This window comes from Lynx canadensis, chromosome B2 (assembly GCF_007474595.2).
Source record: "Lynx canadensis isolate LIC74 chromosome B2, mLynCan4.pri.v2, whole genome shotgun sequence".
In the NCBI taxonomy this organism is placed as follows: domain Eukaryota; kingdom Metazoa; phylum Chordata; class Mammalia; order Carnivora; family Felidae; genus Lynx; species Lynx canadensis.
The window spans coordinates 3,236,528-3,308,070 of record NC_044307.1 but is presented as its reverse complement, the minus strand read 5'-3'; the positions used below and the strand labels follow the sequence as shown (position 1 = coordinate 3,308,070).

At 45.2% G+C, this 71,543-nt stretch overlaps 3 protein-coding genes and 2 non-coding genes across 6 annotated transcripts in view; 3 read left to right on the top strand and 2 right to left on the bottom strand.

Annotated features, from left to right (window-relative positions):
- Positions 1-6,720: 6,720 nt before the first annotated feature.
- Positions 6,721-7,692, bottom strand: LOC115514755 (putative vomeronasal receptor-like protein 4). The gene has a single exon (XM_030316932.1). It carries the CDS (start codon positions 7,690-7,692, stop codon positions 6,721-6,723), a length of 972 nt encoding a protein of 323 aa, XP_030172792.1.
- Positions 7,693-22,553: 14,861 nt separating this feature from the next.
- On the top strand, positions 22,554-23,450 carry LOC115514789 (putative vomeronasal receptor-like protein 4). The gene has a single exon (XM_030316971.1). It carries the CDS (start codon positions 22,713-22,715, stop codon positions 23,229-23,231), a length of 519 nt encoding a protein of 172 aa, XP_030172831.1. The 5' UTR covers positions 22,554-22,712; the 3' UTR covers positions 23,232-23,450.
- A 14,840-nt stretch (positions 23,451-38,290) lies between these two features.
- On the top strand, positions 38,291-38,362 carry TRNAP-CGG. The gene has a single exon. It is a non-coding gene; the product is annotated as a tRNA-Pro (tRNA).
- A 5,162-nt stretch (positions 38,363-43,524) lies between these two features.
- Positions 43,525-43,606, top strand: TRNAS-GCU. Its single transcript has one exon. It is a non-coding gene; the product is annotated as a tRNA-Ser (tRNA).
- A 24,644-nt stretch (positions 43,607-68,250) lies between these two features.
- Positions 68,251-71,543, bottom strand: part of LOC115514817 (histone H2B type 1-J) — a 5,881-nt gene continuing 2,588 nt past the window's right edge. Inside the window, exon 2 of one of the 2 annotated variants that reach the window (XM_030317007.2) lies at positions 68,251-68,340. The gene's annotated coding sequence lies outside the window, so the exon portion shown is untranslated. Of the gene's footprint in view, positions 68,341-68,661; positions 68,677-71,543 lie in introns of those variants that run through there. The other variant, XM_030317008.2, reaches the window with a different exon arrangement.

Sequence of the window (71,543 nt, the reverse complement as noted above, 5' to 3'; positions counted from 1 at the left end):
CGGTGTCTGTGTCACCCAATCAGCCGCTTCTCTCCGTTTCCGACCGAACCCTGGCAGAGGAGGGAGGGACGGTGTCCTCCCAGATTCGTTTTGGGAAATGTCGAAGGAAACGATTTTCCCAGACACCTTTTCCCTTCAGACAGGTGCGTAGAGCCCCTTCTGGACCTAACACCTACCCTCTGAGCCAAGGAGGCGCATCCCTGTCGGCTGGTGTTCTCAACTAACAGATGAGATCAGCGCTTTCGGCTACAGACCCCTAGGGTCCAATTGTAGGGGAGTGCCTCGGGCCCCCACCTCCCGACCCGGCAACCGGGCAACGAAGAAGTGGGACTTCGCCAACAGCCGCTGCAACGGCCACCCTGGTGGCTGTTAAGAGGTGCCCCCCGCAAGCCGGCGCCCAGGGGCGAAGCAGTATTCCGAATTAAGCCCGGTGTTTCCCCATCATTGTTAAGACCCCACAGCAGTGTTTCCCTGTACCTCCCACCGTGGTCCTGAATAGTCTGCCTTAGCGCCTTGAACAAGCGTCATTGAATATTCTCTTCTTTCACATTACCTGTAGTGTACCAGGAACCTGCTAAAAATACTTGTGTAACATGTGATGTACATGTGATAAAAAGCCTTTTGAGATAAGCACTATTTTCGTCCCCAATTTTGAATGAGGACACGCAGGCACACATAGATTGCATAAGTTGCGGGGCACCTGGACGGCTCAGTCAGTTAAGCGTCTGACTCTTGATTTCCGCTCAGGTCATGATCTCCCAGTTTGTGGGATTGAGCCCCGCATCTGGCTCCTTGCTGATAGCAAAGGAGCCTTCTTGGAACTCTCTCTCTCCCTCTCTCTCTGCTCCTCCCCTGATCTCTCTCTCTCTCTCTCAAAATACATAAATAAACTTTAAAAATGTCGCACACAAAAAAGACTGCATACGTTGCCCACTGAGACTTCTAAGGGCAAAAGAAAAAATAATAATTTTCGCTGGTGCAAAAGAGAGACCCCACCTTCCCTTCTCTTAAGAGTGTTTTCTTTTTTTATTTTTTTTTAATTTTTTTTTCAACGTTTTTATTTATTTTTGGGACAGAGAGAGACAGAGCATGAACTGGGGAGGGGCAGAGAGAGAGGGAGACACAGAATCGGAAACAGGCTCCAGGCTCTGAGCCATCAGCCCAGAGCCTGACGCGGGGCTCGAACTCCCGGACCGCGAGATCGTGACCTGGCTGAAGTTGGACGCTTAACCGACTGCGCCACCCAGGCGCCCCAAGAGTGTTTTCTTAAAAAAAAAAAAAAACTTATAAATTTTTCCTCAGCCCCTTTGAGATGTATGTAATTTTTTTAAAAAGCTAAATAAAAAGCTTACCAGTTTTGCAACCCAAGAATGTTTTTGTCAAGGACCTGTGAGCCACCTTTTGAAACATAAGCCTGAAAGAAGACAGTGCCCTTGTCACCCAGTTGCTACGGGACATTAGGAGCCCAACTTCTGGGAGGACCTTATCCCAAATTGCAAAACTACACCCTGTCATCAGAATTGAGAAATTTATTTATTTTCTCTTCAGATGAAGCCAATTAATTTACACAGCACCATCCAAATCACCAGGTGACTTTAGGACGCACTATGTGTGACAAATGGTGCTGGCCAGACTTCTCACTGGAGGGCAAGCTATCACTTACCTTGAGATAAGATGTATGTGATGGGTTGCACCTGCTTGGCTCTATAAAAAGTGAGCTTTTGTTTTCTCCCATCCAAGTACCAACCAGACCCGACCCTGCTTAGTTTGGAGTAGCTTTTGTTTTCTGTTCCTGCAGTCTCTTTAGTGGATTGTCTGTGGTGCACAGCACATTATGGTTTCCTGCTTTCTCAATAATAAAATTGTTTTCCTTCCCTTTTACTTTTTATAGAGAAGTCTTGTGGTTGGCTGGAGATTTTGTGGCTAATTCTCTTTCTCCAACACCCATAGATAGTAAGTAGCTGAACCAAGGATTGAACCCAGGACTCTAACACAAGAGCACAAGCTCTTAACTCCCGCCATAGTTCCACTGGAGTCAGATGCTTAACTGACTGAGCCACCCAGGCGCCCTGGAAAATAAAGGCTTAAGAAGAGAACATCTTCAGGACCCAGGGCTTAATAGAGACTATAACAAAAATAAAGAGGGGTGCCTGGGTGGCTCAGTCAGCTAAGTGTTGGACTCTAGATTCAGCTCAGGTCATAAACTCATGGTTTGTAAGTTTGAGCCTTGCATCAGGCTCCATGCACACGGACAGTGTGGAGCCTGCTTCAGATTCATTCTCTCTCTCTCTCTCTCTCTCTCTCTCTCTCTCTCCCCCCCTCCCCCCCCCCTTCCAAGTAAATAAATAATTTTTTTTTAAAAATAAAGACTTTTGCTCTGTGAAAGACTCTGCTGAGAAGATGGAAAGACATGCCTTAGACTGGGAGAAGTATTTACGAAGTGTGTATCAAACAAAGGATTGTTCTAGAATGTAGAAATAACACTCAAAACTCAAAAGGGGAAAGATGAGCAATCCAATTATAAAATGTGCAAAAGGCATGAAATATTTCAATGAAGAGGACAGATGGAAAGCTAACATGTGACAAGATGTGCAACGTCACCAGTTTCCAGAGAAATACACATTAAGATGAGATATGTCAGAGAAATGAAAATGTACGTGCACAGACGCTCGTACACAAATGTTCACAGCCAGTTTGCCTTCGAATGGCGAAAAGCTGGAAACAACCTGGAAACAACCGGAATGCGCCTCAATTGGTGAATGGTTACACAAAATGAGGTATATCAGTACTATACAATAGTATTCAGCAATAAAATTAATTACCTGCAGCCCGTGGCTGGCTCACTCGGTGGAGCGTGGGACTCTTGATCTTGTGGTTGTAGCTTGGAGACCCCCGTGCTGGGTGTAGAGATTCCTTTTTTAAAACTCTTTAAAAAAATTAATTAACTATTGATGCATGCAACAATTTAGATAGATCTCAAGGGTACTATACTGAGTGGAAAAAAAAAACTCTAAAGGTCAATAATCCGTCATCTATCTATCTATCTACCCTTCCGCAACTTTGTTTTGTACTTTTGAATAAGCAATGCATTTGCTAGGGTTTAAAGCTGCATCTATAAAGAAATAAAATAAACAATCCTCCCCCACCCCAGTCCCAAGCTACCCCTTCCCCCACTAACATCAACCTTTCACCTTTATCCCGTGGGCCCACTTGGAATTTCTTCATACAAACGGAAAATACAAGTACAAACGTGTAACTCGAAAGGCCTGTGGTCGCCCCTTCTGCGCATGTTTACGTCCATCGCCCCGCCCCCCCCCCCCCCCCCCCCCCCCCCGTGAGTCCCGGGGGCCTGGCTGCGGCCCCCGGCCACGCCCACTCCTGCACCAGGAGCCCCAGGTGAGCTGAAGGTGTTTGTTGTCTGTTGTGCCCACGTGGCCTCCCTTCTCCACACCCCCCCTTCTAACCCGGCACGTGGGATGCAGACCCCACCGTGTTCGTTGCATTGAGCCAGGTAGAGTGGGAAGGTCTGGGTTATCTCGAATAGCAGAGCTCAGAACAGCTTTTTTTGTAGTTACGGAGCCAAGAAACACTGGGGGAAAGAAAAAAAAAAAGAGGAATTAGAACAGGGATAATGTGTCTGATACTGGAGATTTCCATAAGGGGCGGTCTCCTCTGCCTACGCCTTGTATCAAGGAGTTCTCCCTGGCTTGGGCCAGAAAAGATCTTTCCTTTCTCAAGTCGATGCAGTTTCTCATAAAGATGTATATAATTAACATCATTAAATGTTTCCCATATTATGTATTTCAAATAACATTGAAGATTGTGTAGCTTTGTTGTTCGATTTATCTGTTAAAGTGAGAGGTCTTGGGTTCAAGACCTTATGGGATTCAAGTTGTATTTAATGGGATTTTCTTTGCTCCTGCCTCCTTTCCACTCTGGCTCGGGTTCTCGTTCGCTCGCTTGCTTTCCTTCTTTCTTGAGAGTCTTCACTGCCTTCATCAGGTGGTTCCACAAGGGACTTGCCAGCATTCAGATAATCAACAAACTCAGTAGTGTCTCCAGGGGTCTCTCATAAGATGAATAAGAATGAGTGGTAGGTTAGGGCAGCGGTTTTCAAGTTCTGTTTGTGTTTCCCTCTTCGATTCAATACTATCAGAATGTTTTTAAAAGTTCATAAAGCTAATGAACAGAATATGTATGCCAACACTTTGTCTTGTTGATGTTTTCGTTTCATGCCTTCGGGTGTGTGTGCAGTGATATAATTCATTGTGGTTTTGATTTGCGGTTCCTTCAGGATTCATGATGTGGTGCACCTTTTCATACGTTTACTGGACATTGAATACCATTTAGTGGAGGTGGCTGTTCAAGCCTTTGCCCATTTTTATTGGGTTGTTTATTTTTCTTTACTGACGTCTAAGAGTCTGCATATATTTGAATCTTTTGTCAGTTATGTGTATTGTGCGTATCTTGTCCCAATCTGTGGTATCTCTACTCAGCTTCTTAATGATGACGATTGATGGATAGAAAATCCTAATTTTAATATTGTCCAAATTATAATTCTTTTTAGGGTTAGCCTGTTTGACATCCTGTTCTTTAAAAAAATATCTGTCGGGGCGCCTGGGTGGCGCAGTCGGTTAAGCATCTGACTTCAGCCAGGTCACGATCTCGCGGTCCGGGAGTTCGAGCCCCGCGTCGGGCTCTGGGCTGATGGCTCGGAGCCTGGAGCCTGTTTCCGATTCTGTGTCTCCCTCTCTCTCTGCCCCTCCCCCGTTCATGCTCTGTCTCTCTCTGTCCCCCAAAAAATAAATAAACGTTGAAAAAAAAATTAAAAAAAATATACCTGTCTACTCTGTCGTCATAAAGATATTCTCTTACACTTTCTTCTAAAAGCTTTATTATTCTACATATTAAAATCTTTATTCCATCTCTGTTTGGGTTATGTAGGTTAGGAGGTCAGGTGCATTTTTCCATGTGGATATTTCAGAAACCCAACATAATTCACTTAAAGTCCATTTTTTACCCACTGCACTGAAGTGTTGCCCTTATAATAAATCAGATTATTATAAATATGTAGTCTGGGCTTAGTCTCTTGTTCTATTGATCAGTTTTCTCATTCTAGTAGGTCCTTTATATTTTCACATAAACTTAAGATAAGCATACGCGTTTATACACACACACACACACACACACACACACACACATATTTTGGAATATTAATCCAAATTGCACTGCAACTTAAAGAGTGATTATGGGGGGAGGGTGCCTGGGTGGCTCAGTTGGTTAAGCGTCCAACTCTTGATTTTGGCTCAGGGCATGATCTCATGGTTCATAAGACTGAGCCCTGCGCCAGACTCTACCCTGCCTGCTTGGGATTCTCTCTCTCCCTCTCTCTCTCTGCCCCACCCCCCCTTCTCAAAATAAATAAATAAACTTAAAAAATTAAAAAAAATTTGGGAGAATTGACACCTTAAACATATTGAGTTTTACTTTCCACGAACGTAGGATTCTTATTTATTTATGTAGCTTTAATGTATCAATGTTTCATAGTTTTCAGTGGAGAAATAGCATAAGTGATTTGCTTGTTTTCTCTTATATATTTGATGTTTAAATTTTTAGTAAAATTTTCACTTATGTATTGCTAATAGGTAGAAGGCAATTATTTTTCTATTGACCTTCAATCTATTGAACTTCCTAGTTTCACTTCTTTTTCATTCTTTCCTGTTTCCTACACACACAATTTTATTAATGATGAGTAAAAAAAATTTTACTTATTTCATTCCATTTTCTTTTCTTTTCTCTTCTCCTTGTTTTTTTTTTTTTTTTTTTTTTTTTTTTTGTTGTTGTTGTTTTTTTACCTTCTCACCGGGTCTAGAGTCTCCAGAACAATGCTGAGGAGAAATGATGATAGTAAACATCTGCCTCATTCCCAACCTCGGAGATGAGCATTTAAAATTTCCATATTGAATATGATGTTAACTGTGGTTTTCCTGTAGCTAATCTCTATCAACTTAAGAAACTTACTTTCCTTTCTAATTTCCCTGAGAAGTTTTATTTATATTTTTCATAACTGGGTGTTGATTTTTGTCAAGTGTGTTTATGGCTCTATTAAAATGAATGCATGTTTTCTTTGTCCTTTGATGTCTTTATGAGATTCATTATTTTCCTCGGTTTATTGAATATTAATCCCTTCTTGTATCTCGGGAATAAATTACACTGGAGCATAATACATTATCCTTTTTATGTATTGTTGGGTTCTGATTGCCAACATTTTGTTTACAATTGCTGCATTTATATGCATAAGCAATGTTAACCTATGATTTTGTTACCTTGCAATGTCCTTTTTCAGATTTTTGTATCAAAGTCGTGCTGGTCCCTTCAAATGAGTTTGGAGGTATTCCTGGGATTTTGCTGATGGCCAAATAACTCCCTCGTTTAACTCTATGTAGGCTGGAAGTTGGCCTAGGATGTTTCCATCCAATCTTTTCTCCTCTGTCCTTCACTCAGAATCATACTTGCATCTTGATTGGATGGCTCTTGGGCCTCCCGGGCTCCCTCCACATTTTCTCTCCCAGTCTGTTTGCCCTGGCAACTTCCCTGCGTATTTAATTTGGTCTTGGTGTTTGCTTCTCGGAAAACCCAGGCCAGCACACTATTTTTATAATACGCTTCTAGTTCAGGCTGCACAGAATTTTTGCCGTGCAAAAAATTTCACTACATCATCTACCTGTAGCTACTAACAGAATCAGTATAGAAAGCAGGTTTCCCCACATCTCGGCGGGCACTCCGGCGGGGAGGCCGGTGGGAGGCCCTGCTGATCAGCACAAAGGGGCTGAGACTGGCGTAACCGAGCGTTAGAAACGGTTTCATATGTAACACCGTGTGGTCATTGGTCAAGAAGGAGCCGATGCAGAAGGAGAAAATGAAGTCTGCCCAATAAAAGAGAAGGAAGCAGGCCATGAGGAGGAGGGCACTCCGCGTAGCTCTCGTCTCTGGGCTGGAATTTCGCTGGAATCTGGAGCTCCGCAGGTGGAGCACACTGTGGCGATGCTTGCACAGACGGAAAGCCATGTGCCCGCTGCTCCAGCCCGCGAGGCTCTGGGAGACGATGTCCCGCAGCGCCATGAGAGTCAGGAAGAGCCACCTGACGGTCAGCCCAGAGGGCAGCATATGGCAATAGGCGTGGGAGCCAGACGGTGCGATCCCGGACCCGTTCGTGCTCTGGGCGGCTGTGATGTAGGAGAGCAAGTTGGAGCTTATCAGGGAATTCAAGATCCAGAAGAGGAGGAGAGAGGGGAGCACTTGCCACGCGGTGCGGGGCTTGAGCTTTCTCCACGAGGAGGTCCTGGGGCTGATGGTGATGGCCTGGACCACGCTGAGGAGACAGGTGGTGCACATTGACAGGCCACGGGCCACTCTCCCCAGACAAAACACAGTTTTGCAACTGGCACTATCTAGAAAGTTACTGACATGATAAGCTGCTGTTATATCGAAAATGCCTCTGGCACAAAGTGTCATGGTATTGCTACAAGCCAGGTGGACGAGGAGAAGGTCTGTGGGCTTTTTCTTAGGACCCATGACAAAAACGTACACATGGCTCGCAAACAAAAAGAAGTTTCCGGCACAGCCAGTTCCAGCAAGAGAAAGCAAGATTGTTCCCCGGATGTAGTCGATCCAGTTTATCGCCCACCTCATGGACAGTACAGGAAAAACCTTTTGACGAAAACAAACAAGTGAGGACGGCGAAGACAAACATGTTTTACGGCTGTGGCCTCTCTCCGGTTGACTGAAGGGGACAGAGGAGCGGAAATACCGCAGTGCGTGCATGGTCCTGCCTGTGCGTTCTGCCCAGTCCACGCTTTCTCTGCCCTTTATGCTTCTGCAGCAGCATTTGGTTTGTAGAAGGGATGACTGTAAAATCTGCATGTCCCACATCACACTTGGTCCACCCGATTCCCTAACTTTACCTTCTGAACGCTCCACCTGTCCGTGTGCGTGCGACAGTGTTCCCCCGGACGTCCCGCTCTAGGTCACGTGTTCCCCAACCCGCGGTCAGTTCCTGCTTTGTGACGCCGCATTTCACCGTCCCTCACGTCCGATATCCAGCCAGCTTCACGTTGTAGGGCGCATTGTGGGTCCTCCCCACCCCCTCTGGTAGCCTGTGCCTTCGTGACTCTACTGCTATGAGCCCTGGCTGGAAACAGTTGACCTTGTCTGGAGAATTGCCTCTGGCAAGAGAAAGCAACCTCTGCCAGGAGGATACACCCTCCCCCCACCCCTGTCCGGGCCTTATTCAGAGAACCTAGGCCGGTTACCGCCTACGGGAAGGAGCTCGGCCACCTCCACATGTGGGGTGCTCCGTTAGGCAGATTCATTCCGTGGTCTCATAGGCTGGACGTGGCCGATACGTTCTGATAACTAAGACCACATCTGGAACTTGTTTTCACCGGTTCACCCCTCCTTTATCTTCACTTCCTCCAACCCCCCACCCCCACCCCCGCAATAAACCCTGTGAACAGAATTAAACTTTCAGAATCTGCTTTGAGGAAATCCAGTTACGGCTAATGTCGTACTGATTATGTTTCTTTCTTTTTTTTTTTTTAATTTTTTAAATTTAAATTCCAATTAGTTAACCTAAGTGTAGTCTTGGCTTCAGGAATAGAACCTGGTGATTCATCTCTTACATATGACACCCAGGGCTCATCCCAACAAGGGCCCTCCTCAATGCCCATCCCCCAGTTAGCCCATCCCCCCACTCACCCTGCTCCAGCAACCCTCAGTTTGTTCTCTGTATTTAAGAGTCTCTTATGGTTTGCCTCCCCCTCTGTTTTCATCTTATTTTTCCTTCCCTTCCCCTATGTTCACCTGTTGAGTTTCTCAAATTCCACATATGAGTGAAATCACATGGAATCTGTCTTTCTCTGACTGACTTATTTTGCTTAGCATAATACCCTCCAGGTACATCCACGTTGTTGCAAAAAGCAAGATTTAAATCTTTTTCATTGCTGAGGAGTATTCCATTGTGTGTGTGTGTGTGTGTGTGTGTGTGTGTGTGTATACACACCACATCTTCTTTATCCACTCATCAGTAGATGGACATTTGGGCTCTTTCCATAATTTAGCTATTGTTGATAGTGCTGTTGTAAACATTGGGGTGCATGTGCCCCTTTGAACCAGCATTTGTGTATCCTTTGGATAAATACCTAATAGAGCAATTACTGAGTTGTAGGGTAATTTTATTTTTAACTTTTTGGGGAACCTCCATACTGTTTTCCAGAGTGGCTGCATCAGCTTGCATTCCCACCAACAGTGCAAGAGTGTTCTCCCCTTTCTCCACATCCTTGCCAACATCTGTTGTTTCCTCAGTTGTTAATTTTAGTGATTCTGACTGGCTTGAGGTAATATCTCATTGTGGTTTTGATTTGTATTTCCCTGATGATGAGTGATGTTGAGCATCTTTTCATGTGTCTGCTGGCCCTCTGGATGTCTTTTTTGGAAAAGTGTCTATTCATGTTTTTGCACACTTCCTCACTGGATTATTTGGTTTTTAGGTGTTGAGCTGGGTAAGTTCTTTACAGATTTTGGATACTAACGCTTTATCTGATATGTCGTTTGCAAATATCTTCTCCCATTCCGTCCGTTGCCTTTTAGTTTTTGTTGATTGCTTCCTTCCTTGTGCAGAAGCTTTTTATCTTGACGAAGTCCTAATTGTTCATTTTTGCTTTTATTTCCCTTGCCTCCAGTGACACATCCAGTAAGAAGTTGCTTGGCCGGGCCAAAGACATTGCTGCCCGTTTTCTCCTGCAGGATTTTGATGGTTTCCTGTATCACATTTAGGTCTTTTATCCATTTTGAATTTATTTTTGTGTAACGTAACATTTGTCTAACCTGACCATTTTCTCCATCAGAAGTGCTACCCTGATATCTCATACTGTGGTTAGTATATTTTCCTAGCTCCTGACTCTTCCCTAAAAATAGGATTTTCCCTATTCATTTTGTGCCAGTTGAGATTTCAAATCAGAAGTCTGTTTCTTTGAATCTCTATCTTACAGTCCCTTGATGGCTTTGCATTTAGTCCAAGCTCAATTGCCTTCTCTTGATCTGTGCAAAGCTACCTGCTTGGCATCCTTGCTTTTGGATCCATCTTGTAGGAAAGTGCTAGCGTACATTTAACTCCTGCAAACAAACTGAATCTTGGCACTTATCTGACCCACAGGAATATGCACAAAGTCCCTGTGCCTCACCTGCTACCACCCTTCTTATCTCTCACTCCTGTCTATTCATCAGAAACCAGCTGCTATGGACTGAATGTTTGCGCCCCCCACAATTCAACATAAGAATGTGATGTGATGTGATGTGATGTGATGTGATGTGATGTGATGTGTTATTAGGAAGGGTGGGGGGACTTGGGAGTTGATTAGGTTTAGATGAGGTCATAACAATGGACAGGATTAATGCCCTTGTACCAGCATTCTTTAGATTTGGAAAATTATGAATACATTTCAGAATTTCTAGAAGAATATCTTTTTTAAATTAAATTAAATATTAAAAAATTTAAGTCAACATATCTAAATATCTTTTCGTTTCTCTGTAAAAGAAGCCCAAAGTAGATAAAACTGTAATTAGTAATTACTGTTGGAATATTTTGTCTTGTTTGGAAACGATCTAGCTTTCTAATGGATTTCACTTAATTTACCATTTAACCTAATCCAGCAAAATTTTAAAGTTTTAGGTTACCAAAAAGACTTAGAAAAATCAAGTGGACATAAATGTTGCTGGAAGGCTTATTTATAAAAATTTATCTTCCACTTACTTGCTTTTAAAAGTTATATGTAGATTACGTGCAAAAACCTCACTAAACATTAGGCAAAATCAGCCATTATCTTAAGCTATCCCATTCTGTTTGTTGTTCACAGGTCTCCTGGGAGACATGAACTTACTTGGCTAGTAAACTCAGAATAAAATTTTTACATTTAATGTCAACAATTCTAAAGACACGTCTGTTTTAAAGAAACCATCAGCCTTAAACTAGCTTTTTTAACTGGTAGTTTATTTTTTATTTTCATTTCTTGAGGTGGAGAGAGAGAACAAGCAGGAGAGTGGGGCAGAGGGAAAGAGAGAATCTGGAGCAGACTCCACATTGCATGGAGCCTGGCTCGGAGCTCGATCTTGAGACCGTGAGATCGTGGCCTGAGCCGAAATCCAGAGTCGGACGCTTAACGGACTAGGCCACCCAGGTGCCCCTAAACTAGCTTTTATATCAAGTATTTTATTAGATCACATGAACTTGCATAGCATTTGGGTTAGTTTCTACCTTTCTGAGTTTTAGAATGCCCAATTTTTATGAGCACCTGACTTTAAATCAACTAAATAGAGCTCTTTTACAAATCAATTTTAGCAATACCATTCGGGGATAGAAAAATACCTCACATAGACCACAACGGTCCTACCATCATTGGATTGCTTAATATTGAAAGGAAAAAGAGGCATCTGCCCGAGTTGAGATCAAAGAATAAAGAACAATAGGAAACCTTCACTATTCCAACCATAAGATTTACAATGTTAAGGTATCAGTGTTTTCAAGATTTATTTCCTTTATAAGCCTGAGACCCAAGGACTGTGCCCGGCTCAGCGGTGGGAAATGATAAAAGAAGCATCCCGGAGACTGCATTTAAACCCTGGGTGTGCACCCCAATCTGGCTGTGTCTAGCTCTGTGATTTGGGGAGCCCGGGTTTTCTCTCTCTTATATAGTACTTGCTAAATGGTTCAGTAATTGGCGACTCACGGCTATAACAAAAATAACACTGTAGCAAATAAATAGGATGAAACCATGGATATGTTGAAGCGTTTGGTCAGGACCTGGGACACGTTCGTAAGGCGCATCTCGGTTCACGTTAGTGACTGGGTTTTGTTTCCAGGCGCTGCTCCCCTTTCCCTCACTCTTTGTGACCATCCCCACTCTGCTCCCCTGATCTCTCCTTCCCAGGCCGGCCCGTCCATTTCTACCTCCCACCTGACTGACCTGCCCAGTCTCCCGGAGACGGGGGCCTGAATCCCCAGGCGGCTTACCCGGCCTCGTTGATCCGGGACGCACACTCGTGCCCGGACTCACACCCGCTAGCTTTGCGGTCCGCCGCTCCGACCTTCAAACCCTGGTTCCTCCTCTCTCCCTCTACATGTTACGTGACCTCCCTAGGACCGCACGACCCCCATCTGTAAAATGGGACCGATGCTTTGTATCGGACTGGTCTGTTGGGAGGACTGAGTGAGCGTCACTGCCTGGAAACTACTAAAGAGCAATTCCCTAAAAGACAACCATTAGTGTCACGCGCGCTTTCCCTCCACGCTTTGTGTCAGTGTCTCAGCAATTCTAAGAGTCTACTGTGTTAGGTTTTGAAGCTACTGTGCTGTTTAAAAGAAAAATGCAGAATACATGTGACAACCCTTGGAATTCTAAATCTTAGTAGAGCAGGCAAGCGTGCCCAGTGCCGAAAAGGCAGAACTAACGGGCACAGAGCCCCTCTGCCGGGAGGGGACGTGCACACGAGCTGAGAGAAAACTCCAGAGAGTCAGTGCGTCCGCGCACACCCGGGTGAGCCGCCCTGGGCATCCATCTGACGCCCCCCCCCCCCCGGGGGGAAGGGGCAGCTTCAGGCACAGCGTGGACCCCCGGGCTCACCTCCTGTGCAGCACAGAGAAGCCGCGTCTCCCGATGGGCTGGGAGGCGGCCAGCTGTCCTCCCCCTGGGTCCCGGCCGCTCCTGCCACACAACCGACCCAGCAGAGCGGCTCCGACTCTCCTCTCCTCTCGCGCCTGCCCGGCCCCGCCCTGCCCCCCAACGGCCTGTGTCCAAAGCCAAGGCCGGCGCCCACCCGTGGCCGCCAGGGGTACCCACCTCGTCAGCTGCACGCGGCCCTGCTCAGGGAGAGTGTTCTGGCCGCAGCGCCAGCCGGGCCCTGTTATACCTCCCCGAGTCCCCGTGCCCCTGGCTCAGGCGCTGAGGTCACCATGTCAGTGTCAAGGGCTCCTTGTGCACCAGGTGGGTCCCCGGGGCCCACTTCTCCCCTCTCCCTGATGCTCTGTAATTTGCGGAGCCGGGAACCGTCCTCATGCAATTAGAGTAAACGCACTGCAGGCTGAGCGCTGGTGCAGCTGGGGCCCTGGTGGGGGGGCTCGGGGTCCTCGGACCTCATTAGGGCCTCCTGCCACCCCCACCCCCGCCCCACTGGCTGCCACAGCTCAGGAACAGACACCTGAGAATCACAAGTGCTCACTTCGTGAAGAGTTTAAACTGCACCCACACTGATAACAGAAGATCACTGAGGGGCAGGGTCAGAATCCCCACTGCCTCCCCCCACCTCGTGATAGACGGGGTCCAGAAGGGAGCAGGACGGGGACTCCTGGGGTGCTGGCTTCCTGATCTGGGGGCTGGTCGTGGGCTCTGAGTCAGTCCATACAGCTCACTGAGGTGCTCCCTTCTGAGTGGGTTCATTTCTTTTGCAAGTTTGCCTCCAAATGGTGTCTGTGGCCCAGAAGGTCAGGTCCTGCGGTCATGGTCCAGACCCGGGTCTGAGTGGGATGAGCGTACCCCCCACCCAGAGTTGTTCCGGGTCCCTAGTGCCACTTACAGAGATGGCTCCTTTCTAGCTGGTCCATTCAAGCAGGGGAGGGAAGCTGATGTGACATTCACCCCCGCCTCTCGGCACAGACGGGCTTACATAGTCCTTCTCCGCAGGACCTGGCTGTAAAGGAAGGCCCGGGACTGACAGGTGCTGGCTGGGCCCCGGGGTGAGCTGGGTTCCCGTCAGCTGGGTGAGGTGGGGGTTAGTGGAAGGAGGGGAGAGGTGAGGGCGCAGAGGACACTGGGGGTTTTCCATCCCTTCGGGGAGGACAACCCCGGGAGCACCTGCTGTCCTGCCGGGTGCCGCTGACGACGCACGCTTCGCTCGCTTACGTCGCTTTTCATCTCACTTGCACGGCTTTTATTCAGTCCTTAGAGCCCCTTAGTGTAACCTTTGTGCCCCCTCCAAAGTGGGGTGCGCGTGAGTGTCTGAGTATCTTCTCGCAGACCATGTCTGCTGTTCACAGAGCTCCCGTCAGCACAAGGATGCAGACGGGAGGCACTCTATGGAGAAAACGCCAGATTGCTGCAATTTCTGCTCAGAGCCTGTAAAGAGAGGCACATGGTAATGAATTATACATCAGAGTACTTTATATAAGTTATTTGACCTTCATGAAAATGGGAGAAATAAGTTGGATGCTGAGGCCGGAGGGCTTAAATAACTCCCAGAGGGCAGCCAGTAGGACTTCTACCCAGATCTGTCATAACTCATGCTCGTCCAAAAGCCCCCTAAGTGGGGCGCCTGGGTGGCTCAGTCAGTTGAGCGTCCGACTTCGGCTCAGGTCGTGATCTCGCAGTTTGTGAGTTGGAGCCCCTCGTGGGGCTCTGTGCTGACAGCTTGAGCCTGGAGCCTGCTTCCGATTCTGTGTCTCCCTCTCTCTCGGCCCCTCCCCTGCCCATGCTCTGTCTCTTTCTCTCTGTCTCTCAAAAAATAAATGTTAAAAAAAATTTTTTTAAAAAGCCCCCTAAGTAAGGAAAACAGCAAGCTACAGACTGGTAAACCGTATCTACAACCAACTATGCTGAATCAGTATTCAGAATATATATGAAGCCTTGCTAAAATAAACAGGAAAAAGACAAAAGAAAAAAATGGGGGTGGGGAGGAAGAGCCATTCTGCAGAAGAGTAAAAACCTGAATGGAATATATAAAGATGAGGACACACTCGGGCTCAGTAGTTTTATGGCAATGTAAATTAAAACCACTCAAAAAATAATATTTTTCTCAAATTTAAAGGGACCGAAGGCCAAGTGTTAGTGAGCATGTGGGACACTGGGGTTTTAGGGCTGGTGGCTTGTTGATTGGAACATCTGTGGAAATAGTTTGGGATTATTCCTTTTTTAATGTTTATTTATTTTTGACAGAGAGAGGGACAGAGCATGAGCGGGGGAGGGGCAGAGAGAGGGGGAGACACAGAACCAGAAGCAGGCTCCAGACAATGAGCTGTCAGCACAGAGCCCGACGTAGGGCTCCAACTCACAAACCATGAGATCATGGCCTGAGCCAAAGTCGGACGCTTAACCGACTGAGACACCCAGGCGCCCCTGGAATTATTAACCAGGAAGTTTGAATAACTCATGGCCTATGACTCAGCTGTTAAACGACCACTGCCATATCTCACTGTTACCAGATACCTTACTACTCTACGACGCATACCTTAGAATACTAGTTTTTGAAGTGTGGTCCTGACGTGGGGTTCAGAGATCTGAGCGTCACTTGGGAACTGGTTAGAGATGAAAATTCTACGGCCCGTCCCAGACCTACTGAGTCCGAAACTCTTGGGAGTGTTTCCCAATGATTTGTGTTTTAACAGGCCGTCCAGGGAGCGCTGAGGCACTCGGTACTTTGAGAGCCACTTCTGTAGGGTGCGTCTGGCACGTTTGTGCAGGACACAAGGCAGTTAGTAGAGTTGCTTTTAGCACAAATGAATAACAACCAACAAGAACTAGAAATAAATCTAAGTCAGTAAGAGAATGAATAAAGACGTCGTGATACATTCGTACAACTGAATATTTGACAGCACTGGGTATAATGAATTGCGCCTACAACCACAAGACGAACAAGCAGGAGAAAGTTAGGTAAGTTAAGGTACAATTTTAATAGAGTTTCAAACAAGGGAAACTCCATGTGTATTGTTTTGGGATCCGTGCATATGTAATAAATGAAAATAAGCAGGGAAATATTATGTTTTACCTTTTGATATTTATTTCTAACCTAACTATATTTTTCAGAAAATACAGTTGTTTTTTTTTTTTAATTTTTTTTTTCAACGTTTATTTATTTTTGGGACAGAGAGAGACAGAGCATGAATGGGGGAGGGGCAGAGAGAGAGGGAGACACAGCATCGGAAACAGGCTCCAGGCTCCGAGCCATCAGCCCAGAGCCTGACGCGGGGCTCGAACTCACGGACCGCGAGATCGTGACCTGGCTGAAGTCGGACGCTTAACCGACTGCGCCACCCAGGCGCCCCTAGAAAATACAGTTTTAACTATACTGTTAAAATATTTTTTGAGACCTTAGGGCCCCGTAATGTTTTGCACGCCTTCTTTTTTTTATGTTTATTTAGTTTTGAGAGAGAGACAGGGAGTGAGTGGGGAAGGGCAGAGAGACAGGGAGACACAGAATCCGAAGCAGGCTCCAGGCTCTGAGCTGTCAGCACAGAGCCCAACGTGGGGCTTGAACTCACGGACCTCGAGATCATGACCTGAGCGAAAGTCGGATGCCCAACTGACTGAGCCATCCAGGCGCCCCTACACCATCTTAATAATACATATTCTCTTTAATTTTAGGATGTTAGAGTCTAAATATGTTTTAAATTATTAATTATGTTGTTCTAAATGTTTACTAATTTCTGGTCTTATTTACCTATCAATAAGTGAAAAAGGTATGTTGAAATTTTATAGTGGTGAATATGTACATTTCCCCCTGTGGTTCTATCACTTCTGTTTTCTATATTTTAAGATTATTTTAATAACTATATACAGTTGGGAATTCTTTTATTCTATGATTTGGAACTTTTATCACTATATGGAAACCCTCTATGGTCAGCAGGAATGCTCTCTTGCCTTCATTGTTTTGTGTCGTATTAATATAGGTTCTCTTACATTCTTACTATTTTCATTAGTCAAGGTATCTTCTACAATTTTACTCTTTTTTTTTTAACGTTTATTTATTTTTGGGACAGAGAGAGACAGAGCATGAACGGGGGAGGGGCAGAGAGAGAGGGAGACACAGAATCGGAAACAGGCTCCAGGCTCTGAGCCATCAGCCCAGAGCCCGACGCGGGGCTCGAACTCCCGGACCGCGAGATCGTGACCTGGCTGAAGTCGGACGCTTAACCGACTGCGCCACCCAGGCGCCCCAACAATTTTACTCTTAACCTGATCTGTCATTATGTGTTGGATAGGCCTCTTAAAGAGGGAAAAGAGCGGTATTTGATATCTAATTTCCCCTAATGCAATAGTCATAGGCAGCAAAGAGTAACGTTTTGATCTACGGCCTCTGGAATTACTTTGCCTGAGTTTGATGTCGGCTTCCGCCAACGGCCAGCTCTGAGACCTTGGGAAAGTGATTTACTGACTCGTTGCTTTCTCAGGAATAAATCAATGAGAGCAAATTAAATTGTTTAATATTTGTGAAACATATAAACGTTTGATGTTTCGAAGAGTAAAATCTCTCCCAGACTGAGAGAATCAAAGTCAGCTCATGCTGAAAAAGAGAAGAGCGCTCATCAGGCTTTGAGGACGCATATAGGCAAATCAGGCTGCAAAGTGTACAGGCAGGACCATTTCTTCCAAGGTCACAGAACAACACTGTAAACGCCCCCCCCTTGAAATCCCTACTACTTTCATACCAATGATGCCCCAAACCAGTTTTTTAATTTTTTTTTCATGTTTATTTATCTTAGAGAGAGAGAGAGAGGCAGAACGTGAGTGAGGGAGGAGCAGAGAGAGAGGGAGACGCGGCATCCGAAGCAGGCTCCAGGCTCTGAGCCGTCAGCACAGAGCCCCAAGTGGGGCTCGAACTCATGAACAGTGAGGTCACGGCCTGAGCGGAAGTCAGCTGCCTAACCGAGGGAGCTACCCAGGCGCCCCACCCCAAAGCACTTTTGATATATCTGTTTGTTACTGGGGATCCCCCATTGCTAACCCACCTTAGATTCACGACTGCACCCAATTCTTACTTATTGCTGGCTTCTCCGAATTACTAATCCCATCTCAGAAACATGAACTGATCCTGCTTCCCCAAGCCCCTGCTCGGACTCCTTTAGCCGAAACCCAAACCTGCCCAGACATCCTTCCCATATGAGAGACCATTCCATGGTTGGGCGTTAACATGTTGTTATGGTATGTAGTGATCTACTTGGATTTCTTTGATTTGTACTCTTCCCGTATTTGTGTTTATCATTCCTTCTGCTCTGTCTTTTCTTCTTTCATTTCCCCTGTTATTCTACTCTTCTTTTCCTCCACCCATCCACGTGGTATACATTTTGTTCAGTTTTTTTGCGTGCTTATTACTGAAATGTCATCCCGCATGGTTGACTTTACAGAGCCTGAAGTCACGGTACTCCATAAGGTTCTCTAAGCATCACAACACTTTGAAACACTGGAAATCTAATTGCTTCTTTCTGCGAAACTATTCCTACCCAGTACTTTAATTCCCATCTTTTCAGTCAAAAAGGAGACATTATTTATCTGATTCACCATCATCTTATACTGGCAATATTTGCTTGTGTTTATCTATTTAACGGATTCTTTTCCTTTTTTTTTTTTTTTACTTACACTTTAGCTCTCCTAGGTTTTTTTTTTTTAATAATTCCTCAAGTATGAACTTGAAGATTCCTTAATAAATCTCTCTTAGTGGCAGTATCGCCCTATTTTACTTCATCTCACATTATATTTATTTGATCCTTATATGTGAGAGACACATTTACTTTGTATAACCCTGCCAGTTGACGGCATTTTTTCCCCCGACAGTGTCAAAATATATCTTCTCACTTCAGACTTTTGAGAAATCTATGCCAATCTGCACATCCTTTCCTCAGAAACCTTTTTTTCTGGCGGCTTTAAAAATCTTTTCACTTCTGTGCTATGAATTGCCCTACAATGTGTCCGATGCGATCACTTTCTGTTTAACTCGCTAAGAATCTGTATTTGTGGGCTCCTAACTTCTCTAACTTCTGAAAAACGATCAGTCATCTCCCTTCCCCCTCCCTTAAATCAGTGGTGTTTAGCCAGACTTCTCCGCCCCCACGGAGAGGTACTCAATTTTTTCTGGTTATCTTCAAGTGCACAGGAGGTAGATGTGCTAATAAATGCCTGCTTGTTTCCTCTTGTTTGTCTTGTTTCCTCTTGTTTGTCTGGACGTCTTTCACGACAGAGTCTCAGCTTGGATCTCAGAGAGGTGGAAGGAAACTCACCTCCCCACTAAAACACAGTGTGCCTAGGCGGAGCGTGGTGACTCCTGTCCTCTCCGGGTCATGCTTGTGACGCGTGCAGAAAACAGAATCTCCATCACAGCCACCCTTTGTTAGATCCCTGTGCATAAAGGACACCGCGAGAAAGAAAGGAAAGAGACTTCTATGTGTCCAGGAGCCGGTCCCCATTCTGATTCACAGCCTTGGAACTTAGGGGAGGCGAGGAGGGGGCCAGAAAAATGGGAAAGGCTGGATACAGAAGCCTGGCTGTTGTTCATTTTCCCGCGGCACAACCTGCCTATTAATACAATTAAGCCTCATTAAGACTGAGAACATTTCTGAGCCACACACTTGTAATTGTGGAGGGAGACGCACAGCTATACTTCAGGGACCGAGATTCCGCCGAGGGTTTTCTCCGCCCGAGCGGGCTGACAACTTTGGAAATTGAGGTCTCGGTCAGGGTGTATGTTTGCCAAGAGCTCCTCAAACCCAGAGGGTACAAATATGGCTTCGCGGGTTCCCTTGCCAGAAGGACCAACCTAGAACTTGACCGCACAGCGGGTGCCGGGTGAGCACAGCTGACCGGTTCCTCCAGTTCCCCCTGCGCCCTACAGAGTCCGCCTCGGAGGCAGGGACTTCGCTTCTCTCTGCGACCAAGTGAGGGAGCTCCGAGAGGGCTCTGGGAGCCTGACCGCCTGACCTGTCGGACCTTTCCCAGGTACGTGCCGGGGCCAGAAAGCGGGTGGGGCCCCACCCGCTTTCCGCAAAGGTGCCTCCAGACGCGTTTGGGTTCGGGGTCTGGTACCACAAGACACTCCGCGGTGGGCCCCCACATCGGGCTCCCGCTTTCTTTTAGCCAGAAAGCAAGCAGGTGTGAAGGTAGTTCGGGTTTCCAGGAACGACTCTTTCTTCGGCCTCCACGCTCACCCGTGTTACGACTCTGTCGGCCCCGTCAGCGTTTACAACATCTGTACCCGCGTCTGGTGCATCTGTGTTCGGCGGCTGAGCCGGCCTTGTCTCGGCCAGCGTGCTGCTAATCCCCAAGTGCAGGCGTTTCACTGCGAGCTAGTGTTCCCGCCTGCACCCTGCGGCCTCCCCGTCTATCATACGTTCTACTGCAGGTGTATGTCAGCTTCGCCCCTGGGCTTGCGGGGGGCACCTCTTAACAGCCACCAGGGTGGCCGTTGCAGCGGCTGTTGGCGAAGTCCCGCTTCTTCGTTGCCCGGTTGCCGGGTCGGGAGGTGGGGGCCCGAGGCACTCCCCTGCAATTGGACCCTAGGGGTCTGTAGCCGAAAGCGCTGATCTCATCTGTTAGTTGAGAACACCAGCCGACAGGGATGCGCCTCCTTGGCTCAGCGGGTAGGTGTTAGGTCCAGAAGGGGCTCTACGCACCTGTCTGAAGGGAAAAGGTGTCTGGGAAAATCGTTTCCTTCGACATTTCCCAAAACGAATCTGGGAGGACACCGTCCCTCCCTCCTCTGCCAGGGTTCGGTCGGAAACGGAGAGAAGCGGCTGATTGGGTGACACAGACACCGGTCCCCACTCTGATTCAGAGCTTTGAAATTTGGGGAAGATGAAAAGAAGGCTGCAAACTTGGGAGACTCTGGGTCGAGAGAAGCAAAACCCAACGGGAGCCTATTTGATGAGGACACGGCGGGGCTGAGCTGTGCTGAGGGCAGTCACTGTAACAGATTCCAGGGCTTGGACTAAACAGTGAATCTGTTCTGACTCCAGAAGGCTGGCTCAGGTGCTGTTCCTGCCATCAGGCGGGCCGTTCATTTCACGAGGTGCGAGGCAGTTGGGATCCTGTCACGCTTTCTCCGTCAACGTGGCACAGGCCTTGGTCTCCCCACGTGTCCGTGGGGGGGAGGACGCGGGGGCCCAAAGGCCACGAGCGACGTCCCCGGGTCGTGAGGCCTCCTGGTGCCAAACCCGGACACAAGCCTAAGTTCATGCAGCTCGTGCTGCCAGACGCCTTCCGGGCCACGGTCGTCCGAGCCCTTAAGGACTGGGAGCGTAGGGAGCGGGGTGAAGGCCTGTGGGCCGCCTTTCCAAGCACACAGGGCCCGTGCAAGCCCCGCGGTTCAGTCAGACCTCCTGGTTTATGTTGTCTGGGGGAAGCTGTCAGCAGTGTTCTAGCCACTTCTGGGTGAGAAGGGAGGTGGGAGAGGTTGGGGGCGAGAGCGTGCATTTTCACCCAGGCGCGAAGGGGGCCGGCGGGCTGGGACTGACAGCAGGCGCCTCAGTTCCCTTGTTAACCAGGGCGGGAGGACAGCCGCGGGACAGCTGACCGCTCAATTCCCTGCAAACACGGATTCCCCCAGGGCTCTTGAGCGAGTGTGACCGGCGCCATCACCCTTCGTGGCTGTGCTTCCTCTTTTCCTACCCAAGCGGCCCCAGCCCACTTGGCTACCCTGCCCACCCCTGGGAGTCCCTACTTCCTAACCGCCCCTGTCTCAGGACAGCACCCAGTTCCTCGTTAGCTGGCTTCTCCTAACCGCCCCCTCCGGGGCGCCAGTAACACGCCCTGAAGGGACCCAGGCCTGCCCTGGGGTCTCCTCCGCGTCCTCAGCGGGACTCAGGCCTCCTGTGCAGTCCCCTGCCCCCCTGCCGGGCAGCATTCCAAGGTCCCCCCCCCCCCCCCCCACCCCCCGGGCCCTGCCCAGACTGCATCAGGTCCCGTCAGAGCTCGTCCAGCCCACGGACCACGTCTGCACGTCTCCGGCTGATCCGGCTTTAAAAGTTGGGGTCCCATCTCCAAAGGCTACGCCGTCCGATTTGGTGTTGAAACTAGGAAAACCCGGTGAAAACTTGCAAGCAGTGAACTCACAGACTCAGTCTGGGCTTTCAAAGACAACTCTGGAAGTGTTCAGGGCTGTGAATCAGAGGTATAAAGATTGGCATCGGGAGGCACACCAGGAAATTGTTATCCTCGTCAGAGTGAGATTCGTCATGCCTGCTGAGCCTAACGGGTTCAGGTGAGACAGGCTGAATGTGGGAGCTGGAAAAGACACCGATGCAACGGGAGGTTTTCAGGCTCTCGTGTGGGGACGTGGGGCGGTGAGCAAGACCCACATTTCCTGGGGGTGGCTGATGGTGATGTCACGCGAAGAACTGGAAAGCACAGGGGGCCGTCCGGTTGGGGGAAATTTTGGTTCCGCTCAGCACACGCTGGGATCGAACGTATCGGGGACACACAAACTCTGGAGCACGTGGTTTGTCTTGGCCGGTGCGGAGCCACACAACCAAATCCGGATCGCCACTTCAGATTCTGTATTCTGACTCTCAGGACCGCATCCGAAGCCACATAGAATGACCCGCCGAGAGCGCTCACGGGGAAGGGAAGAGAGTTCTTTGGACAGAAATCTGCTCTGTCACATACACCGTGACTATCTTCTGTGCACCGGAGGAACCCTTTGATGCGCATTTTTCTTCGCAGATCCACCTGCGCCCACAGCTGTCTTCGAAAGGCTCTTGCTGGATTCAAATTTCTCTGCCCTTGAAATAAAAAAAAATTGTTTTCAACAATATCCGGGCAACAATTTTTCTCTTTCTCACCGGACCCGGCATCGTGGGGAACATCTCTGTGTTTGTGAAGTATACGTGCGCTTTCTTTTCGGGCACTGCGACGAAATCTGGACACCTTCTTAGCATCCACTTGGTTTTTACAAATACCGTGATGCTTTTGTCCAAGGTAGCGCTGAAGACAATAGCGATGTCTGGTGTGAGAAACGTCCTGGGCGACATGGGCTGTAAAGCGATTGTGTTTCTGGAGAGGGTGGCCCGGGGCCTTTCGATCTCCACCAGCAGCTTCCTCGCCGTGGTCCAGGCCACCACCATCAGCCCCAGAGCCCCCGTGCCCGCCGGCTTCAAGCCAGCATCCGCAAGCCACATCCTTCCCTTCTGCCTCTTCTTCTGGGTCCTCAACTCCTTGGTCAGCGTGAACTTACTCTACTACGTCAGCAACACGAGCAGCCTAAACAGGTCACAAGCTAGCCACGGAAATAGCTGCTCTCACGTCCTCCCAAGAAGCCAGATCAGGAAGTGGACGTTTCCCATCCTCATGGCCCTGCGGGATTTCTTGTTTCTGAGTCTCATGGGCTGGGCCAGCGCCTATACGGCCCTTCTTCTCCACAAGCACCACAGGCACGTCCTCTACCTTCAGAAATCCACGATCCTCCACCAGACCCCCCCGTGAGAGAAGAGCCGCTCACAGTGTTCTCCTTCTGATGCTTTGTTTTCTTTTATTTGATTGGACAGATTGTATTCTTTCTTTTGGGCTTAAATTTCTCCTTAGAGAATGCTTCTTTCGTATTAAATATTCAAGAATTTCGAACTCTTGGTTATGCAATTCTCAGCCCGTTTGTGCTGATTCACAGAGATGGACATCTGGGTAGACGTTGGCATACTCAATAAATCCTGAAAAATGCCTGGTTTTTCACAGATCTCTTGGGTAGCAAGTTTGAAAGAAGACATGTTATGGCTGAGCATTAAAAAAAAAAAAAATGAAGCCTGGCTTAAACAAATTAAAGTATCATATTATACAACAAAGCTGGTGACTAGTAGCCATGAGCTGACAAAGAAGGAGATTATAATAACCTCTGGGGACTCAGCCTTCTTCTCATGTCCATCCTGCCACCCTCGAGAAGAGTTAGCCAATTCCACTTTCTTTCTTATAAGATGTCTCTTTAACTATCATGCTTCCTGTAGGAAGGAGAAGAATCTGTCAAATTCCATCAAAAAGCTGGTGTACTTACTCTTTGACTTATAAGCTTAATTTCTAGGAGGATCAAGCAGATAAATATTGCTTGTAGGAGATTTGTAGCCTAAAAACTATTACAAACTGCAGCAATTTTTTAAACACATCAACTAAAATATCTAGCCAAAAAGGGCTGTTTTGCTGGCTATGTGAAAATATCCTAGAGGATCCAGCCATACAAAGGAATTTTTGTTGAGCTTGTGAAAGAACAGGTGAGTTCAAAATGTATTGTTATGGAATAATATTCAAAGTGTATTTGTAATTAATAAGAGATAGTAATTCAAGAGCAATAGTATTAAAAAATGGACTGTAATATTTTTACTCGCCCTTATCTCCATCTTTTACAAGAGTTCAAAAGACACTTAAAAGAGTGTTACCTGGTTTCAGAGAAACTGGGTAAGTGAAGCAAAAACTGGAACTTCCTTTTACATCTTTCTATATTTTCTGAGTTGTTAAATCTTTGAGTATGTATTTTTAAAAAATGAATTAAAATTTGTTTTGAAAATAATTTGTGACTTGTTGCAAGACACATTTGTTCGTGCCCTCACACTGCCACAATAAAACCAGCCTCATCCTAGTATGCCATGAAAGAGTCACAAAATAATGTGGTTCTACATTAATTTACATAGGAAATCAATAAGATACCACATATCTATTTGTAGATTTTTTTTGTGTAAAAATTAAAACAAAGGAAGTGTCTTGAAAGTAACCAGAGTTAAATGATAGATTACCCACTGGAAAGCAACGATTCTTAAATGACAGTGCATTTCTTAGAAGAAACCGTGCACCTGAGACAAAACTTCATTGATCATGTCACCCTACTAAACTCCTTCTCTAACTGGCGATCCCCAGTGAGACTTTGGAGCTCTGGGAATTATCGTCAGTTGAGAGCCAATGATCATGAATCTCTGAAAAGATGATTATATCCCTCATCTACTACACAGTTACCATAGTATATGACTGAATGTTCCTTTCGGGATGGCCGGCGGGAAGATTATCAGTGTATTTCTTTGGCAATGTAGTAGGGTTTCTTCCTGGGGATCTGTCTCTCCCATCATTTAGGTGCCATGGGTGACTGAACTGGTTCCAGTCTGGGAATGGTTAAGGATCCATGACCATTCATGATGTGCAAGGGCTGATTCAAGTCAGATTTGTACTCACAAGGCCTGGAGTTTTTCTCCTTTTTCAGATCAAGAAAGACTTGAATCGACCTCTTATATACATTGGTTCTAGAGAACCATAATCAACTAGTCAATGGCAAAGATCTCTGTGAGTCAGACTATTTGATTAATGTCCATATCTGTCATTCTGCATTCAAATTATTCACACTATATTTAGGCATTTTGGTTCAATGACAAAAACTTCTGATGTAATTTCTTATTTGTAGGGAAGAACTTCAACACAGCTCTTCTAAGATGCTGGGGCTATACTCATGAATTTATTTGTCACAGCTCTAGCGAAAGGCATATTTTCTGGAACCCTCCTGGTTTGGATGAGCAGATCTTACATAATAAATACTTTAGAATTCCAATAATCCCAAATCTTGGGTTAACTTCCTCTACAGCTTACTAAGAAGTTCTTGGCATTTCAGCTTCATTTAGTGTGGGCCACGTTTGGGTTCATCTTTCAGTCATCCAAGCTCTCAAACTGTTTGAGCCATTCCTAGCCACTTAGGCTAAAATATTGAATTCATAATTTCTGCTGAGTGAGTCTATCTCAATACATTTGGCTTTATCCATCTTTACACTCTTTTCACCTTGATCCTACACCCTTCAGATCCATTTCCATATACCTATCTCCAGCTTGGGCCACAAATTATCTTGGGACTGTTTCCAAAATGCAGATTAAATGTTTTCTGAAATACATGTGGCTTTGCCCTAAAACCTATCTTGCTCTAAAATCTATTCCAAGATTTTCATTGCTCCGTATAGGATTTTGGACTGCCATAGTCATGTCCACCATATTTGGATCATCTCTACCATCAGCCCCTAATGGAAAATCTGACCCTTCGTGTCATACCGAATTTAATGAAGGCTATGTAGGTAGTTATGAATTTACAATAAATATGGGGGATAACAGCATATTCAAGGACACTGTGGAAATAACTGAGATGTGAAAACTTCTATTACACAAATGTGCTTCTTTCTTGAGAAAATAAATCGAAAGAAATAAAAAGAGAGGAGTGAAAACTTGATAGCTAACAAGAGACTTAGATATTTTAAAAGAACACAGTATAAGATCTTATTTCTTGTCTACTTATTTTCTTTTTTTAAAAAAAATGTTTATTTTGAGAAAGAGTGTGATCAGGGGAGGAGCGGAGAGAGAGGGAAGGCGAGAGAGAGAGAATCCCAAGCAGGCTCCACACTGTCACTGTGGAGCCCAACGCAGGGCTTGATCTCACAATTGAGTGAGATCGTGACCTGAGTCAAAATCAAGAGTCGGACGCTTAACCAACTGAGCCACCCAAGCACCCCTTTTATTTATTTATTTTCATCCCGTCTTATTTCCTTGAATGAATAAAGTAAAAGTTCATAATTATTGAACACATGTGTAAATGAATGAATGTCCAATTATCAAATAAGGTGTAGCAACTAAGTGGGAAGAATGATTCTTATCCATGATGCTCAATAGAGCAAACGTAAGGAAACGCAAGTAATGTGCAAGCATGGACAGAGGAGAAGAAAATAGAGTCAGATACTAAACTGAAAGAAGGATTTTGGAAAGTGAGAGAAGTTTTAAATGAGAGCTATGGGCCACTTTGGCTAGATTGCCAAGAACAAATATTTAAGTATCCATGACAGCTTAAAAACTAGTATTTCACAACTGGCTCAACTGATTGAGCCACCATAACAAACCACTGTTCATTTCCCCACTTTTTGTTCATACTGGACATATCAAGAGCGTCACATATGGTGATGATTCTTTCTCCAGAAGGGGAAATGAAATACCTACTTGAATGACTTTCAGTCAAGAAACACCACATCCATGTAGTCTGGTATATTAGTATTCTATTGCTGCATAACAAATGAACACACATTTAACGACTCGAAGTAACACAAATGTATTACCTCATAGTTTCAGAGGGTCAGGAATATGGCCTAGCTGCCTATTCTGATTAGTGTCTCACCAGACACAATTCACAATGTCAGCTAAGGTTGCGGTCTCATCTGAGGTCTTCCTAGCTCGCTTGATGGCTGGCAAACCTCAGTTCCCTGTTGTTTTAGAACGCAGACCCTCAGTTCCTAGAGGACACCCCCTGCCACGTGACCCTCTTCATAAGCCGTTCACATCATATCTGTTTACTTCTTCAAAGCTAGCAGGAGAGCCTCTCCTACTCTGAATATGTCTCTTTTGGACCCTCTTCCGAAAGGCTCACCTGATTAGGTCAGACTCACCCAGGATAATCTGTCACTCTCTCTTTTGTTGTTGTTGTTTAGTTTTTATTTTATCATAAACGTAGCTCTGCAATCCAGCTAGACTTGGAGGGGAATCAGGAAACTAGGGGACCCACGGAACTGCAGCCAGACACAAAGATTGTAGGATGTTTCGAGCAGATGGGGGTGAAGGACTGCTCCCCTGAGCGACAGAAGGAACAGTCTGGCAGTTTAGATACAACGTGAGTCAAATGCACTAGATTTGTCCGCAGTCGGCAACGGTGATCTTGCTGCTCTTGCCATTCCTGGACCCAAAGTGTTCCCTGGCTTCCAAAACATTCGTGCCCTCTTTCGTCTTGCCAAAGACCACCTGCTCACCATCACACTCAGTGCTGGCAGTGCAGACGAAACCTGGGAACCATTCGTGTTGGGTCCAGCCGACCACGGATGAGATGCCAGGATCCCTATGCTTCAGGATGACATTCTCATCAAGTTTCTCCCCATAAGTGGGCTTCCTGCCAGTGCTATTATAGCATGTGAATCACCACCTTGGCACGTTAATCCCCAATTAATCCTATGAAAGCAGGAAACTTTATGACCAAGTCCATTCTCCCCAGTGCACAGAATACAATTTTCCGTTGTCTTTGGAACTTTGTCTGCAAACAGCTCGAAGGAGATATGGCCAAATGGCTTGCCATCCGGGGTGATGTTGAAGAACACAGTGGAGTTGACCATGGGCTGGGCCACACAGATGGCTCCAAGGTGGTAGCATCTGCAAGGCTTGATCTCTCGTTTTTTATTATTAACTCAAAGCCAATTGATTAGGGACCTTAACTACATCTGAAAAAATCACTTCCATTTTGTTATATAATATAATTCAATCATGGTAGTGTAGGGGCCAAGGCCAGCTTGTCCCAAAATGTACCACAATGGCAGACTGATTATTCTGAATTAAAGCTATTAGAGAAACAGACAGTGCATAGGCCTCAGACCTTCTGCTCTCTCCCTGAAAGCAGGAAATAAATCTTTCATATGAAAGATACCCACCATATACTAAGAAGTAAAAAGAAATTCTTGTCACCAGAGACGGAAAATTTAAGAGTGGAGAAAGCTGTATAAACTGTATAAACGGCAGAGAAAGCTGTTATGTTTTTACTAATCTACCATCTCAGCCCAAATTCCACTTAGAATTCCTTACTAAGTAAAGTTCCCAAACATCTGTTTTCTTTATCCTGTCAATTACTCGAAAATGTATTATTTCTTTGTCTAAAAAGTACAAACACTGCCTGCTTTGGTCATTTCTTTAGTCTCAGTTTTATTATTGGTAGGCCAGGCACATGTAATAACTGTGGTTGGTTTCTCCTATTAATCTGTCTCACGTCACCTTAACTCTTAAGCCAGCCAGAAGACCTTGAAGGGTAGAGGAAGAATTTTTCCTTCCCCACAGTAGTGAAATCCCACCATATCCAGAGGTCTTGCCCACATTCTAGGAAAGAGGATTACACCAGGTCTGCACACCAGAGAGAAAAGAATCATGGGACTCATCACAGAATCCTGCCCATCTCCCCTTCCACTAGTTTACCGTTTTCAAATCAAATAATCTAAATCTCAAAAATTATTTTGGTAGCAGTGCTGGAAACATGAGAGATACAGAAGAGGGGCTGGTTGTACATTTTCCCACTGAAAGAAGTTAGATGAGAGCATGGCTGGAAGGGAAGAAGAATGAGGGCAATCAGGCAGTGGACGGAAAAACTAATCTGTGCTGTTCAGTCAGGACAGTCAGTTCTCTGGGAGCGAGTAGAATGGAGAAATGGGAGACACTCCTGGCTTATGTCTGGTAATGTTTTACACTTTCATCTGGGGGGTGGTTTTATAGACATGTACAGTTTGTAAAGATTCATTGGGCTATATAAGTAAGCTATATGTGGTTTTCTTTATGTATATTTTACCTCAGTGAAAATAAAACTTAAAATGCCTGGACTATGGAAATTCTTTTTGAGCATATTCATATGCCTGGAGACTATTGCTGCTGACTGAAGATGCTATGTATCACGTAAGTGTTTTTATCAAAATAACAAAATTCTGAGCGTGCCTGGGTGGCTCATTCCATTGAGCATCTAACTCTTGGTTTTGGCTCAGGTTGTGATCTCATGGTTTCATGACTTTGAGCCCCGGGTCTGGCTCTGTGCTGGCAGCACAAGAACCTGCTTGGGATTCTTTCTCCCTCTCTCTTTGCCTCTCCTCTGCTCACACTTTTCTCTCTCTCCCTCTCTCTTTTCCCCTCCCCTGCTCACACGCACACACACACACACACACACTCTCTCTCTCTCTCTCAAAATAAATACACTTAAAAATAACAAAATTCTGCCTTTCTTTAATGTTACTTTTTCTTGGGGCACCTGAGTGGCTCAGTCAGTTAAGCGTCCGACTTTGGCTCAGGTTAGATCTCATGGCTTGTTGAGTTCAAGCCCCGTGTAGGGCTCTGTGTTGACAGCTCAGAGCCTAGAGCCTGCTTCAGATTCTGTGTCTCCCTCTCTCTCTGTCCTTCCCCCACTTGCCCTCTGTCTCTTTCTCTTTCTCAAATATAAACATTTAAAGATTTTTTTTTTTTTAAATGTTACTTTTTCTTCAGTGCATTATAACCCATATCAGGCTGTTATAAAAACCTGAGTGGTAAAATTTAGCCAAGTTGCCAGTAAAGTACACTAGATCTCAGAAAAATGGGGATGATACTAATGACATCATGACCTTTACAAAGGAAAACAGGAGCACATAGCTCACAGAGCACATAGTTCACAGTCTGGTACCCCATAATCACTCATTAATTTTATGGAAATGAATAAAGACCACTCCATGATTTACTAATTAGAACTCTGGACCCCTATTCTGACAATGAGCTGAAAGTTGAACCACTGCCGTCTCTAATTAAATGGATTCTTCCCAAATGTTGGGCAGGTCATTGAGAGGATGTGACCACTGGTTGATTTGTGAGCTGGGACCCTGGCGATGGGAGCTCCTTACTCCTTCCCCTGTCCTTGGAATATGTGTTCTGTTTGCCTTCCCTGTTTCCAGAAGCTGCCTCAAGGACACAGCTTTGAGACAGTGATGTGGTGTTGAGGCCACCTAGACACTATATGTGACTGAACCCAGTTAGGACCTCTATATAAACTTTTAAGATTTGGCAGGCAGGTGCAGGGATCTTCTTGTCGTAGACCACTGAAGACAAGCCTAGTATGTAAATTCTCTTGCTAACTAGAACTGCTACCTACCAACCTGGAGTAGACTGCCTCTCTCTTCAGTCTCTCCCTGCCCTCCTCAGAGGGCCCTGTTTCAGATTATCCCCAGGAAGTTCTTGAGGTTGCCAACTAACACCAACATGCATGAATTCTGCATACCTGACTTCATGGGCAAACTAAGCACAGGGTTAGCAGTGACTACCCTTGTCCCTTGTTCCCTGCCAGCCCAGGGACAATTAAGGTAAAACTATGTGCAAAATGCACATGAATCTTGGAGCAGATGAAATCAGTGTGAATACAGAGCAGAAGCTGGGACTTGTAATTAAGAGAAAGGACAGTTTTTGTGACACCAAGTTCATTAATGGGAACACTCAATTCATTACTGCAAAGTATTTATTCTTTTTATACACTTTATTTTGAGGGGAGAGAGAAAGAGAGTGAGAATGTGAGCAAGGGAGGGGCAGAGAGAGAGGGACAGAGAGAGAAAATCCCAAGCGGGCTCCATGCTGTCAGCCTAGAGCCCAATGTGGCACTCCAACTCACGAACTTCAAGATCATGACCTGAGCAGAAATCAAGAGGTGGATGCTTAACTGATTGAGCCACCCAGGTGCCTCCATTATTGCAAAGTATTAAAATTCTAAAGATATTCCTTAATATATACATTTGGGAGATTTGAATTTTTCCATTGTTGCCTCTCACCTTTATCACCCACTTTCGGAAGCTATGTGGTAACACAGTAGGCTGGAGACAAGAGGAGACTGGGTACATTTCTTGAAGAATACCCAAAATGAAAATCAAGAAATACAAAGTGAGAGTAGGGATAGAAAGAAAACCACTTCCTTGGAGTTTTATGATGTTGTAGTCACTATGTGTCTCAAAAAAACTCTTCGAATGTTCAGTGGTGGAAAACAATTCAAAGTTGTAATTGAGGTACCTGCTATCACTCCGTCTAGGACTTGAACTCTGTGATTAATTAATTAAAATTCAAGTTAGTTGACATACAGTGTAGTCTTGGCTTCAGGAATAGAACCCAGTGATTCATCACTTACATATAACACTCAGGGCGCATCCCAAAAAGTGCCCTCCTTAATGCCCATCACCCATTTAATCTATCTCCACCCGCCCCCCCCCCCCAGCAACCCTTAGTTTGTTCTCTGTATTTAAGAGTCTCTCATGGTTTGCCTCCCTCTCTGTTTGTAACTTATTTTTCCTTCCCTTTCCCTCTGGTCTTATGCTAAGTTTCTCAAATTCCACATATGAGTGAAATCATATGCTACCTGTCTTTCTCTGACTGACTTATTTCACTTAGCATAATACCCTCCAGTTCCATCCATGCTGTTGCAAATGGCAACATTTCATTCTTTTTGATTGTTGAGTAAAGTCCATTGTATATATACACCACATCTTCTTTATCCACTCATCAGTCAACGGACATTTAGGCTTTTTCCATAATTTAGCTATTGTTGATAGCACTGTTGTAAACATTGGGGTGCATGTGCCCTTTTGAACTAGCATTTTTGTATCCTTTGGATAAATACCTAGTAGTGCAATTGCTGGGTCATAGGATAGTTCTACTTTAAAATTTTTTGAGGAACCTCCATACTGTTTTCCAGAGTGGCTGCACCAGTTTGCATTCCCACCAACAGTGCAAGAGTGTTCTTCCCTTTCTCCGCATCCTTGCCAAAATCTGTTGTTTCCTGAGTTGTTAGTTTTAGCCACTCTGACCAGTGTGAGGTGATATCTCATTGTGGTTTTGATTTGTATTTCCCTGATGATGAGTGATGTTGAGTATCTTTTCCTGTGTCTGCTAGCCATCTGGATGTCTTCTTTGGAAAAGTGTCTATTCATGACTTCTGCCCATTTCTTCACTGGATTACTTGTTTTTGGGTGTTAAGTTTGGTAAGTTCTTTATAGATTTTGGATACTAACCATTTATCCAATATGTCATTTGTAAATATCTTCTTCCATTCCGTCAGATGCCTTTTAGTTTTGTTGTTTCCTTTGCTGTGCAGAAGTTTTTATCTTGATGAGGTCCCAACAGTTCATTTTTGCTTTTATTTCCCTTGCCTCTGGAGACATGTGAAGTAAGAAGTTGCTGCAGCCTAGGTCAAAGAGGTTGCTGCCTATTTTCTCCTGCAGGATTTTGCTGGTTTCCTGTCACATTTAGGTCTTTCACCCATTTTGAATTTATTTTTGTGTATGGTGTAAGAAAGTGGTCCAGGTTCATTCTTCTGCATATTGCTGTCCAGTTTTCCCAACACTATTTGCTGAAGAGACTGTCTTTGGGTCACAAATCAGCCCTCAACAGGTACAAAAAGATTGTGATCACACTATGCACATTTCTAGATCACAACACTCTGAAACTTCAAATCAACCACAAGAAAAAAATTTAGAAAGCCTCCAAATATATGGAGGTTAAAGAACATCTTACTAAAGAATGACTGGGTTAACCAGGAAATTAAAGAAGAAATTTAAAAATACATGGAAGCAAATGAAAATGAAAACACGACCGTCCAAACCCTTTGGGATGCAGCCAAGTCAGTCCTAAGAGGAAAATACATTGCAATCCAGGCCTATCTCAAGAAGCAAAAAAGGTCCCAAATACAGAACCTAACCTCACACCTAAAGGAACTAGAAATACGGCAGCAGAGAAAGCCCAAAGCCAGTAAAAGAAGAGAAATAAAGATTAGAGCAGAGATAAACAATATAGAAGCCACAAAAATAGTAGAACGTATCAATGAATCTAAGAGCTGGTTTTGTGAAAGAATAAACAAAATTGATAAACCACTAGCCAGAGTTCTCAAACAGAAAAGAGAGAGGACCCAAAGAGATAAAATCATGATAGAAACAGGAGAGATCGCAACTAACACCACAGAAACACAAACAATTATTAGAGAATCCTATGAAAAATTATATGCCAACAAATTGGACAACCTGGAAGAAACGGACAAATTCCTAGACACCCACACACTTCCAAAACTCAAACAGGAAGAAACAGAAAATTTGAACAGGCCCATAACCAGCAAAGAAATTGAATCTGTTATCAAAAATCTCCCAACAAATAAGTGTCCTGGGCCACATGGCTTCCCAGGGGAATACTACCAGACATTGAAAGCAGAGATAATACCTATTCTTCTCAAGCTGTTCCAAAAAAATGGAAATGGAAGGAAAGCTTCCAGACTCATTGTATGAAGCCAGCATCACCTTGATTCCAAAACCAAACACACCACTAAAAAGGAGAAGTAAAGGCCAATATCTCTAATGAACCTGGATGAGAAAATTCTCAACAAGATACTAGCAAATCGAATTCAACAGTATATTAAAAGAATTATTCACCATGATCAAGTGGGATTCATTCCTGGGCTGCAGGGCTGGTTCAATATTCGCAAATCAATCAACGTGATACACCATGTTAACAGAAGAAAGGATAAGACCATATGATCCTGTCCATAGATATAGAAAAAGCACTTGACAAAATACAGTGTCCCTTCCTGATAAAAACCCTCAAGGAAGTTGGGATAGAAGGAACATATCTTAACATAATAAAAACCATATACGATAGGCCCACAGCTAATATCATCCTCAATGGGCAAAAATTGAGGGCTTTCCTCCTAAGGTCATGAACATGACAGGGATGTCCACACTCGCCACTGTTGTTCAACATAGTGCTGGAAGTTCTAGCCTCAGTAATCAGACAACAAAATGAAATAAAAGGCATAGAAATTGGCAAGGAAGAAGTCAAACTTTCACTCTTCGCAGACGACATGATTCTCTACATGGAAAACCCGAAAGACTCTACCAAAAAACTGCTAGACCTGATACAGGAATTCAGCAAAGTCACAGGCTATAAAATCAATGTACAGAAACCAATTGCTTTTTTATACACCAATAATGAAGCACCAGAAAGAGATCTCAAGGAATCGATCCCATTAACAATTGCACCAAATACCATAAAATACCTAGGAATAAATAAACCTAACGAAAGAGGTAAAAGATTTATGCACTGAAAACTATAGAAAGCTTACGAAAGAAATTGAAGAAGACATAAAGAAATGGAAAAACATTAAATGCTCATGGATTGGAAGAACGAATATTGTTAAAATGTCAATACTACCCAAAGCAATCTACATATTCAATGCAATCCCTATCAAAATAGCACCAGCATTCTTCACAGAGCTAAAACAAACAATCCTAACATTTGTATGGGACCACAAAAGACCCCAAATAGCTAAATGTTGAAAAAGAAAACCAAAGCTGGAGGCATCATAATTCCGGATTTTAAGGTACATTACAAAGCTGTAATTTTCCAGACAGTATGGTACTGGCACAAAAATAGACACATAGATCCATGGAATAGAATAGAGGACCCAGAAACGGACCCACAAATACATGGCCAACTAATCTTCGACAGCGCAGGAAAAAGTATCCAGTGGAAAAAAGAACCCCATGTTTAAAAGGCAGACAAAGTAACCTCTGAGGAGATTAACTCCGTGCTCTCAACCCAAACAATATCTCCTCACATACATCCCAGGAAAGATTGGACACAGTTTAGAAAAACCAGTGTCATAGCAGATGGTACAGGAAACTTTCTAGGCAGAGGTGGATGGCTTCCTTGTGCGGAGGGGGCAAATGGGAGGTAGTGTGGTCTACATGGTAAACCGTGCAGGGTGGGCATTCTCACCTTGTATCGTTGGGATCGGCACAATCAGGGAGGGAGTTTTGCCCCTATTACCAGATACAAACATTATCAACGAAGGGTGACCATGGGTCCAGAGGCTAGGCAGGAGATATCTGCAGGGTTCCAGACCTATTTTAGAACGACAATAATGAGGAAATCTATGGTAGAGGTGACAGAATGTGTGGGCGACGTCAGCATAAGGATTTGAAATAAACACAATACAAATTCTGTAAGTCACAAAGGAAGAAAATGGAAACCTGACGCTGGAGTAAACAGTTACGAAGAAGAAACAGCCAGAGACACTGGCTATGGATGGGAAATGAATGAGTTTTTCGACAACTCGGTAGACTATCAGATAAGACTGGGCAGTGTACCCAAAGATCAAATGAGTGAGCTAGAACATTAAGTCAAAGAACAATCTTAGCAAGCATTACAGAGGCATCAAAAGGTAGAAACTAAGATAACTTTACGAAACACAACAAACGAGGCCCAGAAGGATAGAACAAAATAAGTGGAGAGACAGCATTTACAGAAACAGTGCTCCGGTCCTTGGGTCTATGGTAGCTGGCAGCCCTGGACCTGGAGGTAGCCTCGCTCCTTGCCTGGGGTAACCTTGGAATCTGGGTGGTATGTAGTGCCTGATTTCAGGGCTGTCCGGGACAGCCATGAATGCCACATCCCGTGCCCTCCCCTTGCAAGGCGTTGAGTAATTCCAGAGGGCCAAGAGTCATAAGTATTGTTCCAGTTCACTCTAGAAAGAAATGCAACCCCAAGGACAATTATGACACGTGTCCACAGGAGAAAATGAGGTCAGCGCAGTGTTCTAGCTCTGAGGAGTCCGTGTGCACAACAGGCCAGGGGGTGAATCGGTACCCTGTCGTTCTCTCCAGATCTGTCCTGTTAGTGGGTCTTTAGGAAGAACTGGAGTAGACAAACAGAAACAAAGGGTGAGATTACCAAATCAGATGGAACCCTCGGGAGACAGAAGACAGGAAAACTGATGAAGATAAAGAGTGAGAGTTGACAAGAGTATCAGCCATCTCCTGGGTCTTGTCTTTGATTGGAGAAAAATGTTCAGAAAAACACTGATAAGAAACTTAACTGGGTTGACGCACCATCTTTCTGAGGAGCTGACATTTCAAACGTCTCTCTCTCAATCCTCCTGAAAAGCCGAAACCTTCTAAAGCTAAGGACAGACACAAGAGGGAGACAAACTAAGCATTCATCCGCCTGCATTGCCTTTTTCAGAGGAGGAAATTTTGTGAGACACTCAGCAAGCAGGGATGCCAGTCTATAAAGAATTTGGAGACAGCTACTTGCACTGAAAGGTTAAATCTTTGAAGGGCTCTCTCTGTGCTTGGTTCTGGCAGAATACAGAGGTTTCAAAGTCATAAACCAGATGAAGTCATAATGACCTGTGCTTGGGGTACAATCTGGTTTTAGGGCACCGAATATTACAATCAATACCTTGACCAACATGCCTACTCATGGTACCTAACTGGGCCCTCGCGCCCCCCGGACAATAGAAATTGACAAGAGGCGGAAGGGGCCATCCAGGCAGGGTTTGGTTGGGGCTTGTGCTGGAGCACAAGGGAGGCTGGGTCTCTGAGGAGAGGTCAGAGAGAGCTTTATAAAGAGGCGTAGGTGGGAAAAGAATGACTTCTAATCACATAGAGGAGGGGATTTCTTGGCTCCTGCACACGTCAAGGTCATGCTTCTTCATGCGTCTTCTAGCATGTTAAATCTCAACCCTTGGGCAGTACTTTTTTTTAGTATTATAATGAGGGGGAGACGGGGGTGAAACGTTAGCGCTGTGGTCCATCTTGGGGCGCACTGGTTTGGCCCCACCTTTACCAGTCTTCACAGTCAGGACATCCCTTTCAATGAGCATGCTTGCCTCTGCGTTCCTGCAAGATACGCTACTCAAGAGAATATCTTTTTCTCTCTGTGAAGGCAGCCAAGAAATGCTGGACTTTGTGGTTGGAGTGAGGGGACCCAAGTCCAGTCCTCACTCCGTCTTACTTACGAGAAAGCAAGTTTTTAGGGGACTTGTTAAAGAACATGTCAAACAACTACCTCTGTGAAAGTAAACCATAGAAAATTAAGACGGATGTCCCCTCGAATCATTTGTCATACCCTACAGCATATCATGAAATTTAGAATAGAGTCCAAATGTATTGTTTAGGTAAGAATACCGATCAAAACTAGAGTACTTTCCTAATGTAAACTTAATTGGGTTAAGTGAGTCACAGATTAATCTCCAGACAGAACTCACGTCGGAGTGGTTCTCATATAACAGATGGGAAAAAGGATGAAAAATTTAGTAACATGAGCCTAAGTTAAGAAGTGATCATAAGGCCCCAAAATGTATATTAGTTGTCATTGAAAGATAGTTGCATTGATTAAATAGCCAAGAAGACTGTGGCTCATCTTTTTGACTCTGAAAGTGTGAAGACAGAAAAATTCCCTCTGACGCTTACTTGCTTGGTACCATGATCGCTTCTTTTTCCAATCTAATAATTATAGAATAACGGGAAGGATGAACCTAATGAGGGGAACTGTTTTTAATTCTGAAGGTATCACACTCAGTGCAGCAAAATAAAATTGAAAATGTGTATTAGTTCCAGGCATGCGTGTTGGTTCACATGGATTTAAGATGTGGCTTAGATACACCAGCTAGTGTAAACTTCGACTTTAACCAGAAGTTTTTGGTAAGTTAATAAACGCATCTAACACTAACGTCTTGGTGCCCGTGAAACATTGATGTTAAGAAATCCACCTCGGATCAGTGGAACTTCTGGGAGCTGAAAACACGCTTTGGTCTAGGAGCCCCTCGGTAATGATAATATCCAACTTTCAAAAAGGAAAGAAGTGAGAAGAGGAAAACTCCAGAACAAGAATTTTTCTAACCTAACTTAATTCAAAGTTAGATGGAAATGAGTTAAACGACTTAGAATAGTTTAGCGAAGTAGAGCAAAGGAAAAAGAAAATGTCCAAATTTCCTACAGACCAGCCTTACCACCAAGTGACGTCACGGTGATTGCAACTGTCAACAGACCTTTCACACAAACAGCCTTTCCAACTGTTCATTCCTCTAGGTGATTGGCGGGGAATTAAGTTTCGGGGAACAAATTCTTTGTAAACAGAATGAGGGTAATTGGAATCTATTTCTTCTTATCTGAAAATATGGAGAGGCCCCGCACGTAGGCGGCTCGTTGGTCTAGGGGTATGATTCTCGCTTCGGGTGCGAGAGGTCCCGGGTTCAAATCCCGGACGAGCCCGCTTCCTTTTCAACCAATTGGATTCAGAGAATCAAGGAAAAGAAGTATTTTCCCAAATATTCTTGCCAAAAAGACTGGGCTCTCACCTTGCTAACAGTGGCACTGTTCTCGGAGGAGCTGGGCTCTGAATCCCGGATCTCCCGGACGCGAGGCACCCGAATCGTTGACGCGGTACCCGGCCGCCAGCGCCTGTGGGTCCCTCCGCCGCCACCGAGGGAGCCCGGGGCCGCGGCGGGCTCGCACGCGCGTGCGCACACCTGGCGCGGCTCGGGAGGCGCGAGGAGCGTCCCCTCGGAGCTCCCGTGCGCGCGCGCAGTCGCGAATTCCTGACTTACGTTGTCGCCTGGCAACGGGATGAGCGTCCACGACGCGCTTTATCCGCCGCTCCCAGGACGCGGAGCGAAGAGCCGCCCGGTCCGCTGCTGGCGTGAGACGCCTGCCGCTCTTTTCCTGCGTTGTCGCGGTTGTTCATTCGTTTATTCGTTCCGCGAGTGAATTTTCAGCGAATACTGCAGGTCAACTGTGCTGGGTGCCGGGGGCGCAGTGGTGGACAAGAAATAAACTAGTTTCTGTATCTACGGAATTTCACATCACAAGTAGCTAAATATTTACCATGTTCACGCTTCCTGGACGAAGCACAGCATTCCCATAGAAGCGTGGAGAACCAGGGCCGACCTGTCCGCTCCAGGGAATGTTGCCCGCCAGGGTTTGTCCGCCAGGAAAGAGAAACCAGAAGGAGCAACCCCTGCCCCATGCCCGAAACTTAACCAGTACTTTCTCCTCTGCCCCAGGAGATGCGCTCACTTCTGAACTGTTGAAACGCTCGGGTACATTGATGAACATAAATTTAAAAGACGAGACAAGAAAGAAAGAAAGAAAAGAGAGAGAAAGAAAGAAAGAAAGAAAGAAAGAAAGAAAGAAAGAAAGAGAAAGAAAGAAGGAAGGAAAAAGAGAGGAAGGAAGGAAGAAAGAAAAGAAAAAAGAAAAGAGAAGAAAAAGTGGAGAGGAAGGTATTAATTCACTTAGTTTACTCGTGCTAGCTGAATTAAGTTATTTCTTTCTAATAACTGTGTTGTGACCCAAACTGAAAGTGAACACACACACACACACACACACACACACACACACACCACTCCAATTTCTTTCAAGGCTCAACTGGCCCAGCTCATCTCAGTATTCTGAAAGACTGGGTCTTTTGTTACCTTTCTGATCAGTTGAAGGCCCAATAGGCTTGAAGACGCAGGTCATCGTTCAGAAGTGGTGCGTAACATATTCTCTTTTTACACACGAAACATGAATTTAAAATTTATTTGTAATTTAAAATAATTTTATAATTTGAAGTAGATGGTGTCATTCATTAAGTTTGCAATTCAAAGGGAACTTCCTCCAACCTTTGCCCTTCAAGAATGTTCTCAGGATTCAGGAAGTCAATTTTATGCCATCTAAACCAGAGATTGAATAATCTTCTTTCGAGGGATTTTATTATCCCAAGAAGGGTGAGTTAAAGATACTGTCTGGTACTAAAAGGCACACGCAGGTCATTTTACAGTGAAGTCTATCGTCAATAAGCTGGACTCATAATCTGTTTCCATTTATTTTTAGGGCCTCATTATAACAATACCCAGCAACCAAAGATCACCTGACGTCTAAACTTAAGTGTCTAATATGAGGGGGATAAAAGTGAACTTAGAAAAAATAGAGGCTAATGTAATGCAGAGAGAAGAAACCTTCTCAGGAAAGTTATTACAGGGAGAAAGAATGCTGTAGAAAACAGTAGCTTGGCTACAAAAGCCTCTTAAAATTGGAATTGTGAGTGTAGAAATGAAAAACTTAATGGAGTAGCTGGGATAATTCTCTTCCAGAAGACGGAGTAAAATATGTAAAGGGAAACTCCAGCAGTCATGTTCCCTAGGAGACCCCCAAATTAGTTGAAACTGCCGCCTATACAAAAACCTGCACGCAATGCTTATAGCAGCTTTATTCACAATTGTGGAAACTTGGAAGCAACCAAAATGTCCTTCAATAAGTGAATTAACAAGCTGCAATACATCCATACAATGGAATATTATTTAGTGATAAAAAGTAGTAAGCCTTGGGGGCGCCTGGGTGGCTCAGTCGGTTAAGCGTCCGACTTCGGTTCAGGTCATGATCTCACGGTGTGTGAGATTGAGCCCCGCATCGGGCTCTGTGCTGACAGCTCAGAGCCTGGGGCCTGTTTCAGATTCTGTGTCTCCCTTTCTCTCTGACCCTCCCCCGTTCATGCTCTGTCTCTCTCTGTCTCAAAAATAAATAAACATTAAAAAAATTTTTTTAAATAAAAATAAGAAGAGTGTAAATAATAATTTTTAAAAAGTGGGGGAAAAGGAAAAAGGGAGACGAAACACCCTGGAGGTTTAAAATCCAAGGTAAAAGAAGTCCCAGAAAAAAAAAAAAGAAGAAGAAAGAAAGAAACTAGAGAACACATAAGTGAGAAAATCAAGACAGAAAAAGTCAAGCTAATTTCCCAAACTGAAATACATGATTTTGCAAATTTAATGCTGTAATAGAGCTCTGAGAACAATGAATGAAAACAGAAACACATGAAGGCATATTTTTCAGACATTTAGGAACACTGGGGACAGAGAAATAATCCTGAAAGCGAAAAAAGCTAATTGCAAATGAAGTATCAGTAACTAAAATGACTTCTTACTTCTCAAAAGCAATACAGGAAGCTAGAAGAAAACGGAGAACGCTTTCAAAATCCTGAAGAAAAACTTCCCCGACCTAGCATTCCATACCCAACCAACACTCAATCGAACATTAGAGAAACATAAAAGATATTCTCCAATACCCAAATATTTAAAAAATCTAAATATCATAAGAGAACAGTGGACAATATTTGCCAGTCATCACATACAAGCAGTGAAGACCAACTCAAAAAGACTATGATGTAATTGGAAGAAAGATGGCTCGGAAGCCTGTCCCTACACGGTGGTGTTTAAGGCGAGGAAACAAGATGAGCCTTTTTGTGTGGTGAGTAGTCAATCGAAAATTCTAAACTTGAAAAATCAGTTAAATAGAGAAAGCATCCGTATCAGTCAGAATACAATTCTGGCTTTGTGACAAAGACCTCACCCTACTGTAGCTTAAAGGAGGCGGACGTTACTCATCTCTCACATGATCGTCAGAAGGTACAATCGAGGCTGACGCTCTGGCCCCACGGTGTTGGTTCCAGTATTGTACGTCGTGGCTCCCTCCTTCCTACGGGGTTGCTTCGTGTTTCGTGACTCCTTCTTTCCCGCGGTGTTGCCACGTCCAGCAAGCACACACGGTAGGAGGAGAGAAGCGGAGGGTGTTCCTTTCCTCTTCTGGGCATAACCTGCACGTTTCACATACACCGACTCTCCAACGCACTGGTTTCGAAACTGGTCACATGATCCCACTTAGCATCACGGAAAGTTGTGCGTTGCGGACTTCTCGTGGGTGGCTCTGAGCCCTACTAAATGTCCAACCAGCCGTCTCTGCCGTAGCACCCGATTTGGAGATACGCCGGGAAAAGCAAACACCACCACAAACCGAAAGCCAAATGGCTGAAAATCTTTCCCTCTCCCAGGGGGGAAGATGAGGAAGAAGGCCACGTATTTTCGAAGTACTTAAGATTTTTAAACGTGTGGTTAACTTTGATGGGAAAAGATGTGAACTTAAAAAATAAGCCTGAAGCCGAGAACAAAGGTGTGGATTAAAAAAAAAAAAATCCATCCAGGTTCAAATGGGGCAGGGGAGGAATACCCCATGAGGGAAAAAGGTCTTGTTGGAAAGAGGGGAAATAGATCTTTCTTGATACCGAATCGGGAATTGGACCGAGCGGAGAAAACAAGGCAGAGGGAAGTGGCTGAAGTTAAGCATGAAGATCCAAGCAGGTCAGCGCTGCAAACACTAAAATAGAAGGTTGTTTTCAAGTGAGAAGAGAGAAGGCTTCTCAGTCGCAAGCAGAGTGGTCTTGACTCCAGAAGAGGTTAGTGGGACCCAAGGTAGAGTGTCCTGACACTAAGAGCGTGAGAATCGGCGGGGATCCATTCCCGCAGGATCCCCCCACGCTCCCTGTTGTGCTTCCTATGATTGATTTGCTTGGGCTCGGAAAACAAACAAACAAACAAAATATCTTCATGACCACCTTCCTGCTCAGATTTCAGGATTCTCCCTGATGGGTCACACACACGCTTCAGCGCTCCGGCCACAGTGATTTCTCAACACTCGTCCAGACACTGTCGGCCCCCCCGGCCTTTGCTCAGGCCCTGTCCTCAGTGAAGGACACCCTCTCTCCTGGCCAGCTCTAGAAAACTTCCTCGGCAAGACTCACCTTTAATACAGCCTTCTTTCCCCAGGCATTTATGATTCATTCTGATTAGTCATAATCAAGCCCTACCCATGTTCCCTTATGTGCATTGTATTCATTCTGTGAAACAAATTTTTAAAAAGCAGTTGAAAAAGCTTTTTGCACGCTTCCCCAAATAATCTTCCCGCTGGGAGTGACTCTTGTAACTTTTTTTTTTTTTTTTTTTTTTTTTTTTGCACCGCAGCCTTTGCAAATCAGGCGCAAGTCGGGCCACCTGTCCCCCCTAAGATCACCCAAGAAGCACACGGGGATTTGGGGGCAATCGGAAGTCGCGGCTCCTCTGCTGGGATGAGCGGGGAGAGAGCCCCGCGAGTGAAGGGCTCTGTCTGCCCTGCGCAGTTCCACCCTGCAGGGTCGAGGCGGTGACGACACGGGGTAGAGTTGCAGCGCGGCCCCGCTGGGGCCCGTCGTCTAAGCTTCCGGACTGTCTTCTTAGCCGCGAATTCGGAGTCCGGACTCGCCAGGCTCCCTGAGGTCCACACCAGGGGGACCGGCTCTGGGAGCCCCCGCCCGCGGCTGGCTCGGGCGGGTGGCGCCCTCGGGCCGCAGGGAGGGGGACCGCAGACCGGTGCCAGGCAGCCGCGCGGGGGGAGCCCAGGCCCAGGCCGAGGTGCTTGCTTTTCGCGTCGCGACTTTTCCAGTCCGGTCGTGGTCCATTCGCGTGGGAGCCGGAGCTGGTCTCCCGGGCGTCCCCGAGCCGCCTCCTGGAGCCCCGGCGCCCAGGACAGCCGGGAAGCGCCCGAGTGTCAACTCTGAAATAAAGTACTTGGAGACCGTGGTGCGTCGTGACGAGGTGGCCGAGTGGTTAAGGCGATGGACTGCTAATCCATTGTGCTCTGCACGCGTGGGTTCGAATCCCACCCTCGTCGGTGTAGGTATTTTAGCGAGGGGGGGGGAGCGGGAGGGAGTGCGTGCAATTTCACCTTGGCTTTGGTTGTCAATATTGTCTGTGTGGATACTTTATGTGAGTAATAAAGTGCCCGCGGAAGGCTTCCTTTCGGGTCCCTGAGGAAGGAGAGGGTGGGAAGGAGAGAAGGAAACACCCGTGAAAAATTCTGCTCCCTAGAAATCACAAAGATATGGATGGCCCTTTATTAACACTTGAAGGCTGTACTGTTTTACCGCTTATATTTCGATCTGCAACTCTCCTGGAACTAATATCGATTTACAGTGGAAGGAAAAATCAATTGGAGTATTTATTCATTGATCTATCATCCACCTGTAGATAAATACAGTCATATTGCTATTCAAACAGATCACCTTTACCGTGGACATCGAATGGCCCTGTCTGTGTGGTTCTTTTCAGGTATCTACTCTTGACTTGTCTGATTTACATACTCCGCTGTCTTATTTCTAGAGCTTTGTAACAAGTCTCAACCCCTTGTTCCTATTCCAGATTTGCCTGTTCTAAACTGCCTTTTTGTAGTTCCATACACATTTTAGAATCGTTATGTAAATGTCTGCCCCAAAAAAGGGGGGGAGGGGAAGGCTGATATAATTTTGGCTAATAATGTTTGAATCTATGGAGCAATGTGAATACAATAGACATCTTTAAAATATTGAATCTTACAATACATATTAGACCCTTCAATTATGTATGTCTTCTTGAATTTATCTCAACAGTGGCTTGTCTGATTTGTCTACATAGAAATATAGCCCGTATTTCACTAGATATGTTTTAGGTATTTGTATTTAAGTATCTGAATTAGGCTGTAAAATATGGCGTATATGAATATGTTGTTGTATATGCTATTAGGTTTTGAAATTTTATTGTTTATTAAAACATTGAAATCCAGTGGATTTTTATATACCAGTCACGGAAAGCCTGATAATAGCTCATCACGTGGGCGCTGAGTTGAAAAGACGACATCACAGGCAGATGGTCTTGCTATGGAAAATGCCATATTAGGAAAAGCCGAGGCCCCATCAGGAGATGCATACAGGCCATCGGACCCCAGGGAATGCGCAGTCGGCACTGGGTACGTCGCAGCACACAATTTTCGGGAAAGAAATAGCGGGGTGGGGGAAGTTGAAACTGAGATAGGCTTTTTGTATTGGAGAGAGAAAACGTTCTACTGAAAGGCACTCTTACTGTGCGGGTGAACATTCTGGACAGGAGTCACCGCTTAGTTAATTTCTGGCTCCCTCAAGTGGGTCGAGGAGGGAGGACAGTTGCCAGGTACAACAGAGGACCCACCTTTGCTTTACGCATAGAAGCTGTCTTTTGAGTAAATCTGTTGACAGCATCCGAGAGCACCCTCTCCCCCTCCAAGACTTAATGATCCACTCACTAGGTAGGCTTCCTGTGATACATGCACTTTACTGCAGATATAAAATTGATTAGAAAGTATGGACGAGTTCACTGAACATTGATGATACAAAAGTATATGACATGAGCCTTATGGTTTAATTAGTGGACTTTCGTTGCTGCTTCGATATGAACATCTACGAGCATCTTGCTCACGGAGATTCTCATCCCCCAAAGCTCATTGCAAACTTCTTGGAACTTTAGCAGAACAAAACCCAAGGGGCTGCTGGCCTCTGGCCCATATGTCCGTTTTTTCCAATCGTGGCTGAGGCTTCCGCTCACCCGGCGTGGCCCTCGTGACTGGAGGGTGGGCGGAAGTGGTTCTCAGTGACAGGTGATTTCTCCCCATCGGGGGACGTTCGGCCATGTCTGGAGACATGTTTGGTTGTTACAACTAGAGAGGGACCATCTGGCGGGGAAAGGCCAGAGGCGCTGCCGACACCCTCCAATGCTCGGTACTTTCTCCAACAGCAAATAATTTCCAGCATGAAATGTTACTAACATCAAGGTTGAGAAGTCCTGATATGTTGTGATAGAGATTAACATAATGCACACACATATGTATTATAATATCATAAGAGCCCTGAGTACAATATAGTAAGAACCCTGTCCTGGGTCTTAAGGAAGTCCATTCCGGTAGGTGATACAGACAGTGACCCCCACAGGCCACAACACAGGCACAAGCTCATGCTATTGAGACACAACATGAACCACACATACAGCTACTCAAAGGTAAAAACTCTAGCATAGACCTGGAGCGGCACAGAGACAGATGAACGCCAGAGACACAGAGTCTGAGAAGCAGACGTGTATTCAAAATGACACAATCACCCCCACACGCACTAAATAAGGCAGCGAGGGTCAAATAAGGCAGTGTGCCAAACACTGGGCTAAGCCCTTCCTAATCAAATGTGGATAACATTCTCATTAAAAAGTATCTGATACAATCGTGGTCTCCGTGTAAAATTTCATAAATCCAAGGCACAAAGAACTTAAACTTTCCCAAGGTCACCAGCTGATAAACTGGGCTGGGGGGTTAGGATTTTTAGCCGTCTGGTCTGAAATCTAGTGTCTGCCTTACCCACGCTTCTAAGCTATCCCTTTCCCTGAGGGTCTCAGGAGGCTGGTTCCTTCTTCTCCTTCCGGTATTGGATCTAAGAGGCCTTCCAAGACCCCCCCCCCCACACATACCCCTCTCTTTAAAACTCCGACGTTTCCTTGTTTTGTTACCTCCAAGAACCGTGAGAGTTTGAAATTACTCTGTATCCTTTTCACTTGTATATGTAGCTACTTCTCCCCACAAGACTTGAGGAAGCGAGAGCTGGTCCCTCCAGGACTGCGACATACAGCGAATGAAAATATGAAATGCCTAATTAAATTGCAACTTCGGATCATTTATTAGTATATCTCATGCGATATTTGGAACATGCTTATATTTTTAAAAATAATCATTCATCTGGGGGCGCCCGGGGGGCTCCCTCGGCTAAGCGAAGAGTCTTGCTTTTTCGGCTCAGGTCCTGAACTTGGCAGCTTGTGAGTCCGAGCCCCGCGTCGGGCTCTTGTCTGACCGTGTGAAGCCTGTTTGGGATTCGCTCTCTCCCTTTCTCTCTGCCCCTCCCCTGCGCACTCTCTCCGTCTCCCTCTCAAAACAAATAAATAAACCTAAAAAAATTAACCAAAGAAATAAAAAAATGATTCATCCATTCGGAATTCACCTGTAATGTTTTGTCTGGCAACCCTATCTCCTTCACGGTCAGCCTGACATCTGTGGGGTCTTGGCATACAGTGGCCATTAAATGTCCATTCAATGTGGAAATATAGTAAGTGTTTCTATGGTTGCAGCTCAGGAAATCGATGGAACTCTCTGACCTGGGTGCAGGGATTGGTCTACTTACAGATTTGCGGGGAGAATGTCCACAGAGAGTTGCAGATGAACAATCGAGTTGCAATGTCCACAGATAGTTGCAGAAATCGGTGATTTCTTACTGTTGCCCGTCCCCAGGTGGTCACTATCTTCACCCATCGCTTTGGGTGCTGCCGCACCTCAGTGCCATCGTGTGTCTCTGCTCGTCTGGAAGATCTTCCCTTAGAACCTTCTAAGACTTGTTGATCCCCCAGCAATTCCTCTCCACACACCTAACTGCCTTCTCAGTACGGGACGGCGTAGAGCGACAGTGTGTTTTCTGGAAAGGGTCCGAGGACATGACCATTCTTTATGGACGCACCGCTCGTGCGTCTTTTCCCTTTTCATTCCAGGCTTCTGGCTCCTCGTTTTTCTCATCTTCAAACTATTATCCACCTGTCAGATTTGGGAGGCAATAAGTGAACTAATGAATATGAGATCATTTGTAGGCTCTCAAAGGCAAGACAAATGCCACTAACCGATACTGCTTAATGTGGGACTCTCACACTGCGAGTGGACACCTGAGAGTGAGAGTCCCACACTCAAGAAGACACCAAGTGCAGAACAGAGTCTGGGGTACGGCAGGACCAGTGGGTTTTGGAGCCGAAATGCCAGGATACCGGCCCATGAACATCTATAGCCACAAAATAAGCATATCCCTGTAGCCAGCAGAGAAGATGGTGAGAGGAACTGTGTTGGGAACAGGCCTCTGAGGCTCCCTGGATTTGGTTCCCGGCTGTGATGGGGTGTATGGAACGAACGAGAAGCCCAGGTGCCTGCTTCCCTGATGCTGGCGCCTGTTGCTGAGTCAGGAACCGTGTCCGTGCCTTTAGAGGACTCACATGCTTTCCTGGAAGGGAAGCATTACGTGAGCAATCACGGAATCATTTGATGGCATCGTTCGTGTGTGCTGAAAAGAACCAGATGGGACTATGAGGACAGAACCCGTCACCTAGGGGTTTGGGAGAAACATCCCAGAGACGGGGGCATGAAAGCCATGAATCGAAGCAGACCCACAGGGGCCTGAGTATTTAACATATTCTGACCATCATCTGACTGATAATGATGAGAATCGTTCTCCTCTTGAGAAACCTTCGTTGCCCGGTGGACTGGGGAGACCCCGGGCCCTGACCCAGAGGAGTCCCCAGAGGTGCTTAGTCTTGTCACGAGAAGGAATTCCAGGACAGACACGCAGCAGATGAGCGAGGCAGTGGGAAAGTTTATTAAAGTGAAAAGTACCCTTGAGACATGAGAGCAAGAGAGAGGCAGAGACAGAGACAGACAGAGAATGAGAGCTGTGCCTTTGGGGTTGGGTTTCTTTTATTGCCGGATGTTAACTAGGGGACAGAACATTCATTACTTGGGGCGCGAAGCGTGGCTGGTCTCCCACTTTTCCTCCTCTCTTGCTCAGGGCTTCCTGTCATGGCCCGGCCCTCTTGGGCCCATCTGGTATGATGGGGCTTCTCGGGGAGTGAGGGCCTGACAGGCCTCTGACCCTCCCTGCGGCTGGGCACGGCCTCCTCCGTGCTGGCCTCCGGGCATCCCCTCAGAGCCTAACTAACTGCCTGCTCTCCAGGGGTTACAAAATTGTGAATTAATTATTTTGACTTAGTGATACCTGGGCGAGGAGAAAAAGACCCAGAAGTTCTCATGGCTACAGAGTATCGGCACATTTTCTGAAGAGATTTGTTATAGATCATCAATACTGACTTTTTTCAGTCTCACATAAGGCAAATATTTTCTAGTTTGTCCTTTGTGTTCTGTCCTTGTTTGTTAGTATGTGTCAAAACATTTTAAATACGTGCGTTTTAATGTTTCTTCTTTGTGTTTTTTCATCAGATTTAGAATGAAATTCAGAAACACAAATGAAATAATTTTCTAAATTTTTCCATTTTAGAATGGAATGAAAATTTTCATTCATGAAATTTCATTCAATGAAAATTTTCATTTTTCAATGAAGAAATCATGCTTAATCCCAATCAAAATTGCACCAGCATTCTTCTCGAAACTAGAACAAGCAATCCTAAAATTCATTTGGAACCACAAAAGGCCCCGAATAGCCAAAGGAATTTTGAAGAAGAAGACCAAAGCAGGAGGCATCACAATCCCAGACTTTAGCCTCTACTACAAAGCTGTCATCATCAAGACAGCATGGTATTGGCACAAAAACAGACTCATAGACCAATGGAATAGAATAGAAACCCCAGAACTAGACCCACAAACGTATGGCCAACTCATCTTTGACAAAGCAGGAAAGAACATCCAATGGAAAAAAGACAGTCTCTTTAACAAATGGTGCTGGGAGAACTGGACAGCAACATGCAGAAGGTTGAAACTAGACCACTTTCTCACACCATTCACAAAAATAAACTCAAAATGGATAAAGGACCTGTATGTGAGACAGGAAACCATCAAAACCTTAGAGGAGAAAGCAGGAAAAGACCTCTCTGACCTCAGCCGTAGCAATCTCTTACTCGACACATCCCCAAAGGCAAGGGAATTAAAAGCAAAAGTGAACTACTGGGACCTTATGAAGATAAAAAGCTTCTGCACAGCAAAGGAAACAACCAACAAAACTAAAAGGCAACCAACGGAATGGGAAAAGATATTTGCAAATGACATATCGGACAAAGGGCTAGTATCCAAAATCTATAAAGAGCTCACCAAACTCCACACCCAAAAAACAAATAACCCAGTGAAGAAATGGGCAGAAAACATGAATAGATACTTCTCTAAAGAAGACATCCGGATGGCCAACAGGCACATGAAAAGATGTTCAGCGTCGCTCCTTATCAGGGAAATACAAATCAAAACCACACTCAGGTATCACCTCACGCCAGTCAGAGTGGCCAAAATGAACAAATCAGGAGACTATAGATGCTGGAGAGGATGTGGAGAAACGGGAACCCTCTTGCACTGTTGGTGGGAATGCAAATTGGTGCAGCCGCTCTGGAAAGCAGTGTGGAGGTTCCTCAGAAAATTAAAAATAGACCTACCCTATGACCCAGCAATAGCACTGCTAGGAATTTATCCAAGGGATACAGGAGTACTGATGCATAGGGGCACTTGTACCCCAATGTTCATAGCAGCACTCTCAACAATAGCCAAATTATGGAAAGAGCCTAAATGTCCATCAACTGATGAATGGATAAAGAAATTGTGGTTTATATACACAATGGAATACTACGTGGCAATGAGAAAAAATGAAATAGGGCCTTTTGTAGCAACGTGGATGGAACTGGAGAGTGTGATGCTAAGTGAAATAAGCCATACAGAGAAAGACAGATACCATATGGTTTCACTCTTATGTGGATCCTGAGAAACTTAGCAGGAACCCATGGGGGAGGGGAAGGAACAAAAAAAAAAAAAGAGGTTAGAGTGGGAGAGAGCCAAAGCACAAGAGACTGTTAAAAACTGAGAACAAACTGAGGGTTGATGGGGGGTGGGAGGGAGGGGACGGTGGGTGATGGGTATTGAAGAGGGCACCTTTTGGGATGAGCACTGGGTGTTGTATGGAAACCAATTTGACAATAAATTTCATATATAAAATAAAAAAAATAAAGTTATCGTAAAGATAAAAAAAATAAATTAAAAAAAAAGTGTAAAAAAAAAAAAAGAAATCATGCTAACTACGGTTATACACTTCCAATCTTCCCCACTCACCATTAAGTTTCTCCTTATGGGCCACCTGCCCGGCTCAGTCAGAAGAGCGGGCAACTCTTGCTCTTGGGGCTATAAGTTCGAACCCCACACTGGATGTAGAGATTACCCAAATAAATAACATCTTCAAAAAAAAAAAAGTTACTTCAGGACCCCTGGGTGGCTCAGTCGGTTGGGCATGCAACTTCGGCTCGGGTCATGGTCTCCTGGTGCGTGGGTTCAATCCCTCCATCCGGCTCTGTGCTGACAGTTCAGAGCCTGGAGCCTGTTTCGGATTCTGTGTTTCCCTGTCTCTGCCCCCGCCCCCCCCCCCCGCTTGCCCTCTGCCTCCCTCTCAAAAATAAACATTAAAAGGTAATTCATTCATTAATTAAAAAGTTACTTCTTGCACAAAATAGGTGCCAAGTAAAATTTTGAACTGTGGGCTGCACCTCCAAATCACCATCCACAAATTCTGGAGTCTCACATAGGCTGGTGAATGTCCTGCCTTATTTCGATTGGTTTGTTTAATGGAAATCCATGCAAATGAGATATCAGTTGAGATGAGTGTGGCAGGGCGTGGGTAAAAGGTGTGATCTTGCCCGTCCTGATAAAAAGGCAGCATTAAACCGCAGGCCTTCACGTGCACAGTCTTTAGGGTTGGAGGCCTGAAAAGAGCTCCTCGGTGTAAGGGGTGAGTTTTACTTCTCGCACTCTTTCTATACTTGATTAGAAATCACTTTGATGAGGGATATGTGTTTGCTATTGGGGGTATTTGTTTAAAAAGTAAATACATAAACAGAGTAAGTAGACAGTGTGGAAGACAGAGGAATGGTCTCACACCATTCCTTCTTTAATAGAATTCTTCTACCCCTTCAGCCCCCAGCAAATTTTAGAGAAAACATTCATGAGGACTCTAAGGGGAGTCTCCTTAAACATTGAAAGGGCTCTGCCGTGTACTGGAAGCACTTAAAGTTATGCTGAGTGTTCTTTGTTGGACGTGGGCTAAAATGAAAGGTCACAGAAACATGGGCCATGTTTCACGAAACTCAAAATCTTAGGAGGCCGTGAGACGGTAAACAAAAAGGGGACTAAAGAATGCAAATTCCATGCAGAAATAAGTGTTACTTGTGGGCTCTTTGCCAAAGCATTTTTTTTTTATGGATTATACATCCTGTCTTGGCTCACTGATCAATCATACTTCACTTGCAGCCTCCAGTCAGCTTGTTTTCACTCCTAAATGTTGCTCAAAGGAGTGAAAGAATCCTGGATAGTGATGGAACACTCCGTCTTTTTTGATGGCGTGATCCTCACTGCCGGGTGCGTTCCTCGGTACAACGATACGTTTGGTCTTCATCCACCGTTCCTGTAACTGCTTCAGAGCCATAAAGGTGAACTGGGTGTCTTGTTGTTAATGAAGGTGACTTTTGGATCCCAACTTAGGGCGGGGCTGGTAGCCAGGAGGACCGACCCTGTGATCAGAGGGGCTCAGTCCCAGACCCCTGGGGAGCGGGGAGGGGCTGTAAGTTGAACCAGCCAGCGGCCAATGACTTAGTCAATCAGGACTGTGCGACTAAGACCGCCATAAAAACCCAACAGCGCTGGGTCTGAAACTCTTCCAGGTTGGTGAACACGTGGAGATGTGGGCCGTGCCGTGTGACTTGATTGCTTCTTGCCCTTTGTCCATACCTCGCGCTTCTGGCTGGTGATTCATATCCTTTCTCACATCCTTTAGCGAACTGGTAAGCCTGTTTCCCTCAGTTGTGGGAGTCGTTCTAGCAAATTAAAGGAGGAGGAGGTCCTGGGAGCCTGCGATCTGTAGCCAGGCAGTCAGAAGCACAGGTAACCCCCTGGGGCTTACTACTGGCAGCTGCAGCGAGGGCTGGGGGCAGTCTTATAGGACCGAGCCCTTGACCCGTGGGATCTGATGCTGTCTCCCCATAGATGTTGTCAGAATTGAGTGAGTTCTTGGACACCAGCTTGTGGTTGGGGGCCACCCCCCCCCCCACACGGGAATCGGGTCCAAGAACTTAAAAGATCTGGTGTCAGTAGAGTCTCCGTTCCCCAGCATCCATGGCTAAGCTCCAGAAAGCGCTGACCTGTCTCTGTTTTCGGGGACGTTGAGGAGCCCCACTGTGGCGTGTGAACACAGTGTGTGCCCGGGAAACCCTGCCTCCTTGGTGATGGTGACCAGCAGGTGGCCTGCGCGGGAGTTACGCCTCGTCAGCGTGTGCGTCTGAGCATCTTTCCTACACGCCCACCCACTAACAGGGTCCCACAGGGGCCCTGGCAAGTTTGGGGACGATTATGCCAACGCCCCTGCTGTAAACGTCCTCGTCCTTCCGGACACCACGTGCTCGTAGCTACTCGGGCCGCTGAGTCACGGATCCGAAACGTGTCCGAGTTTCAGTGTGGCTGTTGCCATCCTTCCCACGCCCTCAGTGCCCAGGGCCGCCTGTCGCTTTCCTACCTGCCGTCACACAGTGCTGGTGTCTCTACGGTTAGGCACTCACCTTGGTTACGGTTGCTGTATAGTGTCACCACGCTGTGACTCGCACTTGAACACCCGACACGCCAACCGAGTTTGAGTCCCCTTGTATCACATGCATGGTCCATTTGGAAACTCGCTTTTGTAAAGTGCCTTTTCGGGTCGTGACTATTCTGTTTTAAGTTTATTTATTATTTGTTTATTTTGAGACAGAGAGAGGGAGAGGCCGTGTGACCAGGGAGAGGGGCCAAGAGACCGGGGGAGACGGAATCCCAGGCAGGCTCCGCGCTGTCTGCATGGAGCCCAACGCGGGGCTTGAACCCACAAACCGTGAGATCATTAACCTGAGCCGAAATCAAGAGTCGGTCACTTACCCGACTGAGTCACCTGGTGCCCCAAGTCTTGACTGTTTTGCGAAGGTGGGGTTATCTTCCTTTATTTGGTTAGGGAGTGTTTTTGATATTTTTTTGGCCGGTGAGCGTCTTGCCACTGTGTTTTTCCGTTTCCGCTCTGTCAGTGGTTTTTTTTTTTATTATTTTTTTTTATCACAATTTTAATAGACACCGGTTTTCCGTCTTCCGACTCACGGTGATTGCGTTCTCTCCCCTCTAACAGTCCTCCCCTCCGCAATGAGCCTCCAATTTTCCCCCGGGGGGACGTCTCATGCCCCGTTTTTTCATTTCACGCTCCATATACATTGCATTGTGAGCTGAAATTTCTAAGGTGACACAGAGGGGTCGTTGTCAAACTTGTTCTCTCTTCTTGCCCGATGAGCCCAGCCCTCTTTGCTGACAAAGCTGTCCCACCCCCCTTTCGGCAGCGCTCACTGTGTCTTTCGTTGAGTTTCCATACGAGTTTCTGCCGTTTTTGAAACCTTCCTGTCGTTCTAGTCATTCTCTGAGGAGGAGTTCCAGGTGGCTATGACTAGGTTGGCCTCACAGAGCACGTGATATTTTTTGTGCAATTCCTTTTGCTTTTTTTCATTTTGTGTTGGTCTTGAGGTCTCTGGACCCTGCTCATGTCCACATCGACTTACCTTTTCTTCTCAGTTGCCAAAAAAGGCAAAGGCTGCTATGTTGGTAGAAATACAGTTGATCCCGCCGGTTAAACTGAGGAGAAAGGAAAGGACCCCTTTAAAATATCATCTTTCGGTCTGTGACCATAACATGTGAGGAAATACAATTGGCGTTTGCCCGTGTTTTGAGTCTAGTAACCTCTTCCAATGCATTGGTTCCAATATTCTCTCTGGTGTCCCGTATGTATTATGCGTATCTTACAGCCTCACTTGGCAACGAGACAATTGTCACTTGTCATTGACACGATGGTAAATCTTTCCTCCTTTTTTCCACAGGTACCGCGGCGGCAAAACTCGGAGCGGCCTCGACTGACGCGCCCCTTTCACCCGAAGTCCCTACTTCAAGGTCCCTGCTTGACGTCCTCTGCCTCACTTGTCCTTTGGACATTAGGAGAGGGAGAACCCGGATGGCTCTTCCACCTGTCCTCGATGGCTTGACATCAGCCGCATCCAAAGCATCTGGACCAGCGTGATCCCGGGGAGGCCGGGGGCTAAGATCCCAGCGCGGGGGATGCTGGCAATGAGCGGGGTCTCCCGTGTGCCGCCTGTGGATGCTGGAGGTGATCACCCCATCCCAGCTCCCTAAAAGGGAGAGGCAGCTTCCAACGCTTTCGCCCGGGAGGGGAGGGATCGCTGTTCTAACTTGAAGGGCTGGGTGGATTTTGAGAGAAGCTGCAGGTTAAATATCTGAGGCCGCTGCAACTTACACGTCGCCTCTGCTGACGGCTCGTGGCATCGTAGCTCGCCACGTCTCCCTGTGTTAAGACCAGGTCAGTCACCGAAACACGCGAGTGCAGCCGTAGCCAACCCCGGGGCAGCTCAGATGATCACGTCACCCTCCTCGCAAGTCCGCCCCCCTCTCTGGACTGGGACCTTGCAGCCCGAGAGGGGGCTGGGAAATGAGAGATACTGGTGACCCGGCCACAGCGTGCGAGCCTGGTGGGCGTGTTAGTACCCGATGTTCTCGGTCTTTGTTCCTAGTTTCAGCGTCTGCTTCAGGGAGTCGGGTCGATTCGGCAGAACCGGAAAATGTTTCTGCAAAAAAGCATTAATCCAACAAGAAGCTCTTCGCCCGAACGTCTGTTCCAACCCCTTGTAAAGGCCCTTCAACGTATAATAAACCTTCAGTTGAGTTCAAGTCTTAAAAATCTTGTGTTGTGACGCACATGAAACTGAACAGGATTTAACACGAAACGAGGGCTTCGGACAGAGACTGTGAAGCTATTTGAGCTGCCTTTTAATAACCTCTGCGGCCGTTACTGCCTGCAGGACCTTGAGCTCTTTGCCACCACCTCTGTCTTTCAGGTTCGTCCTCTGTAAATGGGGGGGAAAGTAGAAAAGCCCTTTTCAGAATTAAACATGTTAGTATCTGTAAAGTTATTAGTACAGGAACCGGAGCCAATGATAGATTGTTTACATGCTGTTTTACTCCTATTATTAGTGTCATTATCAAACTGTTTTCTACGTTGCTTGAGTCTATTACCTCTTTATTGTGAAGGCGTCTGGATCCGGCTACAGTCAGCGATCGTTGGAGCCTCTGGCGTGGGTTCATCCAGATGCGCCCACCACAGACATTCATCTCAGCTCCTCGTGGCCCCGGGTCCGCTGGTCACCTCTGGTCCCCTCCGCTAGGCGGTTCCAGTGGGAGGGACGGCAGAGTGGGCTGTGGGAGTTTGCAATGTGCCTACATACCATCAAGGACCTTTCCTGGTGTCTTCAGACCTGGGTTCTCCCCGGGGGGAGGGCATGAGGTCACCACTAGCACAGAAACCGGGACTGTTCGCCGCGTGACCCCCCAACATGCGGTAAGTAGATATTGTTCTGGACTTTGATCTGAGAAATTTCACTTTTCAATGCCTTTGATGGTTTCCCCTTATTCACCTTCACAAACACATCTACCTCAGATCCTCTGTATCTACTCTTTCCGCCTGCAATCCCAGCAGAGGGTGGGAACATTCAAGCCATGGAGATGTGTGCCAAAGAAACTACAGGTGTTGCAATTTGACCATGGTCCTGTCCAGGAGATGGTGTCATCTCTGTCCAAAAAGAAAAGCATATTGATATTGACGAAAATGCTGGATCATACACTCCCAGTTTTCTCTGATATCGTCAAGAGTTTATAAGGTTGAGAAAATGATCAAATCTTTTTCTTTCTTTCTCTCTCTCTTTCTTTCTTTCTTCCTTTCTTTCTTCTTTCTTCTTTCTTTCAGAGAGAGAGAGAGAGAGAGAGAGCAAGCATGAGCAGGGGAGGGGCAGCGGGAGGTTGAGAGAGAGGGAGACAGAGAGAGAGAGAGAACCCCAAGGTGGGGGGCAACGCAGGGCTTGATCTCACAACCGTGAGATCATGGCCATGAGACCACGACCTGAGCTTAAATCAAGAGTCAGATGCTTAACCAACTGAGGCACCCAGGCGCGTCTCTAATTTGTTTTTCTGATAAGGAAGACTTCAGATTAGAACTGCAAAAATAAATCAGTGATTTAAAAACCTGACTTAATTCTAAATACTAGGTTTTGCTCAACGTGGAGCTGAACCAGACCCCAGAAGCCACAGTTCAAGGGTGGGTTTGTTTCTTTCTTTGGCATCTTTCCAAGAGGTAGCATTCGGCTGCTTCCGGATGCTACCATGAATGTACTGCTGAAAAGCAAGCCGATAAGGGTAGGACCTGAGAAGGAGCGAGGGGGAAAGGAAGGGGGCGGCCAGAACCTTATAGAACAAGGACCCTGCCCTATAGACAGTGGCCGTTCACTTTCAAATGTCCCCTCTCTGCAGAGACAGCTTTCCTACTATTCTCCCTTTCTCATCTTATGGTCTAATAAACTTTTGTCTGCTGCTCATTTTGATGGAGTTTTGGGGTGACAGTGGGGTGGTCCGGAGCCGATGGCCAAGAAAGAATTCTTGAAGACGTCTTTGGTGCAAAAAAAAAGGTGATATTAGTAAAGCATGGGGACGGGCTGGAAGAGCTTCACGGGGTCGTGACGGGTAACTCATTATATACCCTCAAGTTGGGAGGGGGTCAGGGATAGAGTAAGTCTCTAAGGAATTTTGGAAGCAAGGTTTCCGGGACCTTGAGGGGCTGGTGTTGTAAGAAAAACACCATTTATTACCACTTAGTAAAACCCCAGTCGTGAGACCCTTCAGATGTATATCAGGGGGCCATGTGCTTAGAGTATGATTGCCAGCATATACTTGGGGCAGTTGAGATCAAGGAAGTTTCCAATGGAATTTTTACATGTTAAAGCAGACTCACAGGAGGATAATGTTGAGCCAAGGTTCTCTTTTGCCCCCAGCAAAGTGCCATCATGGAGGCAGCTGAACTCCCAGAGGGAGGTCACTCTACCAGTTTCAAGGAATGTTAATGGGCTGTAGGCAGTAAGGGAATTTAATTTTTCATTTGCCTTAGTTTCCCCCATCACCGTGGCCAGCCCTGAAACCCCTTTCCTTCATTCTTGGGCGGCCAGGAGTGTCCGAGGAACATCACATATGCCGACCTGCAGGCGGGGGTGCTGTAACCTGTACTTGGCCCTCAGCTGGCCCCGCGCTCCCTCATCAATTTTGTTTCCCCCTTTTCATTCTTCGAAGCGGCGAGACCACAAATCCCGGGCACTGAGGTAAAGAATCCCACAAGAACATCGTTTCCATATGTGAACTAGAGTTCTTGTCCCTTATTTGTGGGCTTTTCAAATTGAATTTAAAAAGGTGTATTACAGACTTGTTCTATCCTATGATATTTTTACTATGACTGAAAAATGACATTTTTACTTGTTTAAAACAACTTTATTAAAGCGTTATTGGCATGTGACAAACTGCAGATATTTATTTGTTTTAATTTTTTTAAATGTTTTATCTCACGTTTGAGAGACAGAGAGAGAGAGCAAGCAGGGGAGGGGCAGAGAGAGTGGGAGACACAGAATCTGAAGCAGGCTCCAGGCTCTGAGCTGTCAGCACGCAGGGCTCGAACCCATGAACCTTGAGATCATGACCTGAGCCGAAGTCGGAAGCTCAACCGAGCCACCCAGACCCCCCACACTGCACATATTTAAAGCATACATTTAATGAGCTTTGATAGATGTATACACATGAAACCATTACCGCCATCAAGATAGTGAACTTCCCCCCTCACCCCTAAAGTCTCCTTGTCCCCTTCTAGAATACTGTTCTCCTGCCCCCTCTGACTCCATCTCCAAGGGACCTGATGGGTCTCCATTTGTAAGGATGTCTCACTCTCTGTCCCAGGAAGAGAACTCTCAGCCATGAAAAAGGTGCTGACTTAAATCTGCATAACGACCTTACCCTCCTTTACAGTTTTTCCTGGGAACCTCGCCTCACTGGCCTTCCTAACCTCCAACTGCTTTCTTCTGTCTTGAGCTGAAGATGATATTTAAGGTGGTGCCATTTCAGGGAGTTTCGCTCAGTTTTCCTGGGCCTGTCCCATGCATACATGAGGTAGACATATTATTAAGCTTCTGTTTTCCTCTTGTGAATCTGCCTTTTGTTACAGGTGGGGTCTCAGCCACAGCACCTAGGAGGGCAGAGGGGAAACTGTTTTTCATCCGCTACGTAAGCTCCCCGATGAGAATGCAGGCTGGCAGGGGTCTGGACGGAAGCCCTGGGAGCCGCTAAGCCGACGCTGCGGCTAAGTCTTTCCCGGAGCTGAGCATTTACTATCCTGAGATAATAAACGTGTATTATTTATAGACACTAAGCTCGTGGTGTCACACAAAATTCCACCAAGTAAATTCTAAAGATCTTGTCGGTGTTACTCAACGATTCCTAAATCGGATTCATAAATCCAGTCTAGCAGACAGAAGTTCTAGGACTTCCAAGGAGCTACACAGAGTGAAAGGCTCTTATAGGCAGAAAGCGGGGAGAAGAAGGAAGTTCTATCAGAAGAGCAGGTTGGTTATTGCCCAGGTTACTTTCCTTTGCAGAAAAGCCTGGGGTCTGTCAGGCAGATTACCCACCTACCTAGTGCTGACCGGGTGATTTCTGATGGGCCGGTTTACGATTCCATTCTCTGAGAGAGCTAGAACTGTAATTATCAGTTTGGTGATCCAAGGCTGAGGATAAACTCCATCTGGGGCCTATTGTCTTAACAAGGCTCATGTATCCCGCCCAGGCGCAGCAGGAAACTAACACTTTTGTTGGCCAACTGTTCATTCCTTTTCGTTGCCGAGTAGAATTCCACGACATGAATGTACCACACACGGAAGCTGTTGATCACTTTGGGGGAGGGTAGGTAAGGAATCTTTTATTTATTTATTTTTTTTATTTATTTTGAAAATCGTATTTAAGTTCTGGTTCGTTAACATACAGGGCAATGTCGGTCTCGGGAGTAGAATTCAGTGATTCATCGCTTGCATCCAACACCCAGGGCTGATTCCAACAGGTTCCCTCCTTAGTACCCATCACCCATCTAGCCCAGCCCCCACCCACCTCCCCTCATCAACCCTCAGTTTGTTCTCTGTCTTCAGAGTCTCCTATGGTTTGTTTCCTTCCCTCTTTTCTCTTTTCTCCCCTACCCCTCCCCCGTATGTTCATCTGTTTTGTTTCTTAAACTCCACATACGAGTAAAAATCATATGGTACTTGTTTATCCCTGATTGACTTCTTTCACTTATTAGCTATTTATCTATTGATGACCATTTCGACAATTTCTAGATTTGGGCTAATACAAATAGGGCTTCTACGAACATGTGTGTGCAGATCTTTGTACGGTGAAGGGTAGTGGAATATTCCGTCGCAGAATAGGCCACTTTGGCATATTGGTTGTTTTGAGTAAAGTTACTTGAGAAGCAGCTGGTTCGAGAAGAACACTGATGGGGGAGCGCGGGGCGAGCTGAGGGCCAAGTACAGGTTACAGCACCCCCGCCTGCAGGTGGGACATGTGTGATGTTCCTCGGACACTCCTGGCCGCCCAAGAATGAAGGAAAGGGGTTTCAGGGCTGGCCACGGTGATGGGGGAAACTAAGGCAAATGAAAAATTAAATTCCCCTACTGCCTACAGCCCATCAACAAGTCCTCGAAACCGGCAGAGTGACCTCCTCTAGGAGCTCAGCTGCCTTGACGATGACACTTTGCTGGGGGCAAAGAGAGAACCTTAGCTTAATAGTATCCCAACCTTGAGGAGCCTGCAAGTCAATTTCCTTTATCTCAGCTGCCCCAAGATACATGCTGGCAATTGTACTCCAAGCTTATGGCCCCCTGATATGCATCTGAAGGGTCTTAAGACAAGTTTTATTAAATGGTAATAAATGGTGTTTCCTTAGCAACAGCTAGCCCCTCAAGGTCCTGGAACCCTTGCTTCCAAAATTCCTTTAGAGACTTACTCTATCCCTGACCCCCTCCCAACCTGCGGGTACATAATGAGTACCCTTCACGACCCCAGTGCAGCTCTTTCTGCCCTTGGGTCCTGTCCCCATGCTTTAATAAAATCACCTTTTTGCACCAAAGATGTCTCGAGAATTCTTTCTTGGCCTTCAGCTCCAGATCCCACAAATCCCTCACCACTCCGAAACTTCATCACTCTGACCCTCATTTTCCCCCCAGAAAGCAGGAAATAAATCTCCCATGTGAAAGATACCCTCCCTGTACCAGAAGGGCAGAAGACCCAGGGATGGGAATTTAGGGTCAAGGAGGCTGTATAGACAAATCTTGTGACTTCACGAATTTAACCACCCTAAACCCAAACTGTCTTGTCAATTCTTCACAGATGTATTGTTTGTCTACAAGGTATAAAAGCCGCCTGCTTTGCTCATGTCTTTGAGTCTCATGTTTTTATGGGGCCCCCGCACATATGAAACTAAATTTGTTTTTCTCCCGTTAATCTGTCTCATGTCAATTTAATTGTCAGACGAGACCAAGAAGCTAGAAGGAAAGAAGGAAAATCTTTCCATGCTTACAATGATCATATGTTTCATTTTCTTTTGAGTATGAACCTAGGGGTGCAATAGTTGAATCGTAGATTATATGATTAAATTTTTAAGACCCTGTCAAATTATTTTCCATTTTCGATTTATAGCACAAGTCTACGAGAGTTCTGGTTCCCTCGTGTCCTTCCCAACACTTTGCATGATTAATCTTTTTACCGTTAGCTTTTCAAATAGGTGTAGTGGTATTTGGTTGTGATTTTAATTTGCATTTCCCTGAGAGCTAATGATATGCAGTACCTTTTCCCTGTGGTTATTTGCAGCCCCATATTTTCTTATAAAGTATCTGTTCATCTCTTTTGCCCATTTAGTTAACTGAGTCCCTTATTCTCTCAGTGTTGAAATGTTGAGCATGCTTTAAATACAGTCCTTTATCAAATAAGTGAATTTGCAACGATTTGTCCCAGTTTGTGACTTGACTTTCTCCCAGTGGGATTCTCTTGTCTTTTGAAGAACAAAGTTTTTTCATGTTAAAGAAGCCTAATTTGTCAATTTGTTCCTTTTTGGATCATATTTCTGATGTCATGTCTACAACTCTTTGCCTAACCCAAGGTCACAAAACTTTCTCCTACATTTTCTTCTAGGAGTTTTGTAGTTTTTAGCTTTATGTTTAAGTCTGTGATACATTTTGAGGTAGTTTTTGCAAATTATGGACCCAAGTTGTCCATGTGTGTGTGTGTATGTGTGTGTGTGTGTGGATATTGAATTTTTCCATTTATTAAAAAAGATATCCTTTTTCTACCAGTTTGCCTTTGGGCCTCTTTTAAACAATAAATGAAATTTATTTAAATTTCAATTTCTGATTGTTGTCAGTATAGTAAAATACAGTTGAGTTTTGCATATTAACTTTGCGTCCTATAACCTTTCTGAACTCACTCATTAGTTCTAGTAGGTTTTTGAATTTTTTTTTTTTCAACGTTTATTTATTTTGGGGACAGAGAGAGACAGAGCATGAACGGGGGAGGGGCAGAGAGAGAGGGAGACACAGAATCGGAAACAGGCTCCAGGCTCTGAGCCATCAGCCCAGAGCCCGACGCGGGGCTCGAACTCACGGACCGCGAGATCGTGACCTGGCTGAAGTCGGACGCTTAACCGACTGCGCCACCCAGGCGCCCCTCTAGTAGGTTTTTGTAGATTCAGTACAAATGCTTCCTTTTCAATTTGGATGACTCTTTCTCTCTTTCTTTCTCTCCCTCCGCCTTTCTCCCTCTCTGTCTCTCTCTATCTTATTCTTTTTCCTTTTTCTTGATTTCACTGACTAGAATTTCTGATAAAACATTAAATAGAAGTAATGAGAGCAGACATAGCAATCTTATTCACAGTCTTAGCGAGAAACCATCATTCTTTTTAAGAATGTAGTTAGTTGAGTTTTTTGGTAGACGCCCTTTATCAGGGTGAAAACATCTGTTCCAGAGTTTGCTGAGAGGTTTTATCAGAGATGGATATTGTCAAATGAGTTTCTGCATCTATTGAGATGATCATATGTATTTTCGTTTTTAGTTTGTTAATGTAGTGTATTACACTGATTGATTTTCTTTTTTTTTTTTTTTTCAACGTTTATTCATTTTTGGGACAGAGAGAGACAGAGCATGAACGGGGGAGGGGCAGAGAGAGAGGGAGACACAGAATTGGAAACAGGCTCCAGGCTCTGAGGCGTCAGGCTGAGCCATCAGGCCAGAGCCTGACGCGGGGCTCGAACTCACGGACAGCAAGATCGTGACCTGGCTGAAGTCGGATGCTTAACCGACTGCGCCACCCAGGCGCCCCACTGATTGATTTTCTAATGTTCAACCAGCCTTACATTTTAGGGATAAACCGAGGGTGTTTGATCATGATGTATGATTCTTTTAATATATTAATCGATTTTAATTTCTAAAATTTCGCTTAGAATTTTTGCATCTATGTTCATGAAGGATATTGGTCAGTAGTTTTCTTTGTTTGTAATGTATTTGCCTCGTTTTAGCATCAAAATGATACCCCCCATCATAGAATGGGTTAGGATAGGTGTTTGCAAACATTTTCTTAAAGATGCCAAATAATAAGTATTTTAGGCTGTGCAGGCTGTAGGGTCTCTGTCACTCCTCTGCTGGTGAAGTGAAAAAGTAACCACAGATTCTACACAAATGAATGGTGTAGCTGTGCTCTAATAACACGCTATTACCAAAATCAGCTGAAGGGCTGGATTTAGTCTATAGACCACTGTTGGCCAACCCCTGAATTAGGAAGTTTTTCTCCCCGAATCTAACACTTATGAAAATGTAAAGACCATCATAAAAGAAGAACAAGTTTGGGGGACTACTGGATATCAACCCCTATCTTAAGCTATGGTAATAAGGGTGATTGGTATTGGGCTAAAAATATACCCACACGTATATAGTCACCCGATTTGCAACAATGTGCAAATGGTCTAAGGGTTGTCTTTTTAATAAACTGCATTGGGTCAATGATACGTCCATATGGAAACATCCATATGGAAAAGACCCTTACAAATCAATAAGTAAATGATAAATAACCCAATAAAAATGGTCAAATATATTAATAATCTCCACTAAATGGTATTCGATGTACAGTAAGCATATGAAAGGGTACATCACATCATTACTCATGAAGGAACTGAAAAAATAACAGAATAGCGCTGTACATCTTCCCAGAAGGACAAAAATTAACAAGCCTGACAAGATAAAGGCAAAAATATGAAGTAATTAAAATCATTTTATATTGCTCACAGGAGACTGAGTTGGTCTCTATTATCTATTTTGGAAAAATATTTGTCAGCGTTTCTGACAAGCGAACATATGACTACCTTATAAACTGTCGATTCTGCTCCTAATTATATGCCTGAAATGAATGGATGCATAAGTTCACCAAAATACATACACAAAAATATTCATAGAGCTTATATTCATAATACCCAAACAAACTAAAAGCCTCTGAAAAGTAACCAAGCGTATGAAATTTAAATTGTTAGCATTTCCTGAAATTGTCTTGTAAGCATTCTTAAAGCACAAATTAACAACTTCAGCCCTAAATTGTCACCATTTCTTCCGGGCCACTAGGAGTCAATCAAATATTTTATCATGTGTATATTATTTTTAATCAATAAAGAAATCTAAGAATTCAAATTACAAACTTTAAAGTACTGACTTTGTGGGCGCCTGGGTGGTTCAGTCAGCTAAGCATCTGACTTCGGCTCAGGTCATGATCTCACAGTTTATGAGTCGGAGCCCCATATCGGGCTCTCTGCAGTCAGTGTGGAGCCCACTTCAGATCACGTCTCCTTCTCTCTCTGCCCCTCCCTGGCTCCTGCTTTCTCTGTCTCAAAAATAAATAAACACACACACACACACACACACACACACACACACACAAAAACCCTAAAGTATTGACTTCGTAGCATAATTAATGAAAATATATTAAATTCACATACAAATTCATAAATTCAAATATACTGTGGTTTGTTCATCTTCAGTTTGTCACTTCTTTACATAAGATGGGCTTTTTTTTTTATCAAGCACATAAATAAAAATATTTTAAGGTGGCATTTGAATCAATCATGCTGGAAAGTCCAAACACGATGTGTATACTACCAACCTGCCCTGTTATCAGAATAGAACAGAAGGAAACCAGCGAGGATACTTTCTGAGTTTACGAAAGTAGTTTGGAAGGTCTGGTTCTACTCCTTCTGCATGGAGGAGGCCATTCTTCCAGGGTTGTGTTCACGGGGCCTGAAGGACAGAAAACGGGAGCAAGTGGAAACGCGGTGCCGGATACTGGAGCCGGGGGGGCTGTGGGCTGAGGAGGCCCTGAACATCTCACTTTGTTTCTGGTGGCAGCATTACTGGGATTAAGTGTAAAGGCACCTCTGGTCTCTTCTATTAGACTGAGAGCAGGGGTGATGTCTGACTCCTCTCTGCTTCCCAGAACGATGGAGTTTTGGAGTGGTGGCGGGTCCGGAGCCCACGGCCAAGAAAGAATTCTTGTAGACGTCTTTGGTGCCAAAAGGTGATTTCATTAAAGCATGGGGACAGGACAGAAAGAGCTGCGCTGGGGTCAGAAGGAGTGACTGATTAGGGAGGCCCCCAGAGGGACTGCGATGTGCTACAGAGGACTCCTAAAATACCAGAGGCCTTTCTGTTATCAAGCTAAGCTTGTCCCTTAGGACAGGAGGGGGTTCCTGGAGAAATGCTCTACTCCGGATTTGCCTCAACTATTTGCCAACGGGCTGCAGGTTACTAAAAAATGGAATTTTACCTGTCATTTCCCTCTTGCCTCTGTTCTCCGCAGTGCTGTGGAGGGAGGGTGACATTAGGGCTCCAGGAGAATGAGTGATTTCCTGAGAAATGGGTAACTGAAGGAGAGGCTCACATGCAGGGGCTCCCGTGTAGGAACAGGTCTGGTCTCAGGTTACCTGCCTCAGGTCACTGGGGTGCACCTGCCGAGAAGTTTCAGCCGCGCTAGTTAGTAAGGAAAGAGTTCCAAGCTAGATAATGAGAAAAGTAGGCAGGAGAACCGTGAGAAGAACATCACCGCTGGCCATTTGAGTTAAAGTGGGGGGTTGGGGGTGGGGGCTGAGAGTACACGTTGATGTTTCTGTTTGTATAAAGAAGTTCCAGATGGCTGCACCCCAAACTGGTGACCGTGCTTCTTTGTTATCGATGGGGGAGCTTGGCGGTCGAGGAGGACGGTGGGAGCAGGGCTCTTTCTTGTGCTCTTTATATAAGCAATTATTAAACCTTCGCAGCGGACGGATAGAAACCGGAAATAAAACAAAGCTCTAGCTGCATTACCCAAAATGGCCACAAGGTGCCGACAGAGTCCAACGCTCTCCCCGGGCGCGGGCGGGGTGGTTGGGGGAGGGGTGGGAGGAGGAGACCTGGCCGGGAGCCCCTCCCCGCTTGCCGACCCTCTGCCTGTTCCTGCGGTTCAGTCGCTGAAGTCGCTCTCTGTGTCACCCTTTGTCCCAAAGAGAAATAGCTTCGTTAACTGGGCTGACTTCTTACAAAAGTCGGGGAGGCAGGCAGGGAAGGGACTGAGGCGGGATGGAAGCTACACAAGTCCTCGTCAGTTACAGAGTCTCGCCCACAGGGTGTCGCTCTTCGCGCCTACATTGGGCGGAAGGGGGACAGTGTAAAGAAACCACGTATTACGTCAATCATGAATATTGTCACAAAAGTCCCAACAGATGCAGAGTTGAACAAAACACAAGATCCTCGCACCTAAATTTAGAAGTGATGATCTGTAACATCATCCAATATCTAGTTGCTTACAAAGAAAACCCCTCAATTGCCTCAAATACTTTTTTACAATAATTTATTTTAACTGAAGTAGGATTCGATTGGTTGCTATGTCTCTCAAATCTATTTTAAAGCGTAACCCTTAACCAAATGTCCAAATTAGCCGAGTTGGCTCTTTGGAAAAGGGTTGAGAAACAATCTGGGTGATGGCAATTCTCACTGCTCATGGATTGTCATTGCTTGTAGACATTTTCTGCGAAAAGTGCTGGGGAGAAAAGTTATTTGATAAGAAGAAATACTGACGTTTTCATGTGAAAAGTTAACATCTTTCCCAAATGTCCATCGACTGATGATGAATAGATGAAGAGGGTACGGTATATATACACAATGGAGTATTACTCGGCCATCAAAAAGAATGAAAGCTTGCCATTGGCAATGACATGGATGGAGCTAGAGTGTGTTATGCTAAGTGAAATAAGTCAGAGAAAGACAAATATCCTATGTGTTCACTCACATGTGGAATTTAAGAAACAAAATAAATTAGCATATGGAAAGCGGGGAAAAAAAGAAAAAAGAGGGAAACAAACCTTAAGAGACCCTTAAAGATCTAGAACAAACTGAGGGTGGGGGATGGGCTGGATGGGTGATGGGTATCAGGAGGGCACCTGTTGTGATGAGCACTGGGTACTGTATGCAATTGATGAATCACTGAAACCTGCTCCTGAAACCAATGTTGCACTGCATGTTAACTAACTAGAATTTAAATAAAAATCTGAGAAGAAAAAAAGTTAAATCCTTAAGTTTATAATTGAAACGCCTCTGAAAATCGTAGTTTTTTAACACAATAAACAAATTTGTTTTCTATATCCATAGATAAAATGGGAAAAGGTATCTTAACACTTTTATTATGCTCACTTAGGAACTAGAAGGAAAGAGAGAAGAAAAGAAAGTCTGAAGCTAAAAATCTGACCTCAGGTGAGATCGAGGTCAGATTTCAGCACAGACTTTTCAACCTCTTTTTCATTTTAAGTTGACATTCACTAATATTTTCTCCTTCCCAAATTAAGGAAGAAAGAGCCTAGAAGCATGGATGTTGCAAAATAGCTTAAGAGAAAGTGCCTCCTCTAAGGGGGTATAATGTAATACTCTTTTCTTCGTGGTTAGTACTTTTGTTTCCTGTTTAAGAAGTCCTTCTCTATAGTGAGATCATATTTTCCTAGCTGATCTTCTAAAAGAAGATTTACACTTAGGGGGTCTTCCTACAATCACCCATGACCAACTGCACTCATCAATTTTTTTTGAGCAGCCTATCGTTTCCTCACTAACGTGAAATTTCAACAAAAAATTAGATGCGATCCTTGGCTTTCTATCTAATTCCGTTGGTAAATGTGTTCATCTCTGTGCATTGCCACCCGGTATCAGGTCTTTTATCACTACATCAGGTTCTACCTCTCATCGAGAGCTTCTTGGGTTTGTTTTTGTTTTGTTTTGATTTGTTTTTACCATTTTGCTCTTTAAATAAATGTTAGGATTAGCTTCCAAATTCCAAAACTGACATTAGGATTTTGACTGGAATTACCATGAATACCAATTTTAGAAGACCTGACATCTTTAATATTTCGTGCCCATGAATGTATTATATCTTTTCATTTAATGCCTTTAAATAAGGGTCTGATATCATTGGATTTCTTCTTGACCCATTATATTTACAGCAGCTATTATATGATTCTATTACATATATTTAGTAATGTGCGAAAAAGTTTGTGGTTACATAGAAATTCAATTAATTCGTGTAAATTGAGAAGTAAACCTTGGCCAAAGACCAAAATACACTCTTTTCCACATATTGCTTTTCCATGACAGTGACGATGTTCTCGTTTTGCATGTCTCAGTCATATCCTAAGAGCAGAGGCAGAATCAGTTCAGTTATAGAAAATAGCTCGTAATCCCGAATCCACTGTTCTTCTGGTTCCACGGTGAGGCCATACGTATACTGTGTCACCTGTAGAGTCATGTGGCACCAAGACACCCTGAATAAAACAGTAAAGGAGAAGGAAAGAAACACCAGAGATTAGGTTAAATAGCCAACTAACACACGTGAAATCTCACAGGAGGAAACCGGGTAGACAGCACAATTTTTTTTTTTTTCAGCTCGGTTATCTGAAAACTGTTTCACCAAGTGACCCATTTGTAAGAATTATTAAAACTTTATTTGTGTACTTATGCATGTTGTAGTAACTTACACCAGTGTACTTTAACTTGTACTTGAAGGTTTCTAAGTCGACCGGCTTTCATTGTATCTTTTTTATGACGGCCTTTTAAAGAACACTCAAACGTTCCCTGTTCCAGGTGCCTGCCTGTCCCTCCTAAAAACAGAGGGTGCGGGAGGGAAGAAGGAAAATAAAAATTTATACAAGATTGAGAAACAGAGGAATCCGAAAGCCCAAAGTCCTCAAGACTTCCCACATGTCTCTCTCATTCTCTTTTTTTTAATTTTTTTAAATGTTTATTTTTTAGAGAGAGAGAGAAACAGAGCGCCTGCAGGGAAGGGGCAGGGAGAGAGGGAGGGAGACACAGAATCCAAAGCAGGCTCCAGGCTCTGAGCCGTCAGCACAGAGCCCCACGCGGGGCTTGAATCCACAAACCGTGAGATCATGACCCGAGCCAAAGTCGGACGCTTAACCGACTGAGCCACCCAGGTGCCCCCTTCCCATGTGTCTCTTAAGCCAGTCCGTGAATCTAATTAAAATTGTTTTAACTTTGTATCAGAAATGGCTCATTTTTTGTAAATCAATAAAATTTAACAGTGTGATCTCAGTCTCCGCTGGCAGACACATTCCTCCTTTGAGTACTAAAGCTTTTAAGAACAAAAAAACCGAAAATCCAATGAACGCAACAGAGAGAGCCCTGAGATGCAAGGATGGAAAGTGGGTGTTTTTTGAGCTGGTGATTAACCCTAAGAGCAGAGGGACTACCCCCTTTCTGCCTCTTTGTTCTTTGGCCAATGTGTTTCGGCAATGGCAGAAATTATGCCTATTTGTCACTCTTCGGTACCTATACGTTATCCAGTTGAATGGGACTCCGATAACTTGCCAAACTCCTAGATGCCACTTTAACAGAGTCTCCCAGTAATTGGTAAGGCTGTGCTCATGAAGGATGTGGTGCCCATGAAGACTGGTGAGTCCCAAGCCATCTTCGCATTGCCTTACCCTTTTTCTAAAATGACCTGAATGCTGCGAGATAGAGGCACAAAGTATTCAGGAAGTTCATGGATAATCTTGCCAGCGACGGCATGAGAGAAGGTGAAACACACCAAATCTAGAGTAAGTGTCTGTGTCAGTGAAGTCCAATAGCTGCCTCATCCATGACAACATGGATCCAAGAAGAGCGGTCCCGGCATACGGGACACTTAGCAGTGCCAAGATCCAGGTCAACTCTGGTGAGCTAAGTCTATACCAAAGAGCTTGTGGGTAACCTCCAGCAGCATCACCCCGGCCACCTTGCTTGGGCAGTAGGAAGGGTGTTGAGAAAAAGAAACTTTGTGACGTGCACATGGTGGCTGTCGTATGCCTGAGTACCGATAGCCTCCTCGGAAGGACAGACCTGTTGGTTCGCATCCACAAGGGCCAACATCATTCTTACACTCTGGGACCATTCTGAGTTCATCCATATCACTCGTCCCCCAAACTCGTCCACAAACCTCCACTTTTGTCCCCTTCAAACCCTTGCCCAGCCAGACACACATGCATCAGTTTAGCTCGATATCTTAGATCATTTCTCTTTCCAGCAAAACTAAACAATGAGATGCCGTTCTCCTCTCTTTTCTGTTGTCTTTCACGGGTACTTTTGAGCGGGACGTTGTTATTACTCGTTCTAATACTGCCCTTTTGACTGGTGTCAGCAGTGGTATTAGCTCAAATATGTTGAAGGCTTACTATATGCAACACATTGTTAACATAGTAATTCACAAGGGGCGCCTGGGTGGCTCAGTTGGTTAAGCGTCCGACTTTGACTTGGGTCATGATCTCACGGTTTGTGGGTTCGAGCCCCGCGTCGGGATCTGTGCTGACAGCTCAGAGCCTGGAGCCTGCTTCAGATTCTGTGTCTCCATCTCTCGGCCTCTCCCCTGCTCATGCTCTGTGTCTCTCCATCTCTCAATAATAAATAAACGGAAAAAAAAATTTTTTTTGAAGTTATTAATTCACGAGAAGCAGTACCAAATCCCCCTTTGGAAATGAGGAAGAAAGCGACAGAAATTAAAGTCATGTGTAAATGCAAATTTCAAGTGGCAGGGCCTAGTTTCAAACCTAGGTAGTGTTTCTCAATCAGGTATTGATAGGAAAAGTCCTCATGCTATTGAAAAATAGCAAAAAGCATAACTATGTTTCAGAAGTAGAAATAATTGGGGTGTGAGCTACTTGCTCTAAAAATTATTTTCCTCCTTCAGCACTTGCTCAGGCCGAGCCTTTTGTGTATCACTTCCTCCTGACGATCAAGTACCGATGTATACGTCATAGTTTTGTCGATCTGGTGGTGTACAAGTAATAGCAGGAGAACAAACAACGTGTTCTTCTGTCCCGATGTCAAATAAATAGCATCGTTTCCACAGTGAGGGTGAAGCAATACATTTGCAAAGACTGGAGAAAATACTAGTAATGTGCAAAACAAATGCTTCAGGTGTGCCAAACAGTGTTCTTAAAATTCAAAAATTCCGTTCTAGACTTATGGGCAGAAGGCATAGGCCTTCATGGAATGCAGACTCTAAACAGGGTTGCATATCCAACATTTGGGGACAATATCAGGAAAAGTGGTTCTTCGAAATTAAAGCTTAGCATAAGTCGTTCAAATCAATAGTTTGGAAATATGGTTATTATGAACTGGGTATTTGCCATGTATCATCAAAACTTGAAAATAAAATTGACAAAAGTTATAATGGGATGAGCTTTAACATACCAAAGATAGAGCTGAAGAACAGATATCCGCATAGGTATCTAGATATAGGGTCATGCATCTTTCAATGGACTTTGTCAGCGTGTCTCTATTAACTCCCTGGGGAAAGGGTGCCTTGATTTCCACAACCGACGTAGATTAGCTTACAAAGAAATATGTGCACGGTAGAAACATGAAATATCATTTGATATAGTATAGCTTGAAAAAAGATTTCTTACAAACAGCCGGTTCATCTAACACAATGTTCAAGGCATCATTGTGGTTTATGATCTCTGGGGAAGAT

Bases quoted from the DNA above. Each gene is read 5' to 3' on its own strand.
- LOC115514755 (XM_030316932.1), bottom strand. From the start codon at position 7,692: ATGAGGTGGGCGATAAACTGGATCGACTACATCCGGGGAACAATCTTG.
- LOC115514789 (XM_030316971.1), top strand. From the start codon at position 22,713: ATGCTTTTGTCCAAGGTAGCGCTGAAGACAATAGCGATGTCTGGTGTG.